The following is a 72,089-nucleotide window of genomic DNA, read 5'->3' as shown; positions in this document are numbered from 1 at the left end:
CTCTCCGATGATTGATTCGGTTCGGGGACGTAGGTTGAGCAGTTGACACGCTGTTGCAGTTGCGGAACTGGGTCGGTAGATGGCGCCCACGGCTCACTCGCAGCGTGCACGGTGGTGTCGTCGTCCGGCCCCGTCGCTAAATAGCGACCCTCGCCACTCCGGCGACAGGCAGAGACCTCCTTTGCGTCGGCGGCGGTTGATCTCCTGCAGGGACGCGTTGAGCTGGCAAGCGGGTCTTTGCTGATGAGCTGTCGGCAAGCTGATGAGCCGAGCTGAGCTCAGCCGAGCCGAACCGAACTCCGATGAGCCGGCCGAACTGAGTTGAGCTGACGAGCTCCTTGCTGATGAGATGGCGAGCTCAGCTGATGGGCTCAGCTGAGCTCCTGGCGAACTCAGCTGAGTTCCCGACGAACTGAGTTTCCAATGTTGTAGCGTTCTCTTTTATGCCAAAAATCCCTTCACTTGGACCCTCCCCACAAGGCGGAGCTTCTTCCGATTTTACTGTGTCATGATGTGTCCGTATGTGTGTGTCCGTACGTGTGTCAGTGTGTGTCCTTGTGTGCGTCATTTATGGCATATTTTGTTGTCCTCCTTTCTCCATAAAACACCAAAAAGTAAAACAAACAGACATTACAAATGTCTCGAAGGAGGCGTCTCTCTGTCTGCCTCTCTGTCTGCCGGTGCGAGAGTGAGGGCAAGCTTCCCTCCCCGCATCATGTACCCGACACACAAGGGAATGGTTAAAAAGTTTTAAGTTAACATTTCATTTCACCACCGTTCCACAGTTATGATTCTGTATGTAACCCAAGGTCTGTGTCAGCTTTCCATTGTGGTGTTTGACTCATGTCAAGGGAAGGTGTTTTCCCGAGCGTATACACACTCCTACCCCGCGCTGCAGGGAGACAAAGACGGCCGGGATCTCCCTTTTTCTCTGACCCTGGGTTTAACATCGCCCAAGTCATGCAGTTTATGTTTTGCAAAGTTGTGTAAACGTAGTATAGTTCACGGTGAATAGCGTTACATTAATGTTATGTATGAACTATGTATTGTGAATTGTCCTTTTAACTTCGCTTTGCCTGGTTTTTGCTGACATGCTGGCATTCCAAGCCCCGGTAGTATCTGCCCCACACTGTCTCTACTCGCGCCGTTGTTGTCGCTGTCCTGCTGACGCCGCCAATTCAAGGCCTCATTAATTTTCGTCACTGTGGTGAGGGAGTGTCAACCTTGGAGTCAGTTCTGGTTTTCGTCTGCCTGCTTCAACACTTGGTCTGTAACCTCTGACCCCGGGATTTATTATTTATTTAACTCACTGGCACTCCTAAGCCCCGGCTTGCTGTTGCTGTTGCTGGGTTAGGTTTTACTGGCTCTTTGCTTACGTTTGCAGTTTTGCTGTGCTCTTGTTTTTTTCCTCTTTAATCTTATTTTAACTCTGCTTATTATTCGCTTATGGCTGTAGGTTAGAGAATTCATTTTTACTTAGGAAAATTCTGATTGTCATATGCTTCGGGTCAAGTTGTATAGAAATTATTAAAATATGGAAATAACATTTCATACTGAATTAATAGACGGGTGATGGCTCACTGACGTAGCTTGTGGCCTGGTTGCCAATTGGAGTGGGTGTGATGATTGACCATGTTATCCCACTTATGTCGTTGAATCCCGAACTTTAACGTTACTTTAATAGTACCACAGGATAAGTGGATGAGTTTTTTTTACTTAACTATGTCTAGTCTAACGCAAACTCTTGGTGACCCTAGGCTCCTTCGCGTTTACATCAGTCTCCTGCAATTCGAAGTGCTCTGCTCTCTGTCTGCTCCCTCTGACCCTGGCAGTTTGTGAACTGTCATCAGTAGGTCATGGCAAATGGCTTTTCATGACCTCCACATGCCATGTTGAGGCCTGGGTTGGTGTTGTTTTCATTCATTATTTATATTTTTAAAAACCATAGAAATATGTATCTATATGTATCGGAAAATTACTTGTTAATATTAAGATGGAAAAAGGGGCCTATATACAACACCTTGATGCAGAATTATATAGATATTTGAGCTAAAGCGACCTCTATTCTCTCTTAAGAAATTTTTATTTTGTAAAGCACCCACTCTTTCCTTAAACAAAGCCCGTTAGAACATTGTTATTGTATCTGTTTTCCATTATGCCGGTGTATGTGAGGAATTCAACATCATGATTCACGATCGCAGTGACAATGGCAGGAGTCTCATAGCCTCGTGTCTCCACCAGTGCCGCCAGACTGTCAAACACCCCGGGCTCGAGCTTCGTGAGTTGATTTCTGTGCAAATGCAGCCATCGCGTGGTGGTGGGGATTCCCGCAGGCACAGACGCGAGGCTTCTGCTCTCACAGCGCACTTCTGTCCCTGAACACGAACACTGCGAGGGACGGGCGACGGTTTAGAGGCGGCTCACAACGGCCTCCCCTTGCACGCGAGCGGTGTCACGTGTGGTCCAACATTTACACTAATTGCCTCTTACTGATGCGCTCCGTAAAATGTTCTCATTACATATTTTAGAGTGCTTAGCATGTATGTGTTACGTAGTTTTGGTGATCCAAAACATTTTGATTTGGAATTGTGGTCGTGTTGTGTTCATGTATTTTTATTTTCTTGAATAGTGATGATAAAAAAAATTCGAGGTCTCCACTGAAAATAGTGGATTTCAAAAGTCTCTCGCCTGGTTAAATGTAGATATGCGGTATCTATCTCGATATTTAGATATAAATTCAATATCACCAGCGTGGATATTAGTCCACTGCTGGACACTATAGCTGATCTATTGAGACGATATTCAATTAATTGTGTAAAATATCTGTGGAGCAGTTAAAATGCAGTATTTACTGACATCATACTGGTAGGAAACGTAGTGGACTGGAAGCCCAACCGGGATTAATTCTCACAGGAGGCAGGGGATTAATTGTGTATGTCTGTGGATGTCTGTCCACGTGTATCCGGACATTCGGACATAAAAAATGGGAGGGGTGGGGCTGGGTGGAGAGGGGAGGGTAGGGAGGGACTGGGTGGGGAGGGTGGGGCTGGGTGGGGGCTGGGTGGGGTGGGGCTGGGTGGGGTGGGGCTGGGTGGGGTGGGGCTGGATGGGGTGGGGCTGGTCACTCCGTGGTGCCCTTATAAAACTCAACGTTTAACCTACTCATGCTCGCTTGTGCCCGCCCTCACAGTCGGGCATATTTGCTGAATACACCACGCCGCCGTTGACCCTGGCCACTGACCGAGCAACCAACGTTCCTACCAGCCCCCTCCGTAGGAATGTGTTTGCTGACATACGTTATGTACGCAGCAGCATTGTTATTTAAGGACTGGCGTTAAAGGAAATGCATTACCATTGGCACGTTATTCTTGAGACTGTCATTATTGGAACGTGTTTTATGTTTATATTAATATCCATGATTGCACATGAAGTGTTATTATTTTTTAGAAGCTCGTGTTTGTTGTTGTTTACTATTGTGTATGTCTGTTGTTCGTATTTTTACGCTGAGAATTTGCGAATGTTCATATTAGGTGCATTATCACCATCGGCGACACTCTCAGGGGCGTGGCTACAGCTCCCCCGCTTGTAGCGCCCCTGGAAATGCTCTTCAGCTGATTGTGGTTCAGTGCCAACAACTGCAGATTCACCAGGCGGCCAAACACCCCCTCAGGAAGGGCCTGCAGCCGATTGCTACCAAGTTCCATATACGTGAGCTGAGTTAGACTGTCAAGCACCCCTGGCTCGAGCTTCGTGATCTGATTGTTGTACAAACGCAGCACTCGCGTGGTGGTGGGCATTCCTGTAGGCACAGACGCGAGGCTTCTCCCATGGCAGTCCGCATCTGTCCCCGGCCACGAACACTGCGCGGGACGGGCGAAGGTTTAGAGGCAGCCACGACTGCATTATGTTCTACCTTCATAAAGGCCCTGCAGCGAGCACTCATCACACGCTTGTATTACGTGGATATTTTAAAGATCAGCATTTCACTGAAATTAAGTTTAAAAATATACACATGTGATTTGATCGTCGTTTTGCATATCATTGTGGACTGGGATGCGACCATCACCCGGCTGGTCATGTGGGAAGGAAGCAGAGAAATCTGACCGCACGTGTCAAGGAGGGGTGCCACTCAATGATGTCAGGAATAATCTCTACGTTATGTTTGTTTTACCGTTATATCACCAACGCATTACACGTAATATAGGTATCCATGTTAGAATCACTGTGTACCGTATTTTCCCGCATATAGCCCGCATACGCATATAACCCGCATACGCATATACCCCGCAAAAATAGCGTTTTGTGTAAAACAAATTTCAGATAGCCCGCACCTCCATATACCCCGCATGCATGCATATCTTTAATGTCGTTACCGCAGCTTAATTCCATCATATTAATACGAAGTTTGCATTTGTAATACATTCCACTATCAATTATTAACATTAAAACTATAACCTGCACAAAGAAAACAAACTAACCGGAAACGAGTGAACTTAAAACAGTAAATAAGTAACAAAAGTAAATATCCAATAAATAAGTAACACATAACTGGTAGATAAGTAAGTACAGTTTTAGTACTGGTAGATTGTGCACTGCGCAGACAATAGCGGCACTACAGCAACGCCATTGCCTCGCCCCCAACCCCCCACCTCTCTCTCCCCCCAGCTCTCCCGTCACCAGTGAACAAAGTGCGCCCACTTCAAACATTGTCGTTTCATTGTACAAACAATTCTAATCATTTAAAACGTGCTAACATGTGCAATTTTAGTGTGAGTGGTTTATTCAGCAGTGCTTTCGTCAAAGGTAAGTGTTGCATAGTGGATAGTCCTACCATGTAAAAATTAAACGAGTTATGACATGTCACACGTGTAAAATATTTTTTGGATAGCCCGCACCTCCATATACCCCGCAGAGTCTTGTTTTGCTTGTAAAAAGTGGTATACACCGTGGGTTATATGCGGGAAAATACGGTTATTGTTCACAATGATGCGGTATCGCGTCGACATGAAGTCCCTCAGGGACGCTTTTTTAATTATTGTTGTGCAGACTCAATGGCCTGGTCAGTTTAAATGAACTACAGTTGTTATACCAACCAGTCCACGGCTCTGCTCACTGGTGTCCGACTATTACTGAATCAGCTGAAGCGAGTGGAGCTGCACAATCACAGCTGGAGACTTCAACAGGTCCAGGTTTTACCCACGTGCACGTGCAGTCCTTGTGCATGCTGCATGCTCATAGGGGACTGTGACGTAATTCTTTAGCCAAGGTGAAGTGGTGAATTTACACAGCCGGCTCAGGTTGTTGTGGATCATGAGTCCATTGGTTAAACCAAACCTTCGTCTAAGCCCGTCAGTGTCCTCACACACAGACTCTTTACAAATTGCACTCTACTCTGTGCTGGAGTCTCAGGAGGTTTCCACTAGCTCAGCAGTCCTAGAACTTGCCATCAGTTCCCCGTGTTTTCTCCAGTGTTGCCAACCACTTCACATGGAACATCGCCAAACGAATCTTGACGACTTGCTAATTGTCGCAACATACTCTGTCTAATGCCATCATGAAGTCACGAGACAAGTCACCAACCCTTAAACACAGCAAACCGATACCACGCCTACATGGGGAAATGCACACGTGTTGATGGATCTCTGGAATGTAATGCCTATATATTTAATACCTCGGTATCCGGAATAATTATCATTCGATGCATTTGTAGTGTCAACTATTCAGAGACATAGTTTATAGGAGGTACTTTCTTTATTAACAACTTCCACTCTCCACAGTAGCTTAGCCTAGCCTGTCCACAACACTAGTCGTCTAACACTGATGGCGCTGACTGAGATAGCCAACTACTATCCTCCAGAGCAATGTCTAGCGGATACGTTTTGCGACAATGAGACGACAGCAACGACAAGACGAGTCCATTCCTAGACCGGCAGCCTCGAGCCCCCCCTCTCGGTTCCTTTTATGCTACCAGCGCGGCCTGGCTCCGCCTGACCGCGCCTCCGTTCTCGAACCCGCTAGCAGGTTCCAGGGGCCTCCAGATGGCGTCCTCTGTGACCCTTAACCCTAGTTCCTCCGCTCTGCCAACACACCCGTGCTCACGCTCACCGGTGTGTGTACTGTCTGTCCACCACAGTTGCTGCTGCCATCCACCAGCCAGCGCTATTATACTCCACATTTTCTGAACTATTCAGTACAAAGTTTAGTGTAGCTCCCACACACAGCCTCCACACGTTACACAGTACAGAAGAACAGCTTTCAGATGGGCATTGTACATCCAGCTCGAGAGATGCATGCGCCCAGCAAACGTCCGTTGGAATGCTCTTCAGCTGGTTGTCTCGCAGACTCAGATAATTGAGCTGGGTCAGTTTGTCAAACACCCCGGCGGGTGACAATTTAGAGGCGGCTCACAACGGCCTCCCCTTGCATACGACCGACGTCCATGAATAACGTTTTCACGAAACATTTGAGAGTGTTTAGTGCATTTATAAATCACTTGTAAAAATTGATTGTTTCAGAGTTGTGTGGTTATATCTATTTTCTTCTATATTTAATTACTGTGAATGGTTAGGTTAATACATTTATTAATTTATTTCGCACGTCTCCATTGAAGATAGAGATGTGTACTTCAAAAGGCTCTCATTGAGAAACATTTATATATCAATACCCTGATATGAATGTATTATCATCAGCTACGATCAATATACTGCTGGATGAAGGGGATGAAGGTTTCTGCAAGCAGTAATTCACGACCATGCGATGTATTAATCTACCTCGCACCTGCACACGAGCTGCTGTCATTACTTCATCACCCTGTCCAGGGTGGACGTCCTTCCAGGCGCATTCCCTAACTTGGCTGCCACTCCGCTATTGTTATCGACCAGGGTCAATGTGCATTGGCCATCGTAGATTATTCCATCATCCCTTCTCGTGCCGTAGCATGGCCATGCCAGCTTACTTTATTAACCGTTTTATGTCATTCACAAGAGTTTATCCCCTGATCCACGCGTTCGTCTATCTCTCAATGTTATTCCAAGAATGTAACTCGCAGTGCCTCTGTTGTGCTTCTGAACCATCTGCTATAGGAGGTGTTTCACGCTGATCAACATATCTCGTTGTAGGCACATTGGAATTTTCCGTTTCACTGTGAAGTTAAGATTTTAAAAAGCATTGTTTTAGTATACTGATAGGTGTTGCTAAAACCTCGAATACGGAGCCTGAAGAATGTCAATGTAAACTACATAATTGTAGATAATTACATTATTCATAACCAAGCAAAATGTTAATATATGCGCACATATAGTAAACTAAACACCAACGTACTGTACAACAAGTGTGGTGATAAAAATACAATTATTGTTGGCAGGACGCAACTTGAAAACGCAGCAGAATATTCTACTTAGGGATATTCTTAAGATCAAATCGTGATGCAAATTGTACAGATGAAGTCTATCAATTTGGAGTGCGTTTGAAAATATTTGTTGTGTGATCAAATATTTGTCGTGTGATCAAATAAAATAATTGTTGGAGGGATGCAACTTGAAACCGCATCAGGTCAGATCGTGATCGAAATGGTAACATGTACAAGTGAATTATCTTACTTTGAAGTGCGATCGAAAAATATTAGGTCTCAATCTCTGCGTTCCATTTTTCGCCGATAACAAATGTCAATCCGCAGATACTGCTCGCGATGACCTATCGATCAGAAATATAAAAAATATGAAGTGACAAAGAAGATTATATGATTTTACCCGACCATAAAAATTCACCATGCATGAAACACGAATATTGGTAAAATACTTATGTTTGTAAAAGGGTTGTCGAGCCCATCCCCCTCGATTTCTCATCCCCACCCCCACCACTGTCCATTCCCTAAAGGGGTATCCGAGTTAAGGACTTAGACACCAGGCATGTAGAGTGTATTTAAACACATGGCATAGACAGGTTCAAAATATAAAACGACAGTAACAATCATTGTACTTCGCATTATGTCTATACTGGTGTCAATTTCCATACATGCCCTCTGTGTGTACCTGAATTGTTTGTTCAATAAAAAATGTTGGGAAGACAGGCTTTCGACCTTGTGTATGGGGAGTTTATTCTCAACAGAATTCCCTTCTCTATCAGTCACCAGCACCACGCGTCATCGTGACCCATTCTATGTCACTACATCACCCCCCCCCCCTTAAAAAACACAGCCGTCCTGGCTGACCTCCATTCCTCACGCAGCAGGACAACAACAACAAGTAACCAACAGCAATCCCAACAACAACAATAGCAACAACAATAGCAACAACAACAACCTACGTCAAACCCCCTCGCGAGTCAACGAACAACAATATCAACCAACGGAAACAGAAAAAAAAGACATTCGCGAAAGCACCGTAATAATAAACCCAACCCCCTATATACAACACCGGACGACCGCTGGCGCAGCACAGCCCACGACCACAGGAAGGACCCAGTTCAACCGGCAAAAACAGCCCAGCTTGTGTCTGTGACCACTTGCCAGACGGGTCCTCATCGCCGGGCCCCCGGGTGGGACAATGGCAGACTCCCCGGGACAACTTGAAAAAGGCCTAATGGGCACGGCCCTTACCACAAAGAAGATGGGGGAGGAAGAATAAGTGGGTGTCGGTCGTTCCTCCCTACTTGGACAGCTTTCAGATGGCTCAACGGGTGGTTCCGTGGTTGTCAAGTGCTGGGCTCCTGTGGACGGAGGAAGAGAAATCCGCTGAGGCACAACCTCCGTGGTAGCACTCCCGGGCTCGTTGGACACATCAGACACCCGGCCTTCGGGTAGTGGGGATGAAACAACTGGGCAAGGCGGAAAATAAGGTTTCAGCCACGACGGGTGCACGTACCAATGCCTGCGACCAACCTGGATTCGAACACATTGCGGCCTCCTGACCTCTTTCACCTCAACCGGGCCCTGCCATGGTCTATACAATTTAGCGGACGTGCCCAAGGACACCTGGGGGCAATGCAGGATGCCTTGACCGAATTGCCATGGGACGCCTCCTGCGCTTCCGTCAATCGTTTCAGGGTGAGGTGCATAAGTCCCGGCACAGCGATTCTCTTTTTACTCGACTCAATATTCAACTGGGCTTACATGGGGGGGGTCACATTCTCTCCTGTACATAAAAAAGGGGAGAACCCGGTAGAGTTGTGAGGGGCTATCCTATATGCCGCGAGAAAACCAGGAACGCGTAGATTCCAATCAGACTGTGCCTCATTGACTTGTTGGCACAACATGGATGTAAGAGTCCTGTGTAGGTGCTCTACCATCCCGTCAGTCTGGGGATGGTAGGGTGAAGTCCGAATTTTCTTTGTACCCAACAGATCACACACCTCCTTCAACAACTTCAAATAAAAAAATCCGACCTTGGTCCGTAAGCAGGCATTCTGGGGCCCCTTTATCCAGCACATACCCATGAAGGAACGTGTCCGTAATGGACGCAGCTAACTTATCCAGCAGGGGCCATGCCACCAGCCACCGTGACAGGTGCTCGACCCCCTCAAGCACAAATTTATTACCCCTCGGAGTGGTGGGAAATGGGCCAAGGATGTCAAGGGCAACGAGCTTATTTACACGGGAAACCGCAATAGACTGCAACGGTGGTTGGGCCAGCCTCGGCGGGGGCTTTCGGCGAGCATATTCCACACACCCCTTAAGTACATTGTAGATGTGTTCCAACATCCCGGGCCAAAAGAAGTCGCGCTTCAATGTAGACAATGTCTTCTGCACCCCAAGGTGCATCATCCGCACATAGGCAGCTCTCGTAACTCTACCCCGCAGAGCAGTCAGCACAACGATGCAGTAACGCTGCACCTCTGCATTCAATCTCATGAGCAGCCCATCTCGGAGGACCACGGGGAACATAACCCTGGACCCTTCCTACTGCTCGTCGTACCGACGCGGCGACGTATTTTTAGCAGGGAGGCGTCCTCCGCCTTGAGGCGCCCCCAGTCCTCGTGCGCAAGACCAATGGTATTGTCGCACGTGACCATTGCCATGAGTGGTGGAGCGTCCACTGATCCTACAACAGTGCATGGCACTCCAGTACCTACCGGTTTACAGTGGCCGGAACCCTTCAAGCACGCACACTGGCCCTTTGGCGACAATCATAACAGAGCATCCGCATTACAGCGGCGCAACCCTTTCCTGTATGTGACTGCAAAAGAGGTGTCCTGTATAACTTCTAACCATCGTGAGAGCTGTCTGGATGGCTGGTCAACTCGCAGCGCATGTTTCAGGGCCGCGTGATCTGTGCATACCACAAACTCCCTACCATAAAGGTACGGACGGTACCCCTGCACAAAATTCACGATAGCCAACAACTCGTGGCGCGTAACACAATAGCACTGCTCTGCGGGGGACAGTATGCAGCTCCCATAAGCGACTACACTCTCCACCCTGTTCTCCACCTGTGACAACACGGCGCCGATTCTGGTGTCACTGGCGTCCGTGTCCAGCATAAATGGCAAGGAGAAATCGGGGTACAGAAGGGGAGGTGCATTAACGAGGCCGTCGCACAACGCAACAAAAATGCGGCCTCCCCCTTCCGAAACCTCTGGCCCTTTTCAGTGAGAGCGTGGAGCGGCTTCGCGACTGTCGCAAACCCGGGCACGAATTGGCGGTAATATGACGCGAACCCAACAAAACTGCAGACTTAACCCACCGACATGCGGTTTGGCCACGTGAGCATGCACGCAGTTTTGTCAGGGTCCGTGGCAATCCTGGACTCGCTAACAATGTGACCCAAGTAGCGAACTGGTTTTTGAAAGAGGTGAGATTTTTGTGGCTTAAACTTCAGATTGGCCCACCCGCATTTTAACAAACACCGAACGCAGCCACTGCAGATGTTCCTAGAACGTGCGCCTAAAGACGATCATGTCATCCAAATAGATCAAACACGAATCCCATTGGAGCCCTGATATCACTAACTCTATAAGTCACTGGAACGTGGCTGGAGCCGAGTGAAGTCCCATCAGAAGGCAGTAAAAATGAAACAGCCCCTGCGGTGTGTGGAACGCTGTTTTTGGTTTGGAACCTTCATCCAGAGGCAACTGCCAAAACCCTGACAACAAATCCAGGATGGTGGATGGAAGATAGCCACCATCTGGGGGTACGCCTGTGACAGCGTCGTACTGTCCGTTGGGGGCATCGCATAAAATGCCACCAAGCCGTCGTCGTCCAAAGTAGTAGGCAGCGCTCACAGCGCCTCAACATCAGTCCATCCCGCGAGCTCACACGTAGCGACAAAACGCCTTTGAAAGGCAGCCCAATCGCCCCCCTCGGCTGCAAACTCCCGCACAAATGGCAACTGCTTTTTGAGGGTGGGCATCTCCGCGCGTGAAGTTGGTGGCAAGTCCAATTTGGTGGGACCCGTTTCCTGCCCAGTCGACATAATGGCAGCCGGCCACGTGGGCTGGGCTCCGCCGTTTCCAAACACTCGGTTGATGGTAACGGCGGGGCAGTCCACCCGGCTCTCTTGAAACACCGTGTCTTCCTCCGGCTCCTCAACCTCCAGTTCCGCCATCAGCGCTGCCGCCTCAGACAACAAATCCGCAAGGCACACCTTCCATACACGACGTCCTCCTCCTGACCGTGGCAGCACGGAGTAGCCATTTTCCTCCCATTGCTCCGCCGGGAGCGCCTCCTCAGGATTTTTCTCTGGGGACTAGGGTCCCAGGACTGTCTGGGGAGTCACCTCCCCACCGTCTTCCTCGTCCAAGGACACCACGGTGAGTGTCTTTCTCCGCATGAACATTTACATTCTAACTAATACTATAACTTTCCCTAATTTTTTAATTTATCGTTAAGACTTCTGGCACCAAATGTACTGAGTCACTTCTGAGACACTAATAGTAGGAGGCAACACACGTTTATTCTACACTTTAGACACTTGTTCATGCATGGGATAACTATAAACGGGTTAGGACAGCCCGCACGCTGCCTTACCCAATACGCCGGAGACATAGCACGACGGGTTCCATTCCAATGACAGAAAGACATTATCCAGCCTCGGGACTTCCATTTCATGCCCAATTGTATGGCCTGGCTCTGCCCTTGGCCACACGTCGCAAGGCATCGCGGATGTGTTCCCGCAGTTTAGACTTAGCGTTACCAATCGGCGCACCCAATTGGGCATCAATAGAGGGTACGTGTTCCCGCCCATACATAAGGAAAAATGGCAAAAATCCCATGGAAGCGTGCGGGGCCATCCTATACACAGCGAGCACGCTCGGCACATGCAGATCCCAATCTGCTTGTTTGGCATCCACCGTCTGACAGAGCATGGCAGACAAAGTCCTGTTCAACCGTTCGACCATTACACCTGTCTAAGGGTGGTATGGCGACTTTCTGATTTTCTTAGTGCTCAATGCTTCGCAGACCTCACGCAACAACTCAGAGGAGAAGTTTCGACCCTGGTCCATAAGCAGCTGTTCGGGAGCACCTTTGTCCATAACATACCCGTTCAAAAACGCGTCGGTAATGGAGGCCGCCAACTGGTCTGGCAGTGGCCAAGCCATCGGCTATAGAGAAAAATATTCAACTCCCACCAATAGGAATGTGTTACCTCTAGACGTGACCGGGAAGGGCCCAAGGACATCGAGTGCAACCAGTTCGTTGATACGCGAAACCGAAATAGATTGCAGTGGCGGGTGACATTTCTGCTGCGGTGGTTTCCTCTGAGCACATTCTGTACAAGGTTGGAGACATCGGCTGTCATTCTCAGCCAATAATAATCACGTTGCAATGTAAAGAGTGACTTTTGAACCCTAAGGTGCAACAATTTCTCCCCGTGCAGTGCGCGAACCAAGCCACCACTGAGGACAAGGGGAACGACAACCTGCCAGCGATCCAACATTTCCTCCCTCCACATCAAAAGGCCGCCATGAAGAGTCAATCGGCCACCTTCACCCGAAGCGGAAGTTACCTGCATGCGCTCTGCCTGATGCCGCAGATCCCCTAAGGAGTCATTAAGCAGCTGCTCGCGCATCCATACAGAGCTCGGAAGTTGCAACATGCTGTCAACTGGCGCACCCGTGTCTAGAGGCTCTGAACCAGCAACTGCAGACATGGCCATACTCGTTTGTAAGGCAACGGGTCCACAACGACTCGTCCCAGACAAACACAAGCAACGAGGTGATTATGCCAGTCGCGACAAAGCATCCGCATTGCAATGGTGAGAGCCTTTATGGTAAATGACGGAGAAAGATAATTCCTGCAATATTTCGAGCCAACGAGAGAGTTGGCCAGCTGGCTGCTCGATTTTCAAAGAATATTGAAGAGCCGCATGATCAGTGCGGACAACAAATTTCCTGACATAGAGGTAAGGCCTTTATTTGCGGACGAAATAAACAATGGCCAAAAGTTCCCTCCGGGTAACACAATAACGACCTTCTGCAGGTGAAAGGACACGGTTGCGCACGCGACCACCTTTTCAACACCATTCCTGACTTGAGATAGGACAGTGCCGATGCCCATATCGCTAGCGTCGGTGTTAAGTATAAATGGCAGCGAAAAATCTGGATACTCGAGCGTGGGCGCATTAGACAGCGTTCATGGAGGGCTGAAAACGCAGCCTCTTCCTCCGGACCCCATTTAAACTTCTTATTTTATGCAGTCAACACGTGCAAGGGTCTATCAACCAGAGCGAAATGCGTCCCGAATCTACAGTAATATGACGCAAATCCTACGAAACTGCGCACATCCCGTGGACACAGGCAGTTTTTTCAGGGTCCGTGCAATGCCTTCGGAACTATAGTTCCATAGTTCCATTTATTTGGTATAGCCCTGTGAGCCATTCGGCTCTTGAATCGGGTGCAACCGCAACAAACAAAAACATGAACAAGAAAACATCTTAAAGTGATTATGTGACTGTGCAAACAGAAAATCCAGGAAAAAACACATACAAATATTTCTGAAAGCGCACCGTACACCAACGCTGTGTGCAAAAATTCCAGTGGGATGCAAGTCAAACAACAACAACAAAAACAACCACAAGACAACTAAGATTAAGGCCATCAGTCTAACTCCGCTCTTAAATAAAGAAAAACATGGCCAAACCAAAAAAACGTTTTCGAAATCACCAAAATAAAAGCCAGAAATGCAATGTAACAGTGATCATAGGGACTGTGACCGAATTTTTTACAATAAACTACATAAAAAACATGTAACACCAAACCCTAGAGCCATATTTTAAGCCACTGAAACTAACAATATGACCCAAATAACGTGCCGAATTTTACAGCAAGTGACATGTGGCCAGCTTCACCGGAGATGTTTCTCGAAATTGTGACTACAAACAATAATGTCGTCTAAGTAAATGAGACGTGTCCCACTGTAAGCCGGTCAAAACGAGCTCCATCAACCACTTAAAAGTAGCATGAGCCGAATTCAAGCCCATCGGAAGGCAATTGAACTGAAAGAGACCTTGAGGCGTGCAAATTCAGTTTTCAGTTTTGGCGAGTCTTACAGGGATAGCTGCCAAAACCCCAAAGACAGATGAAGAGTGGAAAAATATTGCGCACCGACACAAGGCGTCTAGAGAGTCATCCATTCGCGGAAGTGGATATGCATCGGCTACTGAAACTTTATTCAAATTGCGGAAATCGACGCAAAACCTGAGGTTACCGTCCTTCTTTTTGACAAGCACGACGGGCGCTCCCCAAGGGCTATTAGACGTGGAAATAATATCAGCGGCCAGCATGTTGTTGACCGCCCGTTGCATGCGTTCCTTCTCCACCGGACTCAACCGGTGTGAGTTTTGCTGCATAGGGCTGGTATTACACGTATAAATATGGTGGGATAACAGGGTCGTATGACCTAGATCGAATTTGTTCGTACTATATAAGTCCGAAAATTCGCATAGAAGGGAAGGTAATTTATTCCGTTGGTTGGAAGACAAGGACGAATTCTCCCCACACATGGCGGCAACCCATTGCTCGTCCACCCCATGACAGGTTTGAGCCGCCCCAACCAATCATGGTGGTGGCATGAGCCAACACTGCACCAGTGGGAACTATCACAGCGTCCGGCCCCCCATTGAGTACCTGTAAGAACGGAGCTTGCTTGGAGCGAATGGTCGTCCTTGCGCCGGCAAGCACCAGACCTCGGGTTGCAGTATTAGACGGGGTCAGAAGGACCCCAGCCTTCGAATCAACACATCCGATCCCTTTACGAAAACATAACGGCACAAGCATCTGGGATCCGGGCGGGATCTCTACCTTGATATCAACAATGGATGGTACCGCAGTGCTCAGTGTCGAACGCAGCAATGGGGACGGCAAAAAACATAATTTGCGACGCCAATGCATCTCCAAGCAACCCTGATTGACCAGGATCTTAACGGGCATACGTCGAAGAAAATCAGTACCCAACAAGCAGGGCACAGCTAACGACCTAGAAATCAAAACCGTCCCGATACGGCAACATCACCAATGACAATGAGGGTATCGACCTGGCCAATGATGCCCATGCTACCCCCATTAGCCGCAACACAAGCGTCAATAACCGGCCGGATTTGAGTAACAGGGATCAACAGTAATTGAGAAGTGACGTCCAAAATAATAGTAGCGGAAGCCCCCATGTCCACCAAGATGCGAACGTCTACCCCCTGTATCGAGCCAGGTACCATCGAGGATCCCGCAGCTGCCGCGACCACACAACACGCTAATTTTTTTCCATTATGTGACCGAATTGGGTCAACTCCGTGTAGCCGAACTCGAATGCCTGGTGTTAGAAATCGAATCAAGCTGCGAGCGAACGGGTTCCGTGTCCTGAGATGCATGAGTTTGTAAAATGGGCCGTGTCCAACGTGTACCGACATGCCTACAGGGTTGTAGGATGAGCCATCGGAGGGGCAGCAGGAGCTGGAGCAGCAGCCAAAGTTGGAGAACGAGGATGACTCTGGCATTGCCCTCAAAGAAGTGCCCCAGCCGGCCGCATCGGTAGCAGGTCACGGCCGGCCTTTTTGCCCCGCAGTCTTATAAGTCACAGCAGCTAGATCACCGTCAGAAGACTCGTCTCCTGGCGGAATGTTGAAACCCTTAGTCGGTGATCAACCCTTTGGTTCCCCGTCCCGACTAGGGTCACCTATCCATGCCGCCATATGAGACCACCGCTGCAAATGATCGTGTGCATGAAGGCATCTGGCAGCCCATCGGGACGATTGCATGTTGTGACCGCACGCAGGCAAAACCACTCCCATGTCCCTTACCAGAGCCAACATATGGTCCATAACAAGCGAGTCAAGGGTCTCTTGTTTAACATCGGGGTAGGCGGCTACAGCCAACACCATCAGAGCACTATGGTAGGTGAGGGGCGATTCTGAGCTACCTCACCTACATTGGATAAACTTCCTTCGTGTGTTGGAAGGTGGCTCATAGACTTTCGCCATCTCGGCATACGCACCTTGTAACATCGTTCTCTTTTCTGGAGGAATAGACCTAAAGACCACCAGAGCGTCATCATCTAACACTGTCGGTAGAACGACCAGCGCCTCTTCCTCCATCCAGTGGATCGAACGGAACGCCGCTTCGAATCTCTAGGTGAAGGCGCTCCAGTCGCCACTGTCCGCATTTAATTATTTTACGTGTGGAAGCCGTCATCCGCGATTGGCACCGCTCCATATGACTGCAGCAGTGGCCAACGCGCCCTACACAGCACGCGGCTCTTCGGAAATAGTGGGCTCCGACCACGCCTTTGCCACGCCATCCAAAATGGCAGAGTCCTGCCGTGTGGTTGACTCCACGTGTGTAATGGCGGACGTCCCCTCCGCGTGTGTAATGGTGGACGACTCCACCGCAGGGAAACCCGTCGAGATTGCAGCCGCGAATCTCCGATTGTTGCTTCCCGGGGATGATTTGAGTGGACGCCCCACCACTGTGGATGTCCCAATGAGCGAGACTAACTGGAGGAGCACACCCTGCAGGGATTCCAGCTGCTCATCCATCCTTTTCCAGCCATCGTCTACCCTCAAGGGCAGAGATGCCGCGGCTGCGCAGACCGCCTCCGGAGCAGCAGGCTCCCCAGCCGTGGCTCCTGTGACTGGGACCATGGATCCCGGGGTCGGCAGGTCCTGGGTCCCCGCCTCATCGTCGTTGGAAGATGCTACAGGTGGGTTCTTCTTCTTGAGGTTTTTAGACATACTTCACACTCGGTAATTATCTTTTCTTGAAGGACCACTTCTGACTCCAATGTAATAAAAGACTTCCACTACGATACTTGTTGGAGTGCTTCTTTATTTAACGGTAGTACAGCACAGCTCATCTCCTTCCCTCTCTGGGTTATTTCTCTCTTCACAATGCCCGACTACCCACGAGGCTCACTCTGCTCTCCTGGTCTCGCCATTAGCTGACGGCGTGCCGGGGAGGAGAGGTGAACTCCGCTGGAGGATCCGTCACGTGGTCCATGGCGAGGAGGGGATGAACAGTGACGCAGTCCGGAACCCAGGCTTCCCACACCGACCACGAGTCCTCCCCGACCTCTGCTCATATCCTCCTCGGCGGAGCTCAGCCCTGCCTCTCGCCACGCCCCCTCGTGGAACCTTCCTGATGGTTTCCGAACCTCTTGCCGACTCCGGCCGTCCTCTTTGGCCCAAATATTATCCGCCCTTAGGATTGCATGCCGATTACATAATGGTGCCTGTACCCGTTACCCTCTGGCACCCCCTGGATGGCGCTCTATCATTACATAGGGAACACTGGGTACATTTTACTCACACATCAAGCTTGTTTAAAGCATTAGGAAATTAATCATTGAAAGCTCTTTGTCCATCCACTCATTGATGAAATCACCACATTTCAGCACGCTGCTTGTCACCACTTAGAGTGGATGAATTGTCAAGCTATAATTGAAAAGACTAAGAGAGAAATGAAATGAAATAAACAGCTAGAACTTGACTGGACATCCACAAACAACTCTACACAATCATTTATAGCGCTGTCTTAAAGTGAAACTAAAATACTAGACGTGAATTTGTAGTTATATTGAACATAATTTACCTGAAACCAAACTAGTAAGAGGCAGGGTACCCACTCTCTCACATTTACAATAAAAACAACTTTATAGATATGGTCGTATTTAAATTACCGTGTTGGCCACATTATCATTCATCATCACCAGGAGCAGAGGCAAGGCGGCCGAGAGAGAGAGTGGAGGCTGAGGGTTCTGCGCAGGGCACAGTCCCAGGGGTTGTTGTACAGCCAGATCTGAGTGAGGCTCTTGAGGTTGTCAAAGGCGCCCCTGGGAATGCTCTTCAGCTGCCACGCGTTGATGCGTAATTGCTTTGTTTTGCGTTCTGTTAACACCGCAATGCAAGTCACGCGTGCCCAGCTTCACGTGTGATCGCATCTGCGCTCACTGAGCAGAGCTTTGAATCAAGCAGGTGGAGATGAGATACGACGGACATCGGTACGGCTTAGGATCGGTCAAATCAGTGATGGTTCATAACAATGATAATGCAGACAGGATCGTCACATATCTTTCTCGCTTAAAAAACAGTCCCTCTCACATACGTGTTGTCTCCTCAGTGCTGACGCTTACACACCGTGCCAGGTACTCACTTGAGGCTGAGTCGAGCGAGGGGAGCCGCATTCACGCTTCAGATATTCAAGACCAATGATAGCAATAATCATATCTGCCTTGCGGCTGCTATCTACAATGAACATAGCGCTGTACTTGTTTGATTGTTGCTACAAATGCGTGTGGAGCCACTGCGTGCGAGGCGTACAGACAATACATTCTCTCTGACGTAGAGGTGAGAGACTATTGTAATGTATATCTCAATTCTCAAGGGAGATCTGGTAAACGCATTAATTATTTATCCAGTAGATTAACAAATACATTAACAAAAGATGCAAATATGAAGTAAATTCAAACGATCAGTATGAACAGCGTATACATGTTCAAACGATGGACTCTAAAAAAATATTTGGTTAAAACATTTTGGCGGAAATCTTCAGTAAGAGGCAACTCGTGTAAATGTTGGAACACACGCGATGCCGCTCACGTGCAAGGGGAGGCCGTTGTGAGCCAACTCTAAACGGTCGCCCGTCCCTCGCAGTGTTCGTGCTCAGGGGCAGAAGTGCGCTGTGTGAGCAAAAGCCTCGCGTCTGTGCCTGCAGGAATCCCCATCACCACGCAGTCTCTGTCTTTGCACTATACTCAGATCACGAAGCTCGAGCCCGGGGTGTTTGACCACCTGACGGCACTGGTGAAGACACGAGACACCAAGGCTCCTGCTATTGCCAATGTGTTAGTGAATCATTGCGAATAATCACCGGAATATCTTTCATATTTACACAAAATATGACCTTACATTGTTTTTTGGACATCGTTTACGTTAATAATTGTGCCTTTAAAAAGAATAATTCTGACAATCTAAACGGAATTAATTTTATCTGACATGTTTATGATTATTATCTTATTGTTTCTTTCGGTAAAGTCACGTACAAGGGAAACAATAAAAGAATAAAAATATAAAACAATAAAATTCTCACGACGTTTCGACTGCAACACAAGCAATCATCATCAGGTGAGAACCACAACAACAACATTTGAAAAAAGTGGCGGTTATTTTTAACGATAGCACCACGGAGAGAGATTTGACAGTTTGTTCAGATGGACGAGTCCATCTATGTTCAGAAAAGAGGAGGGGGGAGACGAAAAATAATGGATGCGGTCTGAAAGCCACCTTAAGCGTGAACAATCAATTAAGACCCGAAATGGTTTATCAAATCCTTCCAATGATTGCTAAGCCAGAATCCATCTTCTCGGTTGAAATTGTCTCTGTGTTTGTATATGTGGATAGCCTCATGAACGAATCTCTCATGGTAGCCAGATGGCTTGCAAAGAACCTCTGTCTTGGAGAAGTCAATGGCATGTAAACCTACTGAATTATAACAGTGATCTGCCACGGCCGAGGTGTCGGTCCTACCGTGTTTCAGGTCTGCTTTGTGTTCACGAATGCGGTCCAAGACATGTCGTTAGGTTTCTCCAATGTAACTACTACCACAGAGGAAACTTAGTTTGTAGACGCCAGGGTACTGTATGTCCGGAATCACATATTTTACAGACGGAACCAGATCACGGATTTTATGTAATGTGTTGAATCGGACCTGGATCTTGTGTTTATTCAAGATTTTGGGTATCTTTTTTGTGATCCCAGCAATGTAGGGTAAAGTGATGGTTTTGAAAGGCTCCTCAAGAGGGTCCTTCTTCATGGTTGGAGTGATAGCTTTGCGGATTGTGTAGTCGGAATAACCATTAGCCTTAAGAGTATGGGCTCTATGGTGCAGAGTCTTGATGAGGGAATTCTTCTGTGATGGATGGTGGTGGGAATCCGGTTTCAGGTAAGCATCCGTATGGGTAGCTTTCCTGTAGACAGAGTGGCTCATTGAACCATCAGGTCTTTTTTTATTAGGACATCCAAAAAAGGTAACTTGCCATCTTTTTCGACTTCCATGGTAAATCTGATGGCTGGGTGTATGGAATTGATGTGGTCGAAGAATTGGTCTAGAGCAGGCCGGCCATGTGGCCAGATGACAAAAGTGTCATCCACGTACCTCTTCCATAAGGTTGGGTGCAGAGTGGCAGTCTGGATGGCGTCAGTCTCAAATTTCTCCATGAAAATGTTGGCTACAACCGGAGATAGGGGGGAGCCCATTGGGTGCCCTCAGAATGTTTGTAGAAAGTTCCATTCCAAGTGAAGTATGTATTGGTTAAGCAGTGTCTTACCAGGGGGGGTACCTCAGTGTTTAGTCCTTGATGAACCAAGTCATCAATGATTGCGATGGTGTCAGGTACAGGAACTTTGAAGAATAAGGAAACTACATCAAAACTGACAAGGAGGTCGTCTGGGGACAGGGAAATACCCTTGGTTGTCGATATCAGGTGAGTAGAATTTTGTACCGCAGAGGTGTTTTTTTCCAGTGAAAGGCCGGAGGATTTCAGACAGAAAACAAGCCAGTTTGTAGGTGGGGGAGTTGATAGTAGAGACGATGGGACGAAGGGGTGTATCTAGTTTATGTATTTTTGGTAAGCCGTATAATCTTGGTGGCCTGGCAGCAGAAGGTTTCAACGAGAACTGTTTGGTTTGATCAATTAATGCGGTTGAATCAGAAATGATTTTGTTGGTTTTTATGACGAGGCTGTTGGTGGGATCTCTTTTTATTTTTGTATAGCTGCCATCGTTGAGTAATTCTCGAATTTTGTTGTAATATTCTATTTAAATCAAAATGTTTATGATTTTATGAGACCTCCTTTGCCAGACACAAGATATAGGAATAGGTTTTTACCCTTTTGTGCCAGTTAAACCATCTCATAATGTTAATGCTCACCCCGAGCCCTCAATACTCTGATAGTGCGCTGTTTTTGAGTTGTACGCCTTTTGGCGTCTTCTGGTCCAACACCAATGGAGACTAGGCTCTAAGAAAAGCTGTCTCGGGTGTGGACCAATCAAATTCAAGGACAGTGCATATTATTATCAGAGTTGTCTTTTTTGTTTGCATTTTGACTGCTTGTGTTGTGGTCATTGCAAACATGATGCCTTGAATAAAGGTGTCAGTTTTTGTGCCAGTTAAAAGGATAAAAACCTATTCCTATATCTTGTTTCTGGCAAAGGAGGTCTCATAATGTTAATGCGCACCCCGAGCCCTCAATACTCTGATAGTGCGCTGCTTTTGAGTTGTACGCCTTTTGGCGTCTTCTGGTCCAACACCAATGGAGACTAGGCTCTAAGAAAAGCTGTCTCGGGTGTGGACCAATCAAATTCAAGGACAGTGCATATTATTATCAGAGTTGTCTTTTTTGTTTGCATTTTGACTGCTTGTGTTGTGGTCATTGCAAACATGATGCCTTGAATAAAGGTGTCAGTTTTTGTGCCAGTTAAAAGGGTAAAAACCTATTCCTATATCTTGTTTCTGGCAAAGGAGGTCTCATAATGTTAATGCTCACCCCGAGCCCTCAATACTCTGATAGTGCGCTGTTTTTGAGTTGTACGCCTTTTGGCGTCTTCTGGTCCAACACCAATGGAGACTAGGCTCTAAGAAAAGCTGTCTCGGGTGTGGACCAATCAAATTCAAGGACAGTGCATATTATTATCAAAGTTGTCTTTTTTGTTTGCATTTTTACTGCTTGTGTTGTGGTCATTGCAAACATGATGCCTTGAATAAAGGTGTCAGTTTTGTGCCAGTTAAAAGGGTAAAAACCTATTCCTATGTTTATGATTGTAAACAGATATCGCATCAATTAAGGGGAAAGTTATTTATTTGTATCACAGATGAATACTATTTGGTTCTTTCGGTAAAGTCACGTAGGTAGAAATAAAATAAAATAAATCACAACGTTTCGGACGTAACACAAGGGTTCGTCATCAGGCGAAAAATGGTGACCGCAATGGTAACAATTTATTTTATTTTATTTCTACCTACAGTGAGGGAAAAAATATTTCATCCCCTGCTGATTTTGTACGTTTGTCCACTGACAAAGAAATGATCAGTCTATAATTTTAATGGTAGGTTTATTTGAACAGTGAGTGACAGAATAATAACAAACAAATCCAGAAAACCGCACGTCAAAAATGTTATAAATTGATTTGCATTTTAATGAGGGAAATAAGTATTTAACCCCCTCTCAATCAGAAAGATTTCTGGCTCCCAGGTGTCTTTATACAGGTAACGAGCTGAGATTAGGAGCACACTCTTAAAGGGAGTGCTCCTAATCTCAGCTTGTTACCTGTATAAAAGACACCTGTCCACAGAAGCAATCAATCAATCAGATTCCAAACTCTCCACCATGGCAAAGACCAAAGAGCTCTCCAAGGATGTCAGGAACAAGATTGTAGACCTACACAAGGCTGGAATGGGCTACAAGACCATTGCCAAGCAGCTTGGTGAGAAGGTGACAACAGTTGATGCGATTATTCGCAAATGGAAGAAACACAAAAGAACTGTCAATCTCCCTCGACCTAGGGCTCCATGCAAGATCTCACCTCGTGGAGTTGCAATTAGCATGAGAACGGTGAGGAATCCGCCCAGAACTACACGGGAGGATCTTGTCAATGATCTCAAGGCAGCTGGGACCATAGTCACCAAGAAAACAATTGGTAACACACTACGCCGTGAAGGACTGAAATCCTGCAGCGCCCGCAAGGTCCCCCTGCTCAAGAAAGCACATATACATGTCCGTCTAAAGTTTGCCAATGAACATCTGAATGATTCAGAGGACAACTTGGTGAAAGTGTGGTGGTCAGATGAGATGAAAATGGAGCTGTTTCGCATCAACTCAACTCGCCCAAGAACACCATCCCCACCGTCAAACATGGAGGTGGAAACATTATGCTTTGGGGGTGTTTTTCTGCTAAGGGGACAGGACAACTTCACCGCATCAAAGGGACGATGGACGGGGCCATGTACCGTCAAATCTTGGGTGAGAACCTCCTTCCCTCAGCCAGGGCATTGGAAATGGGTCGTGGATGGGTATTCCAGCATGACAATGACCCAAAACACACGGCCAAGGCAACAAAGGAGTGGCTCAAGAAGAAGCACATTCAGTTTCGATTTAAAGCTTTCGTGACTGCAAGCACGTACACCAGGCTCTCAGGGCTAATGGTAACTCCGACTACACAATCCGCAAAGACATCACTCCAGTCATGAAGAAGGATCCTCTTGTGGAGCCACTCAAAACCATCACCTTACCCTACATTGCAGGGTTCACTAAAAAGATCTCCAAAATCCTGAATAAACACAAGATCCAGGTTCGATTCAACACCGTACATAAAATCCGTGATCTGGTTCCATCGGTAAAAGATGCTGTTCCAGACATACAGTACCCGGACATTTACAAACGAAAGTGCCTCTGTGGTAGTAGCTACATTGGAGAAACCAAACGACATGTCTCGGACCTCATCCGCGAACATAAAGCAGACTTGAAACACGGTAGAACTAACTTCTCTGCCGTGGCAGATCACTGTAATAATTCAGTGGGCTCACATGACATTGACTTCTCCAAGACGGAGGTTCTTTGCAAACCAACCGGCTACCACGAGAGAATCGTTCATGAGGCCATTCACATATACAAGCACAGAGACAATTTCAACCGAGAAGATGGATTCTAACTTAGTAACCATTGGAAAGATGTTTTAAACCATTTCGGTTCTTAATTAATTGTATTTTACGATGACCTTCAGACCACAGCTCTTTCGCTGGCATTGACTCTTAATACCTCTCACACCACGGTTAATAGTATGGTTTACAACATGGAGTATAACAGCGCCTCGCAGCTGTCTCTCTCCCCCTCCTCCGTTCCGACCATGGATGAACTCGTCCGTCTGAACGGGGCTCGTAGCTCTCCGTGGTGCTAAAGTTGAGGGTAAGAATCCACCCATTTCTTCGCCATATAGCATTGTGATATATAACGACTTATTGTTGGTAGCTTAGCTGATTGGAGAATATATAAAGTTTATTGATAACATTGAGGTAGTTTATATTTTAGTTTTTTATTGATTTACTATATGGTATTCATTATATAGTGTAGTGTATACCCAGTTACTGTTAACAGCTCAGCTTATTGAAGAATATATTGAGTACATTTATTATATTGATGTAATTTAGACTTAGGTTTTTTCACATCGGTTTACTATATGATAGTCGATTGGTTGCAGCCCCTTTGCCGTCCATGTACTAGGTTCCTCTGTGGATGTGTAGGCTTTGACTTTAACATAGCTATATCTATGACAAGTGACAAGCTAATCCCTCAGTTATTTCAATGCTAAATTCTCCTGTTTGATTTGTACTAGGTGCCTCTGTGGATGTGTAGGCTTTGACTTTAACATAGCCATTTCTGTGACCAGTCACAAGCAAATCATTCAGCTATTTCAATGCTAAATTCTCCTTTTTGATTTGCACTAGGTGCCTCTGTGGATGTGTAGGCTTTGACTTTAACATAGCTATTTCTATGACCAGTCACAAGCTAATCACTCAGTTATTTCAATGCTAAATTCTCCTGTTTGATTTGTACTAGGTGCCTCTGTGGATGTGTAGGCTTTGACTTTAACATAGCCATTTCTGTGACCAGTCACAAGCTAATCACTCAGCTATTTCAATGCTAAATTATCCTGTTTGATTTGTACAAGGTGCCTCTGTGGATGTGTAGGCTTTGACTTTAACATAGCCATTTCTGTGACCAGTCACAAGCTAATCACGCAGCTATTTCAATGCTAAATTATCCGAACCAAACATTAAACTAATTTTCAATGGTACAGTATATTTTTTCAAGTAGTGGTATCCCAAACTTTCGCAGCAGCTTAAATTCCCTTTTCACACTATCAATATGTAAACTACCCCTCCCCCCGTCGCCTGTCTGCACATGTTCACCCCCTCCACACCGTTCATCATGCTAAGTCCGCCAATTAAATGCTAATTTTTATGCTCATTCCTTTGTCAAGGCGCTCTGTTTCTTCTCACACAGCTTAAAGGTCGCAGTCTGAGCTTGGCTGTGTTCGCTCCAGCGCTGTCCTCCAGACTGTCTCGTCCTTTCACCTGATGAAGGCCACTTGTGTTGTGGCCGAAACGTCGTGAGAATTTTATTGTGTTGTTTTATTTTATTAATTTATTATTTTATTCTCATTCTACGTGACTTACCGAAAGAACCAAAGAAGAAGCACATTAAGGTTTTGGAGTGGCATATCCAGTCTCCAGACCTTAATCCCATAGAAAATCTGTGGAGGGAGCTGAAGGTTCGAGTTGCCAAACGTCAGCCTCGAAACCTTAATGACTTGGAGAAGATATGCAAAGAGGAGTGGGACAAAATCCCTCCTGAGATGTGTGCAAACCTGGTGGCCAACTACAAGAAACGTCTGACCTCTGTGATTGCCAACAAGGGTTTTGCCACCAAGTACGAAGTCATGTTTTGCAGAGGGGTCAAATACTTATTTCCCTAATTAAAATGCAAATCAATTTATAACATTTTTGACATGCGTTTTTCTGGATTTTTTTGTTGTTATTCTGTCTCTCACTGTTCAAATAAACCTACCATTAAAATTATAGACTGATCATTTCTTTGTCAGTGGGCAAACGTACAAAATCAGCAGGGGATCAAATACTTTTTCCCTCACTGTACGTGACTTTACCGAAAGAACCAAAGAGTATGGATTCCTGCAGTCATGAAAACTTCAAAACAGATCATTGTGAATAGGAATGGAGTTTGCTTGAGTTAATACGTCTCTGTGAAAACGAATCAAGGTGAATGTAAGAGGTCTCTGTGAGATGCATCATTGCGAATGAATGAGGTGGTAATTGATAAGGCAAACATATATGACGTTCAATTAAGGAATAATCCACGATGGCCAATGTGCATTGACCACGGTCGACAACAATTGCGGAGTGGGAGCCAAGGGAGGGAATGCGCCTGGAAGGACATCCACCAGGAAGATGGAGTAATGACAGCAGCTCATGTGCAGGTGCGAAGTGGATTAAAACATTGCGTGGTCGTGGTGGCAGCTTGCAGTGGATTTATCATACTTCTTGTTGATTACATACCTACGTATTGATAAATATACATGTCATAGTAGAAAAGTGAATGCCTATGGTTAATGGTTTCTGCGCAGTAACGAACTCGCGTCTTTCCCCGTGGAGGTGTTTGACAATCTGACCCAGCTCACTCATCTGGCTCTGGACACCAACCAGCTGAAGAGCGTTCCCTGGGGCGCGTTTTACAAACGGAGCCAGCACTGTCAGGAACGGTCTCTGCTTTGTCGCTGCGCACCAGGATAGAGACGACGCTCGGCACGAGTAGCGTTCAGTTTCTAAAGCTACCGCGTTATTGATATTCATCGTCATCATCATCGTCATGGTGCCCTCTTGTGCTACGAGTTAGCCTGCAATGTCACTGAGCAGTGAGGTGAGCGTCTGCCTTGGTGCATCAGTGAATATTGCATGGTGTGAATTATGTGAATTATCAGAACTGATATTTAGCGTTTATATAAACTAATGCGTGATGTGCTGGCTTAGTGCAGCAACAACATAACAAAATCACCACAACATCCACACAATGCAACACAACACAAAACAACGACGTAACAAAACAACACCACAACAAAGCACAATAAGAGAAACCACGCGAAACAACAACTACACAAACAGCAGCAACAACGAAAAACTCTCCTCAAACAGGAATTGGCTACACATCCCATTGTCGTACAGTCTCTGAACTCATTCAACCTCCCATCGACAGGCCAATGCCGGAATTAATTCCACTGATCGAAACACCCCAGCAGGGAGACCTGTGAGTTGATCGCTGAGAACGAATCGCAGATCAGCAGCCCCCGCCTCTTGCTGTAAGAGCAGCCTCTACAAGATAGCGTCACTTTTCACACGACAGTGGAGTTCAACACGGGTACCTAGGTCGCGTTAACGGCGTCGTGTTCACCTCACATCTCGGCACCTCGCCGGTGCAGTACAGCGACCCGCACGGTGTTCAGAGCTCGCATTCCCTATGGAACATTTTTACTCGATCAGTAGTGTAGCGGTTAGCGCGCTGTGCTACGAACCTGGCGCCCCAGGTTCGATTCTCGATCACGGCCAACACCAGTGACGATTATCTGAACCGGTATTAAACGTCGTCTGTACGTTGGTGCCTAGGAACATTGCAGAGACTGTTCCTGGCAGCGCTGGCTCCGTTTGTCAAACGCGCCCCTGGGAACGCTCTTAAGCTGGTTGTTGTACAGAAACAATTGCGGCAGATTCATCAGGCGGTTAAACACCCCAGCGGGGACAGACGCGAGGTCCTTACTGCACAGGAACTTCAAACACTCTCTGCCGTTTAAGGACGATTTTAGCAGACTGAATGAAAAACGGCTCCAATGAGCACTGGCTACTTGTATCAACCCATCAAGCTTGTGGTGAGCGAATTGGTGTTGTACAAAAAAGATCAAAGCAGTAATTCAAAGTCATTTGTCGATCCACTGCTGGATTAAGTGGCCATATTTTACCACGCTGGTGGGGGGTTGGGGAGAGTGAGACTTATTATTTCGCTTTAGTTGAATAGACTAAGAGAATTATGAAATGAAATCCTGTACACAGGGTTGAAATGAACTGAAAATCCACAAACAACTCTAGACATTCGTCAATAGCACTGCCTTAAAGGGGAAAACAAATCTATGAAACGTCGCGGGCACGTGCATTTATGATGGGCCATCGCCTGAAATCTCACCCATTATACATTTCCCATTTTGGCAGCGTATGTGTTTGTTGTATTGAGTTTGTTGTGTTATCTGTGCTTGTGTAATACTGCCTGCAAGGGCAGTATCAACAAATTATCTGTAAAGTTCCACAAGGCGTCGGCGAGTTTACTCAGGCTGTGACTACAGGAACACATTCAGACCGATTGAATACAGCACCTGACCTGGCTGGTGAGTCTACGGGAGCTTTTCCTGGATGATAACACTTAACTGAGATGCCCGCAGGCGCAGGAAAGTTGCCGACACTGACTCACTTCGATCTGGACCTAAACCAGTTGAAGCCCATTGCCGGAAGATTGGTTCACGCTTTCCACCGTGTGCTATTTCAAGGAGGCTCGAGCCGAATTCGGGCAAAGCGCTCAACACTGGCGGCGCTCAGTGCCCCGGGTCACTTGTCAATCTCTTCAGCGAGGAGTAACAGATTGAGGTGCAGTCCTGCAATTGCCTGGCTCACGACACTGATGTCGGAAGGGTCTCCACTGGAAGGAGCTCAAGATATTTCATCTAAAGGGTCTTTAGCCGATTCCTCCACGATGCCCGGACGTCTTGGACGAGGTGGGAGTAGCCACACTTTGCTCCACGATACGGGATGCACCGATCGACTGTGATGAATCAATTTCTATTTCTGGGTGAACAGAAGCAGGAGGTTTAAAAAATATATAAACTTCATCATCATACCAGCGACCACTGGATTAAAATCTACTTTGGTAACATTTTCTCCACATTAGCAGACTATGGACTCAACCGTCACAAAGATCATCATCTAAAATAAGTATAAACAGCTACACCATTTTCATCTTCATCCTGAATCCACAGTAGGGTTAATGAATATCATCATATACAATCATAATCAACATATAGAAGTAAAACACAATAACCATTACTGTGTTGTTCACTCTGCAGTTCAGACAGAATATCGAAACCGGTCCAAAATTTAGCTTGGAATTAAGCACTCCCAGAAGGCCCTGATGCTGATGAGTTGTGCAAAAACTACTTTTAATAGTTACGTGGAGTGAAAAGACAAATCCGAGGGAGAGGCATTGTCTGGTCATGTAGTTTGTAAAAAAAATGCTGATAATACATTTCAGACAATTGATCGTGTGAGTCACGTGTGGTTGTATGGAGCAGCAATGCAGTGAGTGCAGGGCTGGCGCCTCGGCGTTTCTACGAAGCGTCACGACCAGTCCCAGGGTTCACTTTTTCAGCCAAATATATTGCCGCTTCGTGAGGCTGTCGAAGGCGCCCTTGGGAACGGTCGGGTGTCTCCTCGTCCATCGATCCACATTATCCACACCCACAGTGTACGTAGATAGCATATGCACATGCATGCATGGACATGCAAATGATGTATTCAATACACGCGTAAAGAGGGGTGTACTAATATACATATATACACTTACCAACACACGTATGTAAATATGCACAAGTATTGTGCATACTACATATTAACGACAGTGTTATGGACGAAAGTAAGTTGTTTTGTTATATTGAGTGTAAACTCACTAAAACCCAATACACAGACCGTATAATGAACGTCTATTTTTCATCGTATGATTCCATTTGTACCAAGTTGATATTCGCTTGGGAATCAGCGTTGGCTCAACCCGCCGGGGTGTTTGAGAATTACCAATTGGTCATTCATATCATGAGCTGGCATTGATATGACAATTGCAGGAAACTGGAGGAAACCCCCAACGAATATAAAATGTTTCCCTTTCGCATTGTCTTAATTTGGAAATAGCCACTCATGTATTGATGTAGTGACGTTAATGGTGTCACTATGATGTTAGCGCCAGCTACTGTCACGATAGTACTACTGTGCGTCTGGAACCTCTCTCTGGCACCAGAGTAAGTACGGCATGCGAGCCAGCCCTAGGGGGCATAGTCCTGGTGACGGCCTGAGAGAGGGCAAGTAGGGACGTGACAGTCTGTGTGAACCCGAGAGGGCACGTGACCTGGACAGGGTAGTGAGGGGGGCCCGAAGGGGGCTTGAGGGACACGTGATGCTCAGTCGAGATCCTTGGGGAAAGGTCTCGAAGGGGGCGTGGCAGAATGCAGAGTGAGGCCACGCCCAGGAGCATAAAGGGGCAGTCCCGACAGTGTTCTGGGCTCGTCTGTGGGATCAACCCTGGGTGCTACGTCTCTTCGGTCTTCGCTCAGCATCGTGGGTCAGGCAGCGTGAAGCTGACTGACCCGTTCGTGTAGTTAACCCACTACTCACATAGTTAACCGTGTAATTATTACCTAGATGTTGAACCAGTGTACGTTTAGAGTTACCCGGTTGGGAAGTTGTTCAATAAACTTGTTGCCTCCAAAAACAAGTATATGCCTCCGTGTTCATCACTATATATATTTAAAAAAGCAAATGTTCGTGAAATATGAGACTGTTAGTCTTGCTGTAGTGAACTCCAATCCAGGAACATTCTGGTGAATTTCCACATCTTGTATTTGTCTGGGAATCTGCTGACGGGCGTTCCTAAGGGGTGTTTGACCGCCTGGTGAATCTGCAGAAGCTGTTGTTGCATGATAATTAACTGCCGGCTCTCCCTGCCGCGGTGTTTGGCAAACTTACCAAGCTTATAGAACTGAGTTTACCTGACAACCAACCCAACCGATATCCATTCCCACTGGCGCGTTCGAACACATTCTGAATTTACAGAAGCTCATTTTGCATTAAAAAAATTAATTGATGGCTCTACATCCTGGAGTATTTAATAAACTCGCCCAACTAACTATTCCGAGTTCATATTCTTGGTTCTTTCGGTAAAGTCACGTAGAAGGGAAACAATGAAATAATTAAAAAAAAGTCACGTAGAAGGGAAACAAAAAAATAATAAAAAATAATTTTTTTTCATTTTATTGTTTCTCTTATACGTGATTTTACCGAAAGAACCAAGAATGTGAATCCCTGCAGTCACGAAAGCTTTGAATCAAAATTTATTCTGAGTTTGTCTGAAAACAAAATGACGGCTCTACCCAATGGAATTTTCGACAAACTCACCCAGCTCGTAACACTGGATCTGAATGGAAACCAACTGTCATCCGTTCCCGCAGACGTGTTCCATCAGCTTGTGAAATTAGAGAAGCTGTGGCTCAAAAACAACAAACTGACGGCTCTTCCCGCTGGGTTGTTTGACGAACTGACCCAGGTTTATTCTCTGAGTCTGAACGACAACCAGTTGAAGAGCATTCTCTGAGAAAGTTTGCTGGGCGCATGCTTCTCTGGAGCTGGATGCACAATGCCCATCTTAAACCTGTTTTCCAATTCTGTGTTACGCGTGCATATGTGTGTGAGCTACCACCTTGCACAGACCACGCTATGTGCAGTGCCGTCGCTAACGATCGGCTACTGCACAGAACTTGCAGTCATCAGCAGGTGCCACTTTGTCGATTCTATATCAGGTGTTCAGTAAGTGGTTGGTTATTTTTGTTGCTGGTTTTAGTAATTGTTGGTGGTTGTTGTTGGTTGTTGTATCAGTCAACGAGACCCGGTTGCGGTTTAGCTTCGATAAATATTTACTCAGGTCAATTTCTCGAGTGAGCAATTATGTGTCTACGACAGTGCCGAAATATTGCAATCAGCGTAATGATGAGGCTCCCACCTTATTGCCCAATATCAGTGGAATGGCCACCACATTTGAAATCAGACCAGAGTGGCATAACAGCCGCCTAGAAGAGTAAAGTTGAATGCAAGATATTCAGATGGATCTCAATTGGAATGTTGGACGATTACTTCATGAGTATGATATTTTAAATTGGAAGTATCATCAATCATGTTGTACTTATTTCACACCGTGTGTAGCCAACCGTGCTAATCGGATATGCGGGGGAAGGACAACCAACTAAAAAAAACACTTCTTATTAAGTGAGTTTTCAATTGGGATTTGCAAACGCATAGCTCCAGTGGCTTCCTAATATCAGAAAGAAGAACGTTCCAGACGGCCGCGGAAGTGCATATGATAGAGCGCGATGCAGTGACCATTTTTGTTCGATGATTTTCCAAATGCCACTGCGAGTTATGGTCGAGCTTATTATTATAACTCCCATGTGCTTTAAGGCAATGCCTATGCAGTGACTTCACTCAAGTCTGAATGAGAAGAAAGCATTACCGTCATGTTGAGGTATTTTTACTCATTAATGAACTTTTCAACTTGTGTTGGTCAGCATGGGACTCGGCCTAAGTACATTTATTCTGGGCAGGTTCGTTCACGAAAATATCCTCCAGAAATGCACAAAATTGTCACGATTCAATCGTGATAGTGAACTCCAATCTATTAATCTTGAATTGCTCGGCATCTATAACACAAGAGCTATTTGTTATTTTGGGTCTCACGAACATCACCATCTCTTAGCAGTACTGAACGAGTCAGGACATTGGGTGTAACCAATCGAGGCGACGTAGCCCGAGTTCGGCTCAAACCACTCACTGGCTGAGACTCAGGCCGTGTGAACAGGCGCAGTCCCATGGGTTGTTGTACAGATAGATGGCTGGGTCGGAGGCCGAGCGACAGCGACTGATAATGAACCCTACACGTGCGTCATAGACACATATATCACTCAGAGACTATTTTATATTTATTCTTGCGTTTGGAACTTTTTTATTCAGAGCAGAAAGAGTATGACTGATGTATGGTTTAAGCCTAAGTCCGACAATGGGGCGCCTTGACACCCGTGAAGAATCTGAAATTTCCGCATGAACTCAGTCTCCCATTGGGTAGCAAACAAACTCCCTCGAACAGTGAGATATGGATAAAGAAACATGAGGCCCGTTAGAAACTAAATACATTGACAAAAAAAGTCGAGTAATACACGAACATTGGTGTTAATTTAACGTGATATGTTTTGGTAATTATAACGGATGCCGAAGCATTACATTCGTCGACATTAACATCTGCAGGTGCATCAACATGCGTGCATTTACCCACGAAGGTGTGGTATCGGTTTGCTATGTTTGCGGCTTGGTAACTCATCGAGTAACTTCATGATGACATTATACGGACTATGTAGCAACAATAAGACACTCTTAGAGACCCATTTGGCGACGACTTACGTTCAGGGGTTGGTAACACTGGAGAGAGTATGAAGAGATGATTGGAAGTTCTGAGACTGCTGAGCTAGTGAGTGGCAAGTTCCTCAGACTCCTGCCCTGAGTAGAGTGCGATTATTAAAGAGTCTGGGTGTGAGGACACTAACGGGCTTAGACGAAGGTTCACTTTGACCAATGGATCCATGATCCACAACAACCTGACACGGCTGTATAAATTTAGCACGTCGTCTTGGCTAACAATGACGTCACAGCACCCTATAAGCGTGCATCGTGTACACGGGACTGCACGTGATCGTGGGTAAAACCTGGACCTGTGGAACGGTCTGCAGATGTGATTGTGTAGCTGCACTCGCATCAGTTGGGTCAGTTTGAGGAGGATACCAGTGGGCAGAGCCGTCAACTGGTTCGTATAAAACTTTAGTTCCTTAAAAATGACCAGGAGTTCGAATCTGCCCTGGGGTATATACTTTAACATGTAGTTGTTGTTTTTTTATTGTAAATGTGAGAGAGTACGTGAGAATTGGTGGGCCTAGTGGTTAGCAGACTGCTCTATGACCACCGTGACCTGGATTTTATCTTCAGACACGTCGAACTATCAGCAGAAAAAGATCAACATCACCACGTCAGCGTGGTGAAATTTGGCCTAAAACCCAAACCCGATGCAGCGCTTGTGACAAGCTAGGTGCACAAACATGTATACGAGACATTATGGAAAGAGCAAACCCATCTCCCAGCAACGTACCAAAACCAAACCGTGAAATTCTAGCCGAATAAGACATCTGAAACTGGCCGAGCAGGCCAATAAGTGAGGTTAATAATTTTCGGAGTCTGGAGTGGATGGATGCTCTAAATGGTGTTCACCTACGTGGAGGATGGGCTTCGGAGAGACAGAGACGGAGGTATGTAGACTGGCAGGGACGTGAGACATTAAGAGAGATGCATGCACAGATAGATGTAGACAGGGAGGGAGTCACATAGAAGGCCAATCATACATAGAGAGAGATATAGAGAAATAAAAACCCAAAGGGAAAGATATCCAGTATAACCATCGTAGATTATTGGGACAAGGGCTGCTAAAGAAAACACTTCATTCATTTTGTGCCTACCAGTCACAATAATATGTGGGCACAGGCCCTCACACGGCCCATGACAGTGCTACAATTTGTCAGTTGTGTGCGACGCCTCCATTCAGTTTCATTTCATTTTCATTTACTTGGTATAGATTACACGAGAGTGGATGAGTGAGGAATCGTCTGATCTTTGCAACAAACGCAGGTCGTGTTCTGGACTTGGTCGAGATGGACCCCCATTGAAAGATGTATTTGCTCTGGAGTGGCCAATACCTGAACTGACGCCGTTCAAGTATCGCCAGATTTTGTCCGTGGTTCTTCTGACCCTGGTGAAAGAGTCTCCACTATTTAAAGTCCTATATTAGCTGCTCCTGATGTTGCTTGAGGTCGTGCATTCCAGCTGAGAGGTTTCATGGTGGTAATACAACGCTGGTGATGCTTTTTGAGTCTACTAGCAGTTGCTCTGTAATGTAAGTCTACTGGCAGCAGCTATGTGATTTGAGTAAAGTGGTAGCTGCTATAAGCTGGTAGAGCTGATGCCTTAGAGTCCTTGGTATGATGTGACCAATCTGCACAACTGAGCACCGTACGTCGAATGTGCATGTGTGCAATGCCAGCCAAGAGGTAAACCCTGTCTAAATGTCTTCGCTTGAGATAGCTAGTAATGCTTCTACGGAATGTATTTAATAACACTACTGGGTCACTCTTTCTTGCACATTCATACACATACCTTACAGCACGTGCGCACTCCACTGCTGACCAACTATTTGGCCTCCAGTTTGGTCTTATCCCAGTTTGAGGAGTGCACTTTTCCTTGGACTTAAGTCAAATGTGTAATTTTCCTGAAATATAAATTCCCTCAGACAAATTCGTTTTGAAAATATTTCACCGCCTAACTCCCTTGCAGAGACATTAAAGACATGTAGGGTTACTCATTGTTTATTTTTTTCCGGTAAAGTCACGTATGTAGAAATACAATAAAATTATATTTAAAAAAACAATCACGACGTTTCGATCACAACACAAGCGATCTTCATCAGGTGTCAAGAACAAATCATGGAGGTAAATACAACAAAAAGATGAGAGACGAGAATTTAACAAACCTAAAAAACATTATGTGAAGCACAACCAGTCAGGCCAACAACATAGTTAGACACTTCCTGGCGGACCACGAATTTCATAAGAGTGTTAAATTTCGTGTTCAACCTCTGGATTGCACATACCAGCATAGACAGAATGAAAAAATACGAGGTACAAGGTCAGTAGAAATACATATACAAGTCCACCACAACCAGTCAGGCCAACAACATAGTTAGACACTTCCTGGCGGACCACGAATTTCAGAAGAGTGTTAAATTTCGTGTTCAACCTCTGGATTGCACATACCAGCATAGACAGAATGAAAAAATACGAGGTACAAGGTCAGTAGAAATACATATACAAGTCCACCAAGAGGTAAGGAGGGAGGAAAGACGGACAGAGAGGCAAGGAGAGAGAGAGGGGGGGCCGGAGAGATGAACATAAGCTTAAAATAGGAAATAAGGTTGGGAGGGGGCAGAGAGAGAGCGACAGCTCACAAAAGCACATCTTGCACATACACAGAAGCGGGGGGGGGGGTGGGAACAGGCTTGGGGTGCACATTTAGTACAGAATTGCAACGGTAACTTCCCCGTAGAAGTGTGTTAATAAAGTATTAAAGCTTTCGTGACTGCATACAATTACTCGTTGTTTTTTTTCGGTAAAGTCACGTATGTAGAAATACAATAAAATTATATTAAAACAAAATAATCACAACGTTTGATCACAACACAAGCGATCTTCATCAGGTGTCAAGAACAAATCATGGAGGTAAACACAACAAAAAAGATGAGAGACGAGAATTTAACAAACCTAAAAAACATGTAGAGTTATTCTTCCACTAACAAGTGCAATAAAGCGACGAAGACGTATATCATTTATCACGTGAAACAATTGATGTGAGGCCACGGCTGTGGCTGTGGGGGTCGAGTAGAGAAATCACCCACGGAAAGTTATATTGGTACCAAAGCACACAGCGCTATCTGGGTTGTTTACTCTATCCTTAGTGACTTTACCCGAATTCTGACCGATCCACGTGCTGAGATACATAATGTCCGTGCAGGCGCAGTCCCATGTGGATGTGTGCTTTCTGAGTGTTAATAAACTAGGGGCAATTAAAATACTCGCCAACATTTGAAAAATGTTTCAACAAAATTCGAATTGCGAAGCAAAGGCATGAATATATAACGGACAATATTTTTACAATCAAAATTTGTTGATCAACGGATTATATTTCTGACAAGCAATGCAAATTAACTGCAGGGAATATAAGATTACGAAGAAGGTTGCAAAGTGCGTCTCGAGAAAAAAGAAAACGTTCAACAAGTTCAAAAAAGCTATGTAAAAATATCCTGCCAGAGAGATACACCTGGGACACACTTAAGAGCATGTATCCCGATTGCAGCTTTTAAAGGCGGAATGGATGAGAACGGGTCAGAGTGCTTTTTGGAAAGGAAACTTAATAATGAAAAGCAATAAAGCGATGCGTGTATGGAAAAATATATTTGTTATATATTTTAATCAGTGTATATTACCAACTATGACACGTTCTTGTAAAATGCCGTGTTGGGCAAAACCGCGTTCTACAAAGAATATACCTTATCATAAAAATAGGGTTATGTTCATGTGTCCAAAAGTATCACCCCCCCCCCCCCCCCCTCAATGTTTAACTAATTCCACATGATTCTGCCCTTGTTTTTGTGCTAAAGGATGCTGAGTCGTTCTTCCAATGTCTTGTGTGTGTGCGTGTACACTCTTTCAATTTAAACTTAACACAAAACCCCCGTCTCCATTACCTTTCCCACTCAGCAGCACTCACACCAAACGCTCGCCCCTGACACTGCCACTTGGCCGTTAATGTTTCGCCATCAAAACGTTCTCATGACTGATATCCTCAATTACTGGAGGAATCTATGCATGCGTTAATGTGGAAATATTTACGTTGTTCTATTGTTACGTTGTACCTGAGCGTGTTGAGTGTGCTACACAAAGAAACATACACATGAAACATACATATACAAAAACATATGTGATGAATAAATCACAAGCGATTCGTTCACACCTTTCAACTACAAACTGGCTCGTTTTTTGTCTGAAATCCTGCGTCATTTCACTGGAAAAACCACCTCTGCGGTACAAAATTCAACTCACCTGGTATCGACAATCAAGGGCATTTCACTGTCCCCAGACGACCTGCTTGTCAGTTTTGATGTAGTTTCCTTATTCACCAAGGTTCCTGTACCTGACACCATCGCAATCATTGAAGACTTGGTTCATCAAGGACTAAACACTGAGGTACCCCCCTGGTGAGACACTGTTTAACCAATACATACTTCACTTGGAATGGAACTTTCTACAAACAAACTGAGGGCACCCCAATGGGCTCCCCCCTATCTCCGGTTATAGCTAACATTTTCATGCAGAAATTTGAGACTGACGCCATCCAGACTGCCACTCTGCGCCCAACCTTATGGAAGCGGTACGTGGATGACACTTTTGTCATCTGGCCACATGGCCGGCCTGCTCTAGACCAATTCTTCGACCACATCAATTCCATACACCCAGCCATCAGATTTACCATGGAAGTCGAAAAAGATGGCAAGCTACCTTTTTTGGATGTCCTAATAAAAAGAGACCTGATGGTTCAATGAGCCACTCTGTCTACAGGAATGCTACCCATACGGATGCTTATCTGAAACCGGATTCCCACCATCATCCATCACAGAAGAATTCTCTCATCAAGACTCTGTACCATAGAGCCCAATGCATATCCGACCAGGAACACATAGGCAGTGAACTCAAGCACGTACACTAAGCTCTTAAGGCTAATGGTTACCCCGATTATACAATCCGCAAAGCTATCACTCAAACCATGAAGAAGGACCCTCTTGAGGAGCCTTTCAAAACCATCACTTTACCCTACATTGCGGGGATCACAAGAAAGATCTCCAAAATCTTGAATAAACACAAGATCTAGGTCCGCTTTAACACATTACATAAAATCCGTGATCTGGTTCCGTCTGTAAAAGATGTGATTCCGGACATACAGTACCCTGGTGTCTACAAACTAAGTTGCCTCTGTGGTAGTAGTTACATTGGAGAAACAAAACGCCATGTCTCGGACCGCATTCGAGAACACAAAGCAGACCTTAAACACGGTAGGACCAACACCTCGGCCGTGGCAGATCATTGTTATAATTCAGTAGGCTCACATGACATTGACTTTTCCAAGACAGAGGTTCTTTGTAAGCCATCTGGCTACCACGAGAGATTCGTTCATGAGGCTATCCACATATACAAGCACAGAGACAATTTCAACCGAGAAGATGGATTCTGGCTAAGCAATCATTGGAAAGATTTGATTAACCATTTCAGGTCTTAATTGATTGTTCACGCTTACAGTGGCTTTCAGACAACATACATTAATTTTTCGTCTCCCCCCTCCTCTTTTCAGAACATAGATGGACTAGTCCTTCTAAATAAACTACCAAATCGCTGCACGTGGCGCTGACGTTTTTAATAAATAAATAAACCGCTGCAAATCAATAAATTAATGCAAAACGACACACCTGATGATGGCCGTTTGTGTTATGATCGAAACGTCGTGAGAATGTTTATTGTTTTATATATTTTTTTATTATTTGATTGTTTCCCTTCAACGTGACTTTACCGAAAGAGTTAAGAATATGATGCAGCACTCTTACGGCACTACTTTTCGACGCACAGATGAGATTCTTAGCGTCTAGCCGAAACATCACCCCCGTGTTCCAGAAAACAGACCTCATTCGGTAAACCGTGTATAGCCAAAATAAGTGTTCAATCAAGTCGCGTTGAGCAAGGTTTTCTTGTAATCGGAACCATAGCTTGAGAAGGTACGCAAGAAGTGTGTTTTTTTTTACCATATCCAAATGTAGCAGGGATGGTCTCCGGTTTTAATCTCTGCATAGTAAGCCGATTTTAATCTTAATCTTCAAAATAATCAAAGTGGAAGTGAAACTTAAATTTGGACTCGATGATGAATCCTAAGTATTTGTAATTCCCTACTTGTTCGATGTGTTTATTATCTTGATCCACAACCTGGGTAGTTAAAGTGGCAGGATTTCTCTTATTGGAGACAATAATTACCTCGGTTTGATTTGCCTTCAGAAACAATTTTAGGGGAAAAGGGGATGTTGAATTAGGTCAAAATCACTTTCTCATATAAGGTATTACCGCTTCTGGTGAAATTCCATTTAACAGTATTGCAGTATCGTCAGAAATAATGACCACAGACAATTTGAGTTGGTTTCCCAGATAATTTACACAGAGGGAGGAATACAATTGGTCTAAGTGTGGAGCATTGTGGAACTGCCTTCGTGATTAATAACATTTTGGGTAGGAGTTGTCGACCGAAACAACCTGAATTTGCTCAAAAAGGTAGCTATTTAACTATTCAATTGTATCGACGGAGAAATTGAGGCTGTCGAGTCGTATTATTAGGGTTACATGACCGATCGTATCGACGTCTTTGGACAAGTCAAGGAAAAGTATGGCACAGTATTGCTCATTGTACAGTCTATTAAATACGAAATCAAGGTAGTTGAGTACTGCCGCCTTTGTGCAATAGTTTTTGTTTTTATGGAAGCCTGATTATTTAGGGTGAGACAGCCCATTTGTGTGGTGTTATTGTTAATTTGGGCCTTCAGACTTTTTGGAAAATGTTAATTTATGGTGATAGGATCTACATTGGCTGGTAACAGTTGGAGTCGTCTGTAGATACACCTGTTGTGGAGAGGATGAATGAACGCAGTTTTCAATTCCTGGGGATGGACAAGAGGTTTATAGATTATAATTTCACCCACTGCAACTAATTAAAAAGTGGGTAGTTTATCTTCCCGAGTTGAGGAGGGTGTCTTACGTGAGGCTAGTTGGCTGAGCACATCCAGCGCTGTGATATTATTGAAATTAAACGGTTCAGGCTGATCACCAATGTCATCGAAAGGGGTGAGGCTTGAGATGGGGGAAGAGTTGCTGAGCTCAAACTAGAGCTGTTTGAATGCACCGATCTATCGACGATGTGACCATCGCTTGTGTTGCAATCGAAACGTCGTAGTTTTTTGTTATTTTTGTTATTTCTTTGAACCTATTTTCGTGACTTTACCGAAAGACCCAAAGAATACCCATAGCTGTTATTCTAGCCCGCACCTCCGATTAGCATGGTTGGCTATGTACTATGTGAAAGAAGTTCAACTTACATGCATAAATAGTATACATTATTTCCGCGATCTGATTACCACAGTATTTGCTCATTCTCGAAGACGGAGAACGACTTGAATGCACGTGGAGAAAACATAGACACGTTGGAAGGCAACCACATAATGAACTAGCACCAACTATTGCCAGAGCTCTGCGGTCTTCTTTATATTAGAGTGGTGTTGGACAATTAATGAGTAATTACATGTGGGAGGAAACTGGAACACCTGGATAAAACCCACACATGTCTGCCATAAATATGGAATAGGTGGAGTCCACATTTGCTATACTGCCTTCTCCTTGTGAACCAGGGTATGGCTCCTCCTCGACGCGCACGAGAAAGGAGTTTCTGAACCTTTGTGTGGTGATCCACCAACCTTTGCTGGATTACAGGCCACGTGCACTGCCATCAACGCTTCTCTTAAGGCATCAGCAATTTATGACCACCAGAATCGTGACCTTGCCTTATAAACACAAGCCCATAGTCGTTAGGAATCCTCTGCTACAAAAATAATGGGCAGATGGCTCGGAGGTCAGAGAGGCCTGAGCTGGCATTGTTTTGTTCCTGGCTTAGAATCTGTGTTTCAGCTGCCTGTAATTCATCTCATCACAGGCGCCTGACTCCTGGTTACATCGCCAAGGCAGTGGTGAAATTATTTACCCAAAAAATATTAAATCAACAGAGGCAGATATTGGTTTCGTTCATGCCATCTTCATTGAAGGAATAAAAATTATTTAAAATATATATAAACAATTCACGCAGTTATGGAATGGGTCACAACCCCGGCTAATCTCGAGAACACCAAAGTGTTCCGGGGCATTCTCAATCGCTGCGTCTAAATTTCGGAATGAACCGGTCTTGGCACTGAGAGTTGCAATCGCATCCAGCTCTACGCAGCTTATGATTGTTTCTTCAAGAGTATTACACACACAGATTCGAACGCGATTCCGAATGATCCAACCGGTTAATTGATAAAAACAATAATTACTTCTGTCACTTTATGCAATGTTCTTGAAACGGGTCTTCGCATTTGCAGGCCTTCCTCCAATCCGTTGTAATTATTCCATTTGTTGTTAAAGTACTTTTGACACTCGCTGCGTTTTATTTCCCACTAGTTCTTGTAACGTATCATTCCTCGTAGTTACCTGTGCATGTGGCATCATTGCCGCCTTCATGGACAGGTCGCCCTTGGAAAACGAGCTGTCGAGCTCAATTAACCTCGCCTCTGTCAAGAGAGTCTACATCTTTCAATATGTTTCATAATATATCTCTCAATACAGGACAGCTGGCTATCTACCTTAAACTGTGCCATTCCTTGATTTTAATAATTGACCTTTAGTATAATGGAGGATAAGCTTCATGTGTTGTAAATTATAATTCCTGTAGTATATTGCTTTGTTGGTATTTTATTAATGCCCTCGCCTCTTCGGCTGAGGCTCGGCTCCCTCTCCTGGCCCTACCCCATTCCAAATCACTCTGAGCTCAGAATACACACACACAGTTTGGATGCTGCACCTCTACCGAAAGTCACGTGCTATTCCTGTCTGCGTTCCCGTGGTGGTTGTTGTTGTTGTTTTATTCGCTCGTTCGCATTCGCTTTGCATCGTGCTCATGCCCTGTCCAACAGTTCATTACTTCATCCTTATTGCTGTTGGTGGTGCAATGTGCCTGTTGTTTATTGTTCTTTAAGCACTATATTTGCCTGCACCTCTGACGCGTTCTGTTCCGTTGTTGCCCGTTCCTTCTGCACGTATCACTTTGATGTCGTTGTTCTTGTTCTGTGCCATTGCACCGTGGGATCTCCCTTGCATTCTACCTTGGTAGCTGGCTTCACAGGATTTTCAGTGTTCACGAATACATTGATTGCTTGTTTTCTTGATGGATAGACTAAATGTCGTGTTTTTATATATTCTACGGTTTGGGATTTCGTGTGAATTGTATTTTATGTAATTCCATCTGAGACGCCTTCATCGATATCAATTGCGCACACTGATTTATGCAGCACCTACTTGGGCTACTTCGAGTGACAGCCTATACATTTATCTAAATTTCATTGGCCCAAGTTTCCCAGATTTAACTTATTTTCTAAATTCGGATTATTATGATTTTACTCATGGAAGGTGTTTTGTCATTATTTGATCATTTTCCAGAATTGGATTTTATTTTCCAGATTCGAATTATTTAACATAGTTTTTTTTTTTTTACAAATAGCTTATTTGTTTTAAAAATACAATCTAAATATGTTTTGGAAAATTTTATATATCATATACACTTCATGTCTAACACTATATAAAATATATGTTAATATATTTAACTACATATATCCTGATAGCAACTTCAATTTTGGTTAAGAACCCTGCATTGTTTGTGTCTGGCCCCCGCCCTGCTGAGGAGACTATATGTACGAACACTGCGAGGGACATGCTACCGCACTTTGCACCAGGGCGCCAAAGGCGACCAGCGTGGCGATCCACTTGATCCACATGATGGTTGGCTCCTGCAGGCTGAAGGGCGAGAGACAAAAACGGACAGGGCGCGTTAAGTACCATCGCAAACGCATCTCGCACCGAAGTGATTCATGCGCGTGCCAAAATTTGCCAAAATTTACAAAAAAATGCGATTGGCCGCTCGAAGTTATACGCTGAGTTGTGCGACGCGTGAAAGGCTGCGTCTTCATTGCTGCTGTTGAATTTGAGCCAAAGGTCGAAGCGAACGGGTTCACGCCCAAGTTAGTCCAGAAATTAAATTAGGTGAATTCATTGTTTAACTTTCGACAAAAACATACAGACGCCCAGTTATTCTGATCGGATCGGGGGCACATTGCAAGTGCATTGCGTCCTCGACCAAAACGTTCATCAAACGAGCAACGTGTTGTCTTCACATTCGATCGACTGAACATAATTAACACTGGGTGCAGAGCCATCAAGTGTGAAGGCGCCGGCACGTGCTGCCAACCCTGCGTGGATCCATCCCCATAAGAATTCAGCAGCAACGACCACAAAGACAATTTGACGAGCGCACCGCCACACACAATGCGAACATTTCTCACGAAGCAAGATTCAAACGGGCATTTAACAAGTAAGCAACATCTTTCGAAATGGCACGGATAGGCTCCGAGCAGAAGTATTGCAGGCTCACCCGAGTAGCGGAGAGCGTGAGAGTGTTGGGGAGCGAGAGAGCGAGAGAGGGGACAGTGGTGGCTGTAGCTGGAGCTGTTGAGAGCTGCAGAGCCGAGTCGCTGTGCCTCTCTGGACTCAGGCGCCTCTTTTTAAACGAATCTCCATGAGGAACTGCCAACGTCAAAAAAGGAACTGGAGCCAATTAATTGTTTAATTTGTGTAATTTGCATGTTATTTAATTTATTAGCCACTCGTTAGCGCTGAGTCGGCTACCGCAGCGGTCGAGGTCAGCTTCTGAGTTGCTGTTATGTAAAAAAAGATATATCCAACACAGTCGTTTTGTGGCGGTTATTACAATACATGCACATACACACACTTGGGCGACAGTGAAAATTCCCTTTTTTAATGAACCGTGGCACGTGTTGTTAAGAGTGTAATACAAATGTTGGAAGCATTTGTTCGTACTTTGGAGTCATAGTGGGACATTGTCAAATTCTAGCAGAAGATGGTCAATGAAAAGATACGCACAATTTCTGCAACATTAAAATTATTGAGTACACGTTAACATCGCCAAAACCTTGATAAATTCAGCGACGGCTTGGGGAGGCCTTCATCCAGCAGTGGATTAGTCATGATTATGAGGGTGATGGTGGTGATTGGCGTGTATGTTCATTTATCGATAACGATTTAAGAGTACGACGTATTATAATGTATCAAGGTGAGAACCCATTGGCACAACAAACATATTTCACAACGGCGTCTAACACCAAGCAATTCCAATAGCCCAGTGGAATTATACACATCGTGTACGTAGGTATCATACCGATCAATCATACTGAGCTTTCAAGGATCTAACGTTTAGAGCTATCATTCAGATATAACCGACATAGATAATAGACAGAGCTACCATATGGAGCTAACTTACACAGAAACAATGCGTGATAATCTTAAATAGATATATTAGAGATGACAAAGAGCAATTATACATTGCTATTACACTGTGTTTCATACAGAGGTTATCAAACACGGGCACTCTACTGAGCTATCATACAGAGCTAACATAAACGGTTTCACACAGAGTCAAGATTAAGAGATCCTGCAGAGCAAGCACACAAATATATTATATAGAGATTCATACTGAGCCACCATGCACAGGTAATGTACAGAGTTATCCTACAACGCTATGTATGATACAGAGATAACATCCACAGCGATTACACAGAGCTGAAATTTAGAGCTATCACATGGGAATATCATACAAAGCTATCAAATAAATCTAACATATATATGCACATTTAAAGCTTTCGTGACTGCAATGATTAATCTTCTTTGGTTCTTTCGGTAAAGTCACGTAAAATGAGAATAAAATAATAAATTGATAAAATAAAATAACACAATAATATTCTAACGACGTTTCGTCTCTTCACCTGATGAAGGCCGCTTGTGTTGTGGCCGAAACGTCGTGAGAATATTATTGTGTTATTTTATTTTATCAATTTATTATTTTATTCTCATTTTACGTGACTTTACCGAAAGAACCAAAGAAGATATATATGCACACATAACTATCACACAAAGCTAGGGCACAGAGCATTTATCCAGGGCTAACAAAGATTATCACGGTTGACTGTGTATGGTGCCAACGAAGTTCAACATACATAAACTGAAGAGCTTTCATTTAGAGCTTAATAAATAGCTCACCGACAGAGCTATCATATAGAGTGAGAATAGCAAGCTATAATGTGTAGATAACATAGAGATTCATATAGAGATATCATACAGAGCGATCATACGTTATAATATGGAGCTTTCATACAAAGATAAGATATTTAGGTATAATACAGTGCTAACATACATAGATATCATAAGAATTATACGGGATTTATCCAAAGTTCCTGAAACACCTTGGCCAAAATGGATTCCGCTGGTGGGCCAGATTGCTTTCGGACACAATGGTCTCAGGCAAAATTCTGAATAAATTGTGACAAACGAACGTCATTGCGAATCCGAAGCCCAAGAAATACACCGCAAAACCAAGTAACTTCTGCCCCATATACCTGCTTAGCACGGTGTACAAACTCATCGAGAGGATGCTACTGACCAGTACATCACCAATCTTCGAGGAGGCTATGCTAACTAAACAGGTTGGTTTCCGCCCTGGACGCAGCACATTGCAAGCACGTGCTGGCACTCACCTCACACATTGAAGGGCAAGGACATCACAGCATCTGCTTTCGTCGACCTATCAGCGGCCTATGACCCATGTTGGGGGGGGAGCCTCATGCTAACGGTTTCGATGGTCATCAGATGCCAGCAGACCCTCCGACGCCTATCATCACTAGTGTCCAACCGGCAATACCGGGTCCACCTGGGAAACACTATCTGCAGAATCCGCTTACTCAATAATCGGCTCCCACAAGGATCAGAGCTTGCTCCAGCACTTTTTAACGTATATATGTGACCTCTCTGTTGCCATCAGCCAGAAATTTGGCTACACCGATGATCTGGCACTTACCATCAAAAGAAGGACCCAAACTGAGGTCCAAAGCGACCTTTGTTCGAAGACCTCAAGAAACTCGAAATGTACTTCAGGTACCGGAGGCTCTGCCCAAACCCAAGTAAAACTGCGGTCACATCATTCCACCTGAAAAATGCAAATGCTAACCAGAAACTGGCCATCACTTTCCGTGGCGAAGAGGTCCACCACGAGAAGTAATCGAAATATGTCAGTGTAACTCTCGACAGGAGGCTCACCTTCCACGAACATCTGCAGAATACTGCTATAAAAACTAAATCACGAGTTAATCTACTTCATATAGTCACCGGAACAACATGGGGGGGGAAACGCAATGATGCTCCGTACGGCTACCACAACAGTAGTTCTCTCTGTGGCAGCATCTTGTGCTCCAGCCTGGAATAAAAGCATGCACATGAAGATAGTGGACACACAGCTAAATGTACCCATGAGGATCATCTCAAGGACGCCAAAGAGCACACCGCTGCAGTGGCTTCTGGTCCTCACAAACATCGCTCCTCTGTAGCTCTGCCGCGATGCCGCGTGTGTGAGGGAGTATAGCACGACTATCAGAAATCCTAACATCCCAATAAACAAGGACATCTCCATGATACTGCTGCACAGACTCAAATCCCTAAAAAACCTTTCTGCCAATATGCAAAGAACCTCCATGACGATGACTAGACCACCAAAGCACGATGGAGGGAAGCCTGGGTAAAAACACCAACCTGCTGCAGAAATACATCATCAGCGACCCCATAATTCTCCAACTCGGATCTGACCTTCCGAGAAAGATCTGGTCCACCTTTAATCGGATCCGGATACTCCATGGAAGATGTGGACACTTAATTACAATTGTAAAATTAACGAGAGTCCAGTTTGTGACTGTGGTGGTGCAACATTTAAAACCGTGCAACAATCAGATCATTCAGCGACGATCTGAAACAAATCTAAGCGGCGACTCCTGAAGCAGTCGAATGGATATCAAACCTCGACATCAATTTGTAATCGGTTGCAATTCCAAAAATATGCCATGCGAAAGAAGTAGTGCTCTCATAGAGACTTAGCATGCACATCTTAAACACAGAGATATCATATGTGCATAACAAATACAAAAACCATACATATTTATCATATAATATATCACATATATAACAAGCCAACGTTGCATGTTTTATCTCTTGCGTTCTCATCTGGTTAAATAAAATACACTTGGAACTGGGAAATACGGCCCTGTCATGAAGTGATCTCATACTGATAGCTATAATACAGAGCTGGCATATTCTTATTGCATATCGCATATTGGATATGCCACTGAAAGATACATGTCCAGGCTGGAAAGCCACGCGACAGTTTCAGGTGACGCTCAATGAATTGCTGCTGCTGTGCCTATGTTGACTTCCCATAGTTTGCAGTGATTTACAATGCACTCAAATATTTGATCAGCGGTCTCCAAGGTCACAATACGGGTCTCTTTTGATGTTCCACTCGTGAAGGCTATGACCATGATAGGTCACGTGGCAATCAATTGAGATACATGCTCCATTGTTTTCAGGTCAGGCGCTCCATTGTTTCAGGCAAGGTCATCACCACGTGGTGCAGTGGTGAAATCCAATGCCAGATGCTTGTTCGGCACGTCATCGTAATAGATCAGAATTGTCTCCAATGTTGTAGCGTCGACTCCTGCGTTCATATGGTGGTGCATCAGTCAGTTCCAGAACGAGCTTGCCGTATATTTTGGAGATATTCGTGGGGTTATGTGTTGCCTTTAGCGTGGTAATATCCATGCAGATATCAACAGTCGAGCTTGCGGGTACTGATAGTGGGGTGCGTGGAATATTTGATAGCCTCGGCAGCCAGGGAAGATGAGTGGAGGTGAGTGTGCCGGTGATGATGTGCATTGCTAAATTTAGGAAGGGGTCCAAGTGCTTTGTGCGAATGTTCTTCGCCCAGACAGGAACACATTATGGGTGGAAAACCATGCAGGCCAACGTTGCGGCATGCAGAGTTCACGCGGTCGCTCTCCAGCTCGTGTCCCGCAAGTTTCTGCTTGCGCTTTCTTTTATCATGCAGACCTGCCTCTCGGGTGTCCTCGGCAAGTCAAGCTTTACACCAATATATTTTGGGTTGGTTGTCCACCTCCTGGACTTTTTCGCCATGGAAAGAAGCGTTGATGTTCACCATTCGCTGGCCGATCATCGAAAATGGCAAGCAGAGCAGTAACCACAGCAATTTTATGGGTTCAGACAGAGGTGCCACCGTGCCAAAGTCGCCCTCCGTTATGGTATTGTCTGTGATTGGTGCGCGGCTCATGTCATCTCAATCTCGTGTTCGTTTGGCAAAGGTCACATTATCGGCGTACGCGATCCTCTGTGATGTTATTTGTAACAGGTTGCTTGTTGAGATATTAAATGACAATGGTGCCAACACCGAGGCTTTTGAGGCAAACCATTATTGAGAGTCTTTAGAGAGCTAACCTGGTGTCTAGGGTAAATATTTAATAACACCATATAGCAATGTTATTCACTCATTTTCAGAGGGGGACCACTTTCACTGATAAGATACCAGTGCGAGGGCCGCCACACCGCCTGAAATCGGTGTTTTCACTTCATATATTGTCGGGGTCTGCACTAAAGGCCAACAGAAGCCGCCAGTGGCCCGCTGGCCTTGCAATGAAGAACACTGCTGTACAGGGCACGTGGACGCCGAGGCGACGGATAATGAGAAAGGATGGATGCCGATGCTGTCAGCGTTGTAAATGTGGGTTGAGGCGACGCAAATCAAAAAGTGTATTCATTAAGTGACGAAGTTTTTGTGAAACGACGTAAAAGGGGGGGATGTAAATCGGGGTATAACTGTACATACATGCATGCAAACATTCGTAATTACATGCATACAATCCATATATGGTGTCATAACATAACTTTGGGGGCAGCAGAGTGTAGTGCAGCAAAATAGCAAAACCAATTGCTGTACTCTGTGAAATATAGTCAAATAACCCCTTCAACCTGTACGACATCGCTCTAGTTTTGTACGAAACTGTACAACGTGGACATTGGGCACCCAACTAAATAACCATTGTTTGTGAATAAATATTAAACGGTTCACCCTGTAAAGCAGACGAGACCCCAGAAATCTTACGAGATGAAGCAGAGAGAGATATGCAAGTATTTTTGTTGTAATCAAATAAAGTAGTTGGGACAGAGGGAAATACCTCGCAGCACTGACACTGAAGTGGATGAAACTATGGTGGAAAGGATCCGGGAGCTGTGCAAAGGAGTTTGGGACACGGTTAACTACCCAGTTGAATAAACAAGATCAGCTATTGTTCCGCTGCCGAATATATGGGAACGAACTGAGCACAGCAATGGTAGAACTATACATCTATGAACCGCACGGATGAGGTGTTCTTGAATTAATGCAATGAAACATAGAACTAAGGAGATACGCAGTATCGGAGGGACAGGCATGGTGTCAGTCAGACAGTGAGTACAAGTGGAACATACACTTGGTCCTTGCGACTGTTACCTCGAAAGTCTTTGAACGCAAGAGATAAACCCTACCGCGCATGTATCGGCACGGTTACGATATCAGTCGCCTCTGATGTCCATTAACCGTTGCCAGGAATTGAACTCGGGGGACCCAGGGTTCAGCGCGCAGCTTGCTAACCACTGGGCCAACCGCACCATCCCCAATAAAATAACACCCGTGCGCATTTTTTTGCATACAGGGACAGTTATGTTCCTGCCAAATAAAGTGCTCGAGGTCACACGCAACAGTCATTTCTATGAATTGCTCGACACGGACGGGCGCGGCATCACGCGCAACGCCCTAAGCATTTGGCAAACTATGCTGAGCGAGGCGCGCGAACGCCGCCTGACCTAAACGCCAGCTATAAGCGGAAAAATCGCGACCACAACAGTCACCGCATTGCGCTGAGCACAGCGGTCGCCATGAAAAAGGGGGGATGGTGGCCCTGAGCTCTCCCGCGCGCGTCAAATGGGAACTTGCCAGGTTTCGCAAAAGTCAGCGTTCTCTGTGTGCGTGTGCATAATCACGAGGCACGGTCAATCCACTGCTGGCTGAAAGCCGCCGCTACCACTCCTCGAAATCCTGCGATTGAACGACAATCCACCCAGCGCCTCCTGCACACGAGCTGATCTCATCATACGTGGCCGTGTTTCTGAGCCATCTATCATAGCAGGTAGTAGTCGTGGTACACACTGATTGAGACTATCCATCCTTAAACATATCGGTATGTTACTGTGAGTGTGTAGACGGAGAGCGGTGGCACAGTGGTTAGCGTGCTGTGCAACGAACCCGGCTCCCCAAGTTCGATTCCCGCTAACGGCCAACAACAGTGATGATTATCTGAACCTGTCCTGGCCCTCCCCTAGGCCGACTCAACCTCAAATGAGTAGCTGGTGCGACCAGGCGTGGTGCTGGCCACCCAGCCCCTTCGTGTGCCATGCCGGCCTTCATAGGTGTTCGCGAACAGCAATGGCCCCAACAGTCATTGTCTTTTTGTGGACGGGGTCGTTGCTCGGTGCACTGCGTTACGAACCCGTTGATCTGAGTTTGACTTTAACAAAATAATCAACACTTTATTTATTTAAAAGGCGCCTTCTTAAACCAAAGCCCCGATGTATATGAATTATTATTCTCCAAATAACACACAAAAAACGTAGTTGATCTAAACCCATACATTTGGTGAGGCTGCTAAATTTCATCTGGAAAATCCAGGCTGAACAGGACGCATTTATATATTTTTTTCAAGCTTTAGATCTGAGCCGGTCCTGTGCCCTCCCCGGGTCTATTTTGTCTCAAATGAGTATCTGATTCGGTATGTAAATATCACCGCTTGGGGAGACAACGCCGGCCGTTCGTGGTGCTAGCCACACAAGCCATTGTCATAGGTGTACTTGCCGGCCTTCAGCAAAAATTGAAGACGTTATGAAGACCTCTGGATTCGAAAAATCGGTCTTGCTCAATTAATGGAGAAGGTAGCAGGGACGGAGGTCGACCGCGGAGGAGGTGGATTGATGACATTAAGAACACTACTGGCCTTTCACTAACCCAGCTACGAGAGGTAGCGAGAGACGTGTGCGGATGGCGGTGTCTGGTTGTGGATGTCACCAGAGGTCGTACTCGACCAGACGGCACAATGTGACAAGGTGTGCCGGCCTTCATGTCTGTATGCAGCACTTTAGTTAAAAGTCTGTTCAAGCTGTAAGGGGAATAAAACTAGATTCGAAGTTTTCAGACTGAACAGGAGAGAGTGACTATAAGGGGATTCGTTGTCTTTGTGGAGCGATAGCCCAGTGCCTGGCACATTTCGCTACGGACCTGACCTCCTCTTGTCGGTTGAGAATCGAACATCCCGTGAGTAACGAGTGACTAAGTATCACTGTGAACTAAAGGACATAGAGCCATGAGATAAAAGATCCCCCGTATAGCCTTTAACAGCTTGGTGGGGCAAGTGCTGGTCTTGAATACTCGCCACAAACATGGAGAAAGCACGAGCCGGAGCTGTGGTTAGATCTATCTCCGGCCACCTTTGTCTCCCCAGTGCTAATGTTTAACGCACACCGCACCAAGTATTCATTTCAGGTTGAGTCGACCTAGGGAAGCCAACCACAGGTTCGGAAATAAATCGCCACTGATGTTGGTTGGGAAGCCTGGCTTGTAGTGTAATGCACTAATCACTCGGCAACCGCTCTTTACAAAAAAATAGACACACATGCACACCTTTGTGTCCACATACATACACGTATAGTCGCATACACTCATACACGTACGAATATAAAGATCGCCCAAGAAGTCTTTAACACACGCGGGGCAAATGCTGCCACTGTTAGAGGACACCGCTTTTTACTTCACCATTGCTGATGTTTAACAAGCCACACGAGGTACTGATTTTTAGGCCGAGTCGGCCTATCAGACACCCAGAACCGGTTCAGATATAAATTAGATTTCCGAGTTGGTAGCGCAGTGCGCCAACCACTGCGTCACTGCTCCTTGCCCACCACCAACTCATCACCCAACAAAACAAAGACAAAAATTCATCGGGTAACCTTAACATACGTTTTGGGGCAAGTGCTGTTCGCGAGCATCTATGAAGGCCAGGACAGGACACGAGGGGGTGGGTGGCCAGCACCACGCCCGGCCGCCTTTGTCTCCCCAGCGGCGATGTTATCACACCACACCAGGTTCTCATTTGAGGGTGAGTCGACCGAGAGAATGCCCAGGACCGGGTCAGAAAATCGTCTCTGGTGTTGGTAGTGAGCGGGAACCGAACTCGTGTCGCCGAGATTCTAAGCGCAGTACGCTAACCGCCGCGCCACCGCTCAATACCACAACTCACACACACGTACGGACACACGCACGCTGATTTAGCAAAATCCGGGAAGTTCCCCTTCAGTACAAGGACGGAACGAGCGACCGCATCAAGGCCACCACGTGCAGGAGCTCAGGGACTCGTACAGAAGCATCATCATCATCCAGGGTCTGTCCACTGCTGGATGAAGGCCTCCCCAAGCCACTGCCACTACTCACCATTCTGCGATGTTATAATCCACCCAGCACCTACAGACGAACTGATTAAATCGTTATATCTCCCTGGTGGATATAATCTCGGACGTGTTAAATTATCTGGCTGCCACTGCGTTTTGTGTGTGTATCTATGTTGAACTTCTTTCGAACTATACGTAGCCAACCGTGCTAATCGGAGGGGCGGGGTAAGGACAACCAACTAAACACAAAAAGCAGTTCTAAGGTCATTCGTTTTTCAATCTTGATGATTTAAAAGTGCTTAGCTTCAGTGGCGTCCTAATATCAGACGAAGATCGTTCCAGACGGCCACAGGAGCGCATCTGAAAGCGCGCGATGCGGTGACCGTCGTCGTTCGATGGTTATCCAAAACCCGTTGCTGTGAGGATGGCCGGGGGTTTTCCGTGATGATGCATTATGCTCATTGACAAGATCAGCGAGGTATTGTGGTTCAGTTGTGGCAAGCACTTTATGTGTAATGAGCGCGACCAAATAACGTATTCGTTATTCTTGACCATCGCCCATCATCCCTTTTAGCGACAAGTACTGCCTTACTCCCCCTTACTTATTTTTCATCCATGTTTGTCTCCTCTATGTATCTCTCAGTGTAATTACAAATTATGCATTCCACGCTTCTTTTCGTACTTTTCCGTTTGTACATATAATTTTTGAATGACCACGTTTCTGAAGAATGTCTTTGCAGACAGTACTTACTGATTAAAATCGTTCTTATTTAGGCACAGTGGTATGTTACTCTTTCTTACATATGTATATAAGTCCAACGTTCCCAACGTGCTGGAGTAACCTGGATCGCCAATATGACAAAGACCGTAGAATAACATAAAGTAGAGTAACACGATGAAGATAATAGAAATTGCAGTGCACCATTAAACACAATTACAGGTGGAATCGAAACACACAAATATATGATTTAAAGAATAGCGTGGACAAATTAGGTTCAGACGTTCATCGTGCAGTCGAGTCACGGAAACATTAAACGGATGCACAGTGATTATTGCACCAATCTCTTCAGAAACATGGAGGCCAGCGTGGAAGCTGCGACCATGTTTGCCAATGTTATTTGTAACTTTTAACCTTACCCTGTGTATCGATTGTCCCAATTTAATGTGCTAATGAATTAAAGGGACTCTGCGTTGTTGTCTTGGTGTGCTCTTGGGGCTGTTGTTGTGTTGCTGCCTTGGCGCAAGCTTGCATTTATACACTTTTTTCTTTTTCTTTTACCAGGTAAGTAACACTGATCTATATAGTTCTTTTTTCAGAAGTGACCTGGCCACAAATGATAACTCAACCAAATGGATTATCACGTGGACATTTATAGCAGGCAAATTATTTAAAGGCGTGTTGATTCTAAATGTGGAGGGAATAAACCGGAATTACCGGCAGAAAAATTCCATGCGAACACAAAGATAAGATGCAAACTCCAAATATATAGGTGTCAGGGTCGGGTTCGGGTTCGAACCCACATCCTCCTGCATACCAGGCAACGGAGTTAACATTCTGCCACCACGGCGCCCTATTTGGTGTTGACAAAATCAGCAGGAATCTGTGCACTTGTGCAATTTGTACTTGTATACTTTGTTTATGTAAATTTTTCGTAACATGCTTTTTGTGTGAATGTGTTGCTCTGAGAGTGGCGAGCGTTAGTCTAGCAGTTAGCAAGCTTAACTGCCAACTAGGCGACCCGGGTAAATTTCCTGCTTACAGGCCAAACCAATGACGATTATCGGAATCGGTCCTGGGCCTCCGCGAGGTCGACTTAGCCTCAAATGAGTACCGAGTGCAACGTGTAAACATCGTCATAAGGGAGACAATGGCGGCCGGGCGTGGTGCTGGCCACTCACCCCCTCGTGTGCCGTGTGGCCTTAATAGGTGCTCGCTGACAGGTCTTGCCCGAACAGGCTGTTACGGGGGACCTTTGTGGCTCTGGGAGCACGTGTCTGCTTTTAGTCGAGGACATTGCACGTGGCTAACCCCAGTGGTTTCCTCCTATTTCTGGAGGAACCCAGAGGTGGTGGGGTGGGAGGTCGGGAGGTAGAATCTCAAGTGGCCTAGAGGTGCACCTAGCCTGGCACAAGAATCAATTAGAAAATTTATTCATACCGGAGGAATCCGATGAGCTATAAAGCTCATATTCACAGATGTCCAGTAGGCATCTGTGTGAAAGTGCCGTGGTAACAAGCGCCATGGTAACGTAACCACCACTTAGTTTAGTATGATTAGTTTAACTAGTTCACCCGGGGTTGGGCCCATTGAGCCATGAAGCTCATTTTCAAGGGTGACCCTTTTGGGAGGGGGAGGGGAAAGGTGAGGGGTAAAAGGTGGATACACAAAAATTTAAGACTATCCAAAAAAAGAGCGTACAAAGCGAAACCGCGCAAGGAGACAGCTGCCTGCCAAGTAGTGCATGCGTTTACACACTACATAACGTTGTCCCCACGTCCGACCACATAGCTGTAACAGTGAATGATTCAAAAGAGGACGTTCAAAAATACATGGCATTCAGCGTTACTAGTGTTCTACAATATAATGACTGATATCTAAACAAAGTAACGCTAATGGAAATAACCATTTAGGCAGCAACCGAACAGTGAATCAAAATGCTAAATACACGAGAGGATGGGCAACATGCAAGCAACTATGCAACTTATAGCTCCTTGCAACGCAATGCAGGTGTCCTAATCTCGCTGCATGGAGAAAAGATGGCCAGCAGTTCACGATAACAAAACAAAAATCACTCCAAGCAAGTGTTTAGCCGTTTGCATTCAAGGTGGAAATATATTAGCAATTGAGTGCTCGTTACTGAATCGTTACACAAAAAAAATCCCCATAAGCATTGATCGCGAATATTCTTCGAGTTCACGTTGAGTTTCGCATGTGCGTGCGTGCAGCGGGACAAGGTTTGATGTACGACGACGGCTCCGTCGGTTTGGCGGCAAAAGTGTGTAGCTCAGATGGATAACGAGCAGATCACGCTTGTGAGTGCATTATATATATGAACGCGGTCCAATGACTGTCTCTGCGGATATCCAAGGGTAAACATGCGTGAAAACACAGTCTGTTCTCCTATAAAGTGGTAGTTGCATTCCTGCAGAACACCACGTTGTGGGAAAATCCCGTTATAATAGATAATACATATATATCAACACCCAGCTCTGTCATTCTGTGACTGTGATTAACGCGGCACGGATTTGTTGAAGTGCGTCACGTGACCGCGAGCAAGCAGCCAACCAGAGGTGCGCCCCACCCAAACATGTACGCCCCCGGAATTGTTGAAGTACGTCATGTAACAGCCGTACTCAGTCCGCAGCTGCACTGAGGGAGACGGGTGAGTGAGAGTGAGGCAGAGCTGTGCTCCGTCCACTGCTGCCCTGAGGGACCCCCGTGCTCTCCACTGCTGGCTTGAGGGAGAGCCGCGCTGTCTCCACTGCTGCCGTGAGGGACCCAGACGCGCTCTCTCCACTGCTGCCCTGAGGGAGAGCCGTACTCTGTCCACTGCTGCCCTGAGGGAGAGCCGCGCTATCTCCACTGCTGTCGTGAGGGAGCCAGACGTGCTCTCTCCACTGCTGCTCTGAGGCAGAGCCGTGCTCTGTCCACTGCTGCCCTGGGGCAGAACCACGCTCTCTCCGCTGCTTCCCTGGGGAAGAGCCACGCTCTCTCCACTGCTGCCCTGAGGGAGAGCCGTGCTCTGTCCACTGCTGCCCTGAGGGAGAGACGCGCTATTTCCACTGCTGCCATAAGGGAGTTAGATGCGCTCTCTCCACTGCTGCCCTGGGGCAGAGCTGCGCTATCTCTGCTGCTGCCCTGAGGGAGAGCCGTGCTCCGTCCGCTGCTGCCCTGAGGGAGAGAGGCGCTCTCTCCACTAATGCCCTGAGGCAGAGCCGCACTATCTCCACTGCTGTCGTGAGGGAGCCAGACACGCTCTCTCCACTGCTGCCCTTAGGCAGAGCCGTGCTCGGTCTGCTGCTGCCCTGAGGCAGAGCCACGCTCTCTCCACTGCTGCCGTGAGGGAGCCAGACGCGCTCTCTCCACTGCTGCCGTGAGGGAGCCAGACGCGCTCTCTCCACTGCTGCCGTGAGGGAGAGCTGTGCTTTGTCCACTGCTGCCCTGAGGGAGAGCCGCGCCATCTCCACTGCTGTCCTGAGGCAGAGCCGCGCTCTCTCCACTGCTGCCGTGAGGGAGAGCTGTGCTTTGTCCACTGCTGCCCTGAGGGAGAGACGCGCTATCTCCACTGCTGCCGTAAGGGAGCTAGATGTGCTCTGTCCACTGCTGCCCTGAGGCAGAGCCGTGCTCTCTCCACTGCCGCCCTGAGAGAGCCCTGTGCTCTCCACTGATGGCCGCCTGAGGCTCGCGCCCCCGGGGTGCGCTCCGTCGCTTTCAGATGTTCTGTTCATGTTTTGTTTGTTGCGGTTGCACCCCACTCAAGAGCAGCATGGTTCAAAGGGCTATACCTAATCAATGAAACTTGAAACCTAAGACCCCTTAAGAGCTTACAAATAATCCAAACAGTTCTTCACTGATTAATAAGTAATAGCTCTTAGAAGTGAATGTAAATATCACAAGTAAAGTTTAAATAAATTTTCATTCAATTACATTACAGTTACATCGCGGGATCATCCAAAAAGAAATGAAGAATGAAAAGTTTAAGTGAAAGCCATATAAAGCCGCTCTTATTCGGCTTATTGAAAGTCCTCAAGTACAGCAAAGCCGTTCGCGTTGTTTTACTGTTTTTTAATCGTAATTCACTATTAGACGTAATCCGATCATGTCTCAAGACATACATATATATCAACACCCAGCTCTGTCATTCTGTCATTCTGTGACTGCGATTGACGCAGCACGGATTGGTTGAAGTGTGTCACGTGACCACGAGCAACCAGCCAACCAGAGGCACGCCACACCCAAACATGTATGCCCCCGGAATGGTTGAAGTGCGTCATGTGACCGCGGGCAAGCAGCGAACCAGAGGTGCGTCCCTCCCAAACATGTACGCCTCCGAGATGACGTGTGCCCTAATAAGGCGCTGTGGCCAACAGGGGTGGGGGCTGAGGGAGAGGGGGACCCCCCCTTCCATAAGACCCCTTAAGGTTAAAACCTTCCACTCCCCCCCCCCCCCCGTGACCGGAGGTTGACACCCCAGAGCCCCCAGGGATGGAGTCTGAGGGGGAGGGGGACCCCCCCCCCCACCACTTCCTAAGACCCCTTAAGAGCTTCCAAATAATCCTAACAGTTCTTTCCCTGATTAATAAGTCATAGCTCTTAGAAGTGAATGTCATTATCACAACTATAGCTTAAATAGATTTTCATTCATTCATCAAAGTTATATCGTGGGATCGTCCAAAAAGCTATGCAGAGTGAAAGTTTTAAGCCTCTCTTATTCGACTTATTGAACGTCCTCAAGTACAGCAAAGTCGTTCGCGTTGTTTTTTAGTTTTTATCGTAATTCACTATCAGCCGTACATCCGATCGTGTCTCAAGACATTAAGTTAATAAGTAGTTGATGGTGAGTTCTTTAAGAATTATATCTGACAAACAATGCACACGGTTGTAAATACATTTTTACTGTCGTTTTATTGGTGCTTAAATCCGCTGCTGAATTAAGGCCCACCACACGCTGTGCGAGTGGATCCGAATGATTTACTTGACGAGCCTGTTGGGGGCCGCCGCAGGTTGTGGTTGTTCGGGGGCGCCGCAGGGTATAAGCCCAGGCCGCAATAACACGTGACATGCGCATGCAGACTGAACAAAGCTGAACAAAGACTGAGGCGCGTGGGCAGCATCTACAAGCATCCAGCAGCATCCCGTCTTGTGTGATGATATGCCGAGGCAGCCTACTCACACGAAGTAGTTATGTTTACTAAATCGCGTAAGTGTCCAATTCGCGTTATGAAACACGCGTTATAGAAGAACAGACTGTAAGAATGTAATACTAACATGAATGTCCAATTACTGCCACTGGGTGGCAGTGATATCACCACCCTTGGAACTCATGATTAACGTCGGGAGATTTCAGAGCTGGTAAGTCGGTCACTCCCCTCAAATATTAAATCTACGAGAGCGGGTTTAACCATTAAATGTAACTAAGGAAAACAAAACAAGGAGTAGGTTAGGATGTAACACTATATGGAGGCGATGTTTATTCAAAGCATATATTTAAAATATATATAATGATGTGCTATGAAGGGCCGGAATCCAAAACATTGCCTGTTATTATATTTTATTTTAAAGGCCCACAGTGTTGTTGATGAACATGTTGATTTTTGTTGCTGTTGTTTGTGCTTGTACATCACCGTCAGTTGCAGTATCACAAACAATGTATTTTATGTTGAGGGAGACAGCAGCCCAAGGGAGCCCCAAATCGACACAGCCGTATGTCACTGCACTTTCCCCGAGGCTCAATGAAACGAATGGTGCACTCTCTGGCGGACAGAGTGCGGTATCGTACCCATAGTTGAACATGTTACGAGGATATTGGTGGGAAGGAGTCAACTGAGTCATCTCCCCTCCTTATTTGGCAGTTTTAGTCACGATTTCAATTTGAAATCCTGCTACTCTGACGGTGTTAGTCGCGTTTTTTTACTGTGGCTGTTGGAATTTTTGGCATTTACACTGAATTGTAAAGATCATAAACGTGGTCTTGTCTGACTTTGCCAACCTGAAGCGATCGGCGATCGTAGATGTAGTATGCTGTTTGTGAAGGTATTTGTATTCGTTTTATTAAACCAATTATATCGTTATTGGTTATTGTATCCTTTTCCTCAGCAAGTAAATAATTGCAATTGAGACAGAACAAAGCACCACAGTGCAAGGGAGATGGAAAAACACGGCCAAAATAATAGTAGACTATTTAATTGAATCGTGACAATTAATCTAATGGCTAGTGGAGTGAATTACTGCATGTTCACCACCCAGCCATCAGCCTCTTACTGGACCACGATGGTTTCGATCAAAAGATCCGGCCATCAACTGCATGTCTAAATCCTGCATCGACACTCGATTCACTTGCAGCTCATTTAGAAAACGACATCACCGCTTGTGTTGATGAACTCGGGCCTATCGGAACAAGCACAAATAGAACAGAGAATGCACGCAGTAATATTCTGTCACTGAATGTGATCGCTGCGAAGCAGACGAGGAGCAGGCTGCAGCGTCTTTGAAATAAAACTGGTCTTGAGACAACTCGCTTACAGAGCCAGCTGCAAATCTGCCAACTGACTCATGATTGAGTCTCGCAGATCGTTCTATGCTCTGCACGTCAATGAGTCGGCTCGCGACCCCCGTGCTCTATGACGCATCTGCTGGTTTCCAACCACCCATCAACGAGGCAACCAGGTCTATGTGTAGTGACATAGAATTTGTCATGTAGCAGCATAGCGCTGGCTGCTATCGGGGAAGGGGATTTACAGCTTACAGCAGCCCTGACGACAGCAGGCCAGATGATACACCAGAGAGGAATCTAGGGGAAAGGTCACAGAAGGGGCACATGGGGAACCCGCGGGTAGGTTCTAGAAAGGGGGCGTAGCCGGGGGCGGAACCAGGCCACGCTGACAGTATAAGAGGGGCCCCTGGAGGGGACTTCAGGGCTGTCGTGTTGAGTGGGATCCCCGTAGTGCTGCAGGAGTCTTCGCCGTTCTTCTCTCATCGTCTCCGTCTTCAACGTCTCGGCGTCGCCAGTCAGGCAGTCTACCAACTGTCCTGACTGGGAACTGTAGTCGGCTATATACGGATTATTGGAAGTGTTAACTCGTAAGGCCATGTTAATAAACGGAGTGCCTCCAACTCTTAGTGTCTCCGAGTCAGTCACTACGAATGCATAGGATTTGCGATGTTCTTCACCAATAAAATAGTGACGATCAAGATGGCAGTTTCTAACCTGAAGTCAACACATTCTCCCGATCTGCCATCTGCATTTTGAACAACCTGGCACCGATGCAAAGCTCGAGACCCTGGCACCAACGCCGGTGGCAGAGGTGTCTATGTTCATTGCACTGCTGCCAAATAAAACATCGCCACTCAACTACATCCACACATTGATTCTCAAATCATTTTGGACGTGCTTGCGCCGCTGATTGTCCACCTGTTCCACAGCATTGAAATGGCGCTAATAAAGATCACTGATGGCCTCTACAAGATCATGGATGCCGAGCACCGCAGCGTTATTTGGCCTCGATTGCTCGGCCACCTTCAACACTATCGACAGTCATCGGGGGGTTACAGTCAAGGCTCGGTGTATCGGGTACGGCACTTGGGGGGATAGAGTCATACCTACATGGTCGATTGCAGTTCCTCAAGCGAGGTGACGAATGGTCATTGCCTATGTATGAATGTAGAACTTATTTCGCACCGTACATAGCTAACTGTGTCGAGTTGTAATACCACAGCGATCCATCCTCGGGCCCTTCCTATTTGCAACATGTCTCTCCAATCGCCGATGTCATCTCATCGGATGACATCGAGTTCAATCAATATGCTGATGATACACAATTGTACACTGCAGGGAAGTGAAAGTGAGATATGGAGAGCCTGGGTATCGTCGAAGATTGCACTAAGTGGTGCACGTGTGGTTTGCAAGAAATGAAATGCTGCTTAATTTTGAAAAAATGGTGGTTGTGCTGGTTGCCACTCAGGGTCAGGTGGAAAAAAATGTAGGAGAATGAGGTCTGGCGTTCCAGACTCCAGGGGGTGGTGGGGGGGGGGTCGGATCAGATAGAGGAAGCTGGACCATGGACCAGCCCTTCGGTAGAGGACTCAAGTTCGGTGCAAGATGACAGCGGCTTTAGCAGGAGGCTCAGGGTATCGAGTCTCCTCCAGTGCCGCCAGTCTGCCAAACACCCCGGGCTCGAGCTTCGTGATCTGATTGTTGTACAACCACAGGTTCTGCCTGTCGGTGGGGATTCCCGCAGGCACAGACGTGAGGCGTCTGCTATGGCAGTATACAGTTGTCTGATCGCACGAACACTGCGAGGGACGGGCGACGGTTTAGAGGCGGCTCACAACGGCCTCCCCTTGCACGCGAACGGCGTCGCGTGTGGTCCAATATTGACAGGACTTGCCTGTTCTTGAAGCTCTCCGTGAAAATGTTTCCCCCCAAATACTTTAAAGAGTGCTTCGTTTGAACATATATATGCCGTAAATACTGACCACTTTTGAGGGTTTTTTTCAGTTGTGTTGTGTTTGCAGCTAGTAGTTCACTCATTTGTAAAGCTATTGAATAATGAATTCATATATATCTCAGGTCTCTCTTGAGAATAGAGATATACATTTCAATAGGCTATCACTGACTTAATATAAATGTATATGTATCAATGTGTTTATGTAATCATAAAAAAGCCATGATCAATCCACTGCGAGCCGTATTCACGACCATGTGATGTAGTAATCTTCCTCGCACCTACAAACGAGCTGTCATTACTCCATCTCCATGGTGGACGTCCTTCTGGGCGCGTTCCCTCCCTTGGGTGCCACTTTGCTGTTGTTATCGACCATGGTCCATGTGCATTGGACATCGTGGATTACTCCATCATCCCTTCTCGCGCCATATCCTAGCCAAGCCAGCTTACTTTTGTAAACCGGTAATGCCTTTTACAAGCGTTTATTCTCTGATCATTGCGTTCTTGTCTCTGCCTCTCAATGTAAATCCAAGCTTGCAACTCGCAGTGCTTCTGTGTGCACTTCTCAGTCGCTTCCGTTCGTTTTTCATTGCGTTTTTTAGTCTACTATTAAGTGTTGGTGAATCCCGGAATATGGAAACATTTGCCGTTCAAATTACAGATTTGTCGAGTTGGCGGCGATTTGTTAACTCATACAGAGGGTGAGAGCTGAGAATGCGAGTTTACTTTGAGTGTAGAGTCGAAGCGTCGACTCTGTAGCGACCGGCAGTCGCACCTCTGAGAACGCTCTTCAGCTTGTTGTTGCTCAGATCCAACTGCTGCAGATTCCCCAGGCGGTCAAACAACCCAGCGGGAAGAGCCTGCAGGTGGTTGCTATTAAGATCCAAAATAGTCAACTGGGTCAGTACGTTAAACACCCAAACGGTTCTTTCAAAGTGTACTCTCATCACTCGCACGGTTATATGGTAGTGAACAGAATCCTTTCAGATTAAGTAATTAACCAGAGCCACTTGCATTCTCTTCCATGCAGGTACGGCAGTTTACAAAACCTCAATTTGCTATCACAGACACCTCTGATCTCAAATAACTTCAACTAACTTCACATGAACCCTGATAGTTAAAGTGATTCCAGTTACTTCCATCGAGACCTGCTAGGTAAAATGAATGTAATCCACTTGTAGAAACATCTGTGAGTTTAGGAGACCTCAATTCCCTTTCATATAGAGAAGTCTCAGATAAATCCACTTGAGTTCATTTCGTAGAAAACCGCGTTATTAATTACCACGTGATCCATACGATGTTACGCCTCTCACAGAGACCTCTTACATTCACCTCGATTCACTTTCACAGAGATGTATTGACTCAAGCAACTCCATTCACGTTCACAAATATCTGTTATCCAAAGAAAATAGATTTATATAATTTGAAGTGATATCTATTTATATTAATAAACATATGCTCAATAAAATGACAATCATTTTAATTGTAAGAGCTATACTTTTATGGGCACGACAATTCCCCAAAACGGTGTCCGAAAATCACTGTTTCGTTATCGTTTGTAAATATGAAAGATGTATTTGTGATTATACGCAACAATTCACTATCGCAGTGCCAATACCAGGAGCCTCAGGGTCTTGTGTCTCCACCAGTGCCGTCAGTCTGTCAAACACCCCGGGCTCGAGCTTCGTGATCTGATTGTCGTGCAACCACAGGTTCTGCCTGTTTGTGGGGATTCCCGCAGGCACAGACGTGAGACGTCTGTTATGGCAGTTCACAGTTGTCTGATCGCACGAACACTGCGAGGTACGGGCGACGGTTTAGAGGCGGCTCACAACGGCCTCCCCTTGGACGCGAACGGCGTCGCGTGTGGTCCAATATGGACAGGAGTTGCCTGTTCTTGAAGCTCTCCGTGAAAATGTTTCCCCCCAAATACTTTAAAGAGTGCTTCGTTTGAACTTATATATGCCGTAAATACTGACCACTTTTGAGGGGTTTTTTCAGTTGTGTTGTGTTTGCAGCTAGTAGTTCACTTATTTGTAAAGCTATTGAATAATTAATTCATATATATCTGAGGTCTCTCTTGAGAATAGAGATACATTACAATAGGCTATCACTGACTTAATATGAAATGTATATGTATCAATGTGTTTATGTAATCATAAAAAGTCATGATCAATCCACTGCGAGCCGTATTCACGACCATGTGATGTAGTCATCTTCCTCGCACCTACAAACGAGCTGCTGTCATTACTCCATCTCCATGGTGGACGTCCTTCCAGGCGCGTTCCCTCCCTTGGGTGCCACTTTGCTGTTGTTATCGACCATGGTCCATGTGCATTGGACATCGTGGATTACTCCATCATCCCTTCTCGCGCCATATCCTAGCCAAGCCAGCTTACTTTTGTAAACCGGTAATGCCTTTTACAAGCGTTTATTCTCTGATCATTGCGTTTTTATCTCTGCCTCTCAATGTAAATCCAAGCTTGCAACTCGCAGTGCTTCTGTGTGCACTTCTCAGTCGCTTTCGTTCGTTTTTTTAATTGCGTTTTTTAGTCTACTATTAAGTGTTGGTGAATCCCGGAATATGGAAACATTTGCCGTTCAAATTACAGATTTGTCGAGTTGGCGGCGATTCGTTAACTCATACAGAGGGTGAGAGCTGATAATGCGAGTTTACTTTGAGTGTAGAGTCGAAGCGTCGACTCTGTTGCGACCGGCAGTCGCACCTCTGAGAACGCTCTTCAGCTTGTTGTTGCTCAGATCCAACTGCTGCAGATTCCCCAGGCGGTCAAACAACCCAGCGGGAAGAGCCTGCAGCTGGTTGCTATTAAGATCCAAAATAGTCAACTGGGTCAGTACGTTAAACACCCAAACGGTTTTTTTCAAAGTGTACTCTCACCACTCGCACGGTTATATGGTAGTGAACAGAATCCTTTCAGATTAAGTATTTAACCAGAGCCACTTGCATTCTCTTCCATGCAGGCACGGCAGTTTACAAAACCTCAATTTGCTATCACAGACACCTCTGATCTCAAACAACTTCAACTAACTTCACATGAACCCTGATAGTTAAAGTGATTCCAGTTACTTCCATCGAGACCTGCTAGGTAAAATGAATGTAATCCACTTGTAGAAACATCTGTGAGTTTAGGAGACCTCAATTCCCTTTCAGATAGAGAAGTCTCAGATAAATCCACTTGAGTTCATTTCGTAGAAAACCGCGTTATTAATTACCACGTGATCCATACGATGTTATGCCTCTCACAGAGACCTCTTACATTCACCTCGATTCGATTTCACAGAGATGTATTGACTCAAGCAAACTCCATTCACGTTCACAAATATCTGTTCTCCAAAGAAAATACATTCATATAATTTGAAGTGATATCTATTTAAATTAATAAACATATGCTCAATAAAATGACAATCATTTTAATTGTAAGAGCTATACGTTTTATGGGCCCGACAATTCCCCAAAACGGTGTCCGAAAATCACTGTTTCGTGATCGTTTGTAAATATGAAAGATGTATTTGTGATTATACGCAACAATTCACTATCGCAGTGCCAATACCAGGAGCCTCAGGGTATCGTGTCTCCACCAGTGCCGTCAACTGTCAAACACCCCAGGCTCGAGATTCGTGATGTGATTAGCCAGGTGAATCTGCAGCAGCTGGTTCTGTACAACAACCAGCTGAAGAGGATTTCCAGGTGCGCCTTTGACAAACGGAGCCAGCGCTTCCAGAAATGGTCACTGCCGTGTCGCTGGGCAACGGAATAGAGATGGCACTCGTCATCCGTAGCATTCAGTCACTTCCAATCCATCCCTTAATAAACACCTTGCGCAAGCCCCTACTGTGACGTCATCACAACCGAAGGCAAGCGTGACGTAATATCCCTTACTACTCCTCTACATCACCCCCCCCCCCCCCCCCCCCCGTGAAAAATAAGGTAATCCGGACAGGAAGATGTAACACTGATTCAGTTTTTTTCCGTTTCAGTTATATTCATTTTGGTATAGCCCTGTGAGCCATTCGGCAATGGAATCGGGTGCAACCACAACAAACAAAAAAACAAAACACTAACAAGAAAAACATCTTAAAGTGACCATGTGACTGTGCAAACAGAAAACCCATGAAAAAACAGCAAAATATTCCTGGAAAAAAAGCACCGTACACCAACGCTGTGTGCAAAAAATCCCAGTGGGTTGCAAGTCAAACAACAATAACAAGAAAACTTAGATTAAGGCCATCAGTCTAACTCCGTACTACAATAAACAAAAATATGTCCAAACCAAAAAAACTTTTAGAAATCACCAAAAAAAAGCCATAAATGCAATGTAACAGTGATCATAGGAACTGTGACCGAATTTTTAACAATAAACTACATAAATAACATGTAACACCAAATCCTAGAGCCATAGCTGGCTGCATGAGTTACTCCATAACAACAGAAGCATCAGTCGGAGTATCAAATTTTTCAATGCACCTTTAAGATCAGCATGCTAAATCAAAATACAGATAATACTTTGCAGCGTCATCCGGAGCGAAACATTTTATTTAATTTTACGCCAATGAATAGCAGTGGCAGCTAGGGGTGTACAACTCCTCTAGAGCAGTTTTGAGAGAAAATCTCATTGGTAGCGATTCAAGTTGCAGTTTATTGACAATAGCATTCCAGACCCTGGGGGCATCAATATCAAAGGCCCTTCCTCCAGTTTTTGTACGGCAATAGAGAATGTGAAGCTGGTAAATGAGCGAAGACCTGTGGTCAAATTTGTTCTTTGAAACAGAGAGGAGATCCAGCAGGAAGTCTGCGGATTTTTTTGTAAGTACATCATGAATAAATAAGATCTGGTGCACAAGCCGCCGAACATTAAGAGATGTTAAGTTTGACCCAATGTAGAGATCACAGTGGTGAGTCCTATATGGGCAGTAAATGTAAATCTTAAGGCCGAGTGATAGATAGAATCAAGCTTCTTCAGTACAGTACTTGGGGCTGATTTATACACGATGTCACAGTAGTCAAGTAGAGGCAGTATGGTAGCTTTTATCAATTCCAAACGGAACATTGGGGGAAAGCAGTGCTTGTGTCGATACAGAAAACGGATTTTATTTTTTGTCTTTTTACCAATATAATCAATGTGATCTTCAAAATCCAGTTTTGAATCCAGGATGACCCCAAGATACTTATAGATCTTGACTTGCTCTGTTTGATAATTATTTAAGGAATGTAATTGGGGAAAAATAACTTCCTGCTTTAGTCCTGGTGAAAAGCATAGCACCTTGGTTTTGAAGGTATTCAGGACTAGTTTAAGAGCAACTAGCTGATGTTGTAGTATGTTGAAATCACCCTGTAGCTTGGCAATCACGTCATCCGGAGAGCGGCCAGCAGTAATCAGTATCCAGGTCAGTGCCCAAGTCATTGACATAAAGAGGGGGCCGAGGATGGAACCCTGTGGAACCCCTTTCGTTATCTTAACACTGTTTGACATTCAACCATCTTTGAATACAGTTTGGGTGCGAGAAAAGAGGTAATTTTGTAACCATCTTACTGAGTTTTCGGAAAACCCGAGGCACCGTAGTTTACTAAGCAGGGTGTTGTGGTCTACTGTATCAAAAGCTTTGGACAGGTCTAGAAAAAGACAGGCACAGTACTGTTTATTATCAAGGCTACTGTAAATGTGATTCAGAGAGTCTAATGCAGCAGATGTGGTGCTGTATTTTTTTCGGAACCCAGATTGTTTTAGATGTAGTAAATTGTTGGTGGACAGAAAACTGCTAATTTGGTAGGTCAATAATTTTTCAAAATTTTTCATCAGTGGGGACAAAATTTATATAGGTCGGTAGTTATTTGGATCATCTTGAGGGCCCCCTTTGTGAAGTAGACGGGCAAAGGAATGTTTCCATTCTAGAGGAACTGATGCTTCTTTGATGGACAGGTTGAAAATATGAACTGTAGGTTTGTATATTAGGTGACCAACAGTTAGTAGAGCAAAGACGGGAATACAATCTGCTCCGGTAGAGGAGGACCCTTTGAGGTAGGACATTTGTTTCAGAACATTACTTTCGTGGATTGGCTGGAAACTAAATTCGTTTAATGTTTGGACAGGGGTGTAAAAATTTGCATGAGCAGGGGTGACTCCCAATACATTATCAAAAAGATTACCAGCTTCAGAAAAATGAAGGTTAAAATTGTTAACTATTTTTTTTGGGATCTGAAAAATATTCTCCATTTCGGTTAAGCTCAACGGACAGATTGTCTGTTTTGGATGCCTTTTCGATAGATTTGATTGTTTTCCAGAAAATCTTGGCATTTCCATATGATTCCAGGAGAGTGGAGGAAAAGTAGGCATTTTTTGCATGCCGTATTTTTTTGACGCATCTATTCCTAAAAATCCTGTATTCTAGCCAGTCATTGACCAAATTACTTTTCTGAGCACATGCCCAAGCCTTGTCTCTAGTTTTCATGAGCTTTGTAATCAAAGGATCAAACCATGGTGGGTGGTTGCCTTTAGTTTTAAATCTAACCAACGGAGCATGTTTGTTCAGAATTTGGAGAGACGTGTACCTGAAGTCTCCCAAGCCGTAGCCAGGTTGGGGATATCACATACCTTGTCAATATCCGATTGAAGTACATCATTAGTAAATGCCTGAGTGCTGAAGTGTCTCATAGAGGTGCTTCTCAACCAATTTAGGGGGGGCTTTGGGTCTGGCTGATGATCTCACCCCAAAAATGAAGGAGTAATCACTAAAGTTATTACCCAGAACACCAGTCAGTGTAAAATTGTGAGGGGCATTTGTCAATAGGACGTCAAGCAGAGATGACTGTCCGAGATTTTTTTAGGTTGGGTCTGGTGGGGACATTTATTAATTGAAACAGATTAAATTCATCTGCCAATTCCGATTTAGATCACCGACTAAAGCTATTTCACCTTTAAGGAGGCCCCCAAAAGGCTCTCTCAGTGCAGATGCAGCTTCAACATCCTTCCGACTAGGCGGTCGATAGCAGCACACTACCAATATCTGTTGATTATTTGGGAGAGTTATTTTGAGAGCCAGACCTTCAAAGCAACATTTTTAAAAACAAGGAGTGAGCTAGTGAACATGCAATAGTATTATGAACATATATGGCAATTCCACCTCCTTTAGATCCTCGGTCAAGCCGAAAAAGGTTGTAGTTGTCAATCGCAATCTGCAAGTCATTGACGGCAGGAGTGAGAAATGTTTCTGTTAGGCAAAAAATGTCTGGGTCAAGATTTGCCACTTCTAGTTTTAGTTGACTTAATTTAATCACAAGCCCTCTGATGTTGACATATAAAACACCAATACCTTTCCTGCCAGAAAAATCTACAGAATTATACGAGTTATTTTCATTTGGGCCAGGATGAAGCTCAATACCACCCAGAAATAAGAAAAGTAGAATTAATAGTTTGCACAAGTATTTTCTGTGAAAGGATGAAGAGCGGCGAACCTTGGATGAATAGCAGTTGCTCGCAGATGGTGTTATTTTTAAGAGCAGAATGAAATTTGGAAGGAGTGCTGGTGAAGTAATTGGACAAAGATGGGGTTTAAAAGGATACAATGATGGAGTGTAGAAGTGTTTATGAGCTGTTTCATTAGCAGGTGCAGTGGCAAATCGAGCAACAAGTATGGACGCAAAGTAACGAGGGTAGCTGTTTGTAGAGTTGAGTGTGGCACTAGATATGGTCAGGAGGGACAGCAGTAGGATACACAGCAGGAGAATTGCCATCTCTAAAATATCTGGGGTAAACACAGATTAACACACAAGCAGAAAAGAAAAAAATATATATACTTTTAGGCAGAGCGCGAGAAAATGTCTTGCCGCACTCAGCACACATGCAGGGCTTCTCGCCCATGTGCTAGGATTGAACAGCCCCCCCCCCTCCCGCTAGACAGGGACAGCAGATTTTTGGCTGTTGTGGGCTCGGCTGAACCGCTTGCACCACCTCCTTTCCTCACCGCAGGATGGTGCTCGAGCTAGCCCTCCTTGAGCTCAGCACACGACTGGAATGTCGTTCATTGGCCTCTCGTGTCTCTGCTGCCCGACCAGACGGCCCCACTGAAGCCCACACAGGGGACTCTTGGCCGTCTTGACGATCTCCGTGAAGTTTTCCAGGAAGATAGCTTGGGGTCCGTCGCAATGTTGCCTTGGCAGGAACACAGCTTGGAGTCCGTGGCAATGTTGCCTTGGTAGGAACACAGCTTGGGGTCCGTGGCAATGCCGCCTTGGCAGGAACACAGCTTGTGGTCCGTCGCACTATTAACTAGGCCTCACTCAGGCTGCGCCATGGGCGCGATCAACCAGGCCTCACTCAGGTTGCGCCAGGTGCACGATTTACTAGGCCTCACTCAGGCTGCACCAGGTGCACTGTCAACCAGGCCTCACTCAGGCTGCGCCTTGTGCATGATGAACCATGCCTCTCTCAGGCTGCGCCAGGTGCACGATCTGCCAGGCCTCACCCAGGCAGTGTCATGTGCACAACCAGGCCTCGCTCAGGTTGCGCCAGGTGCACGATTTACTAGGCCTCACTCAGGCTGCGCCAGGTGCACTGTCAACCAGGCCTCACTCAGGCTGCGCCTTGTGCATGATGAACCATGCCTCTCTCAGGCTGCACCAGGTGCACGATCTGCCAGGCCTCACCCAGGCAGTGTCATGTGCACAACCAGGCCTCACTCAGGTCGCGCCAGGTGTATGATCAACTAAGACTCACTCAGGCTACGCCTTGTGCATGATTTACTAGGCCTCACTCAGGCTGCGCCAGGTGCACAATTAGCTAGGCCTCACTCAGGCAGTGTCACGTGCACAATTTACTAGGCCTCATTCAGGCTGCACCACGTGCACGATTAACTAGGCCTCACTCAGGCTGTGCCAGGTGCACGATCAGCCAGGCCTCACTCAGGCTGCGCCACGTGCACTATTAACTAAGGCCTCACTCAGGCTGCGCCAGGTGCACGATTAACCAGGCCTCACTCAGGCTGCGTCAGGTGCACGATTAACCAGGCCTCACTCAAGCTGCCCCAGGTGCACAATTTACCTGGCCTCACTCAGGCTGTCATGTGCAGTATTACCTAGGCCTCACTCAGGCTGCGCCAGGTGCACAATTTACCTGGCCTCACTCAGGCTGTGTCATGTGCAGTATTACCTAGGCCTCACTCAGGCTGCGCCAGGTGCATGATTAACTAGGCCTCACTCACACTGCTCCAGGTGCACTATTAGCTAGGCCTCACTCAGGCTGCGCCAGGCACACGATCTAGCTAGGCACTCAGGCTGCGCCAGGTACATGATCAGCTAGGCCTCACTCAGGCAGTGTCATGTGCACGACCAACCAGGCCCCACCCAAGCCGCACCAGGTGCACGATCAACCAGGCCTCACTCAGGCTGCGCCAGGTATACACGAGCGCACATCACCACACCACCACACACACACAAGTGTACACCATCACACAATCACACACACACGAGTGCACATCACCACACTATCACACACACGAGCGCACATCACCACACCATCACACACACACGAGTGTACACCATCACACTATCACACATACACACACGAGTGCACATCACCACACTATCACACACACACAGAGAGTGCACATCACCACACCATCACACACACACAGTGCACACCACCACAATCTCACGCACAGTTTACACTCACGCAAAACAACTCACACGCTGCTAGACACGCCGCCGCCATCAGCACCACACACACACACCACACACACATTCACTCAGCACCACACACACACTCACTCAGCACCACACACACATACCACACACACCACACACACACTCAGCACCATACACATTCACACCACACACACACCACACACACACTCAGCACCACACACACTCAGCACCACACACACACCACACACACTCACCACACACACACTCACCACACACTCAGCTCCACACACACACCACAAACACTCAGCACCACGCTCACCACACACTCACTCAATAACAGTAGCAGGCATGGGGTGGGGTGAGATAGAATGCATGTAACACGTGCGTGAAGGCGGGACTGACTGCTAGACATAAAACCAACATTAGGGCAGCACAGCAACTTAAAA

At 45.8% G+C, this 72,089-nt stretch overlaps 1 long non-coding RNA gene across 1 annotated transcript; it reads right to left on the bottom strand.

Moving 5' to 3' along the window:
- Nucleotides 1-39,054: 39,054 nt before the first annotated feature.
- LOC116944518 (uncharacterized) lies at nt 39,055-44,002 on the bottom strand. The gene is made up of 2 exons (XR_004403116.2): nt 43,813-44,002; nt 39,055-43,178 (listed from the first exon to the last, which is right to left on the bottom strand). It is a non-coding gene; the product is annotated as an uncharacterized LOC116944518 (long non-coding RNA).
- Between the last annotated feature and the right edge of the window lie 28,087 nt (nt 44,003-72,089).

This window comes from Petromyzon marinus, chromosome 21 (assembly GCF_048934315.1).
Source record: "Petromyzon marinus isolate PM22_M1 ecotype Great Lakes invasive population chromosome 21, UKy_Petmar_22M1.pri1.0, whole genome shotgun sequence".
NCBI lineage: Eukaryota > Metazoa > Chordata > Hyperoartia > Petromyzontiformes > Petromyzontidae > Petromyzon > Petromyzon marinus.
The sequence above is the reverse complement of the archived record's forward strand: the minus strand, read 5'-3'. Positions and strand labels throughout refer to the sequence as shown.